The following is a 64,949-nucleotide window of genomic DNA, read 5'->3' on the forward strand; positions in this document are numbered from 1 at the left end:
TCCAGGGACATGTCTATTTTTGCCAAAAGGCCAGCATTTGTGGAAACAAATGAAAAAGACTAAGATCCCATCAGAAGATAGGTCACCATTTCGCCCACATGTCTCCATATAGAATATATTGGGCGCCAGGCAGGGCTGGGCGCCCACTCTGTAAACGCTGATGTTCCCCGTGGCCCAGCCTCAATTCTCCCTGACAGACACCTCTCCACACCTCCTCGGCAACTTCAGGCTTTCTTCTGATTTTAGTTATCACCCAAATGCTGAGAGCTCCCAGATCTACAGAGCCAGCTTCAAGGCCGACCTCGATCCCCGCAAAAGCCTGAGAGCACCCCCAACCTGTCCTAACCCCTGCAGCCACTTTAAACCATTACCTCAGTTAAGTCTCACATTAAACCTATGATGTGTCTATTAACCCAGTAAAGATGAAAAGACGGGAATTCCTTGGCGGTCCCGTGGTTAGGACTCCGCACTTTCACTGCAGCAGACCGGGTTCCATCCCCGGTAGGGGAACTAAGATACAACAACAAAAAAAAAGACTAAAGTTTACAGAAATTGAGTAACTTGCCTGAAATCACTTTTCTAATGAGAGTGGCTAAGTCTCCATTCTAACCACTTTTCACCTCTTCCCAAAGCCCACGCTCTTCCACCTTTTCAGGTCTCCCACCACAGCTGCTACAAGCCCTTCTGCCCCCTCTGCCACCTTCCACTTTCGTGGCAACAGCGGGCATCTTGGCTTACCCTGTGCAGGTCCCGCTGAATTATGCCTTCTCCATGCCTATGTAAAGGGAACAATATTAGGGGAGACCTAACCAGTGTGTGTGTGTGTGTGTGTGTGTGTGTGTGTGTGTGTGTGTGTGTGTGTGTGTGTGTGTGTGTGTGTGTGTGTGTGTGTGTGTGTGTGTGTGTGTGTGTGTGTGTGTGTGTGTGTGTGTGTGTGTGTGTTTAGGGGCAGGGGGAGTGGCAGGAAGCCTTCCTGGAGGAAGAGGCATTTAAACTAAAAACTAAAAATAGTTCACCTGGCAAAGCACGTGGAAGGGAGAGGGAGAAGGTGTTTGTTCAGGGCATGAATGGCACATGAAATGACCAGTGCGCTTGGATCACAAGAAAGGAGAAGAGAGCTCCGTCTGAAGTTGGAAAGGCTGTCTGAGCCGGATCAGGCAGGGCTTTGTATGCACTTTAAAGCATTTGGACTTTTCCTCAGGGCAATGCAGCTGAAGCGGGGTGGGGGTGTGGGTGTGGGGGGTGGGTGTGGGGGGGGGGGTGATACAATTAGGTTGTGATTTTCAAATGTCAGGCTGCTCTACAGAGAAGGGAGAACGAGCAGATGGGAGGAGGTTACAGGTTCAGAAGCTACTCCAGCAGCAGGTGAATGCTGTTTCATTGTGTGTTGGCAGTACAGGTGGACAGAGTGGGCAAGTTTAAAGGATATTTAGAAGATAGAACTGAAGGGACTGGACTGTGTGTCCGAGGGAGAGGAAGGTAGGAATAGAGGATGAGTCCTATATTTCTGACTTGGCCTCTGGGTGTGTCGGTGCTGTGCCTCGAGGTAGGGGTGCCGATTTTTGTGGGTGCTTTTAGCTCGATGTGCCTATGGGACATGCAGATGGAAAGGGCCAGTAGGTAGTCTGGACTGGAAATGGAGGTTTGCGACCCAAAGGCATAAATGTGGTTCCAAGCTAAGGGAGTGAATGAGATCTCTAGAGAGAGTGTGCAGACATATAGAAAAGAGAGTCCAACCCAGAACCATGGGGACCGTTCAACACTGAAAACCCTGGAAATCATCTTGTCAAGAAGCCAAGGGCAGAGAATGTTTCAAGGGGCAGGATACGAAAGTAACCAACCCACAGATAAGGACTAAAAATAGCCATGGACAGGATGGCCAAGGCAATTTACAGCACTTTTGAATTGCACCGTGTTTGCATTCACTAGATTCAGGTGATTTAACCATCACCAAGAAACTGTCAGCTCAAAGAATTCAAGCCTCGTCATTTGCGGGACTGGAAAGCTGCAGCTTTGGAATGAGAATTTTTCCCCCGCAAGCAAGCGCTTTGAGTGCCTAAGGGCAATTTTATCTTGTCCTTTGTTTATCTCCAGCATTACCTCCCTGGTTTAGAATTGGCATTTGTTAAAAATGTCAGGAGGAAGATGAGAAAATTTTGGAGCAGGATAGTGGTGATGGTTACACAGCAATGTGAATATACTTAGTGCCACTGAGTCATATACTTAAAAATGGTAAAGAACTACCACAAGGCTTTAGTTTCCCTGGATTTGTGTGACTTGTCATTAGAATACCATGGAAAATCCTTTATATATAATATTTCCACAATTATTTAGGGCTGACTTTTTATATTCTCTCTCTCATAAAAAAGAAAGACATATAAATAATATGGCTTTAAAATATTTCTTCTAACTAAACTGAATACATAAGACTTCAGGGCAAATGTAAAAATATTAATTATCATTAAAAACATTTTGTCTCTTGACTGGAAAGAAAATGACCCCAAAAACTTAAAAACAGGGTCTGAAAAAATATTTGTAAAACTAGGTCCATGGCAGAATTATTCACAATAGCCAGAGGTGGAATCAACCCAAGAGCCCATGGATGGATGAATAGATAAGCGAAATGTGGTACCCATGTACAGTGGAATATTATTAAGCCTTAAAAGAAAGGAATTTCTGACATGTGCGATGACATTGGTGGACCTTGAGGACATTACACAAAGAAATAAGCCCGTTTCAAAAAGATAAATACTGTTTGATTCCTTAGAGTACTTACGAGTTGTCAAATTCATCGAGACAGAAAGTAGAAAAGTGCTTGCTAGGGGCTAGGGGGATGGGAGAAATGCAAAATTATTGTTTAATGTGTACAGAGATTCAGTTTTGCAAGAAGAAAACAGTTCTGGAGATGGATGGCGGTCCTGGTGGTACCACAGTGTGACTGTGCTGAGTGCCACTGAACTTGTACACTGAACAGTGATGAGGATACTAGATTTTATGCATATTTTACCACAATCAAATGTAATAATAGAATGGTTTAAAGAGTAAATTTTATGTTGTGTGTACTTTACCACAATAAAAAAAAAAAAGAGAGAGCACGCTGCTGCAGCGACTGCAAACTATGTAGTTGCTGAATTACGGCCCAAGAGGAAACACTTCTTTGATTAAAAAACAAACAAACCAAAACGAAAAACAAAACTTAAGCGTGTGTCTAGATATTTTATTCCATAACGAAAGGAGTATAACTTTTAAACTTAAGTATGTTGGACAAGTTTTTTAAAATGTGAGGAAAGAAAGATAGCAAGCATGAGGGAAGGAAGAAAAGGTACCACTTCCGTCAACTATTAAATCATCTTAGGATGGATACACACAGGATTTAAGCTCGAGGTATACAGTGCTCCTCCTGACTCCCTTCAAGAAGGGAGTTCTCTCAGGCATGTGATCCAGGAAGGGAAGGGAAGCAGAGTTCCCATGACAGGGGGAGGTTGGCTCCATCCTCTGCATCTTGTGCTAAGGATGGCTTTTTTTCTGGGTGGTGCACACTGAGCTCTCTGCAACATTTTTGCTCCTGCCACCATGATTAAGTTGTGTCAGCTCTGGTTCCTTAGGAAACTCAGTGATGTAGATGATGCTATTATTTTCTAATCAGATCTAGACTATATCAAACTTCTGGACTACCATTTATGCCTGTTCCCTCAGGACTCTGGGAAATTTTCCAATCTTTTCTATGCTTTGGAACCATTTCAATGTGGAAATCGTTAGGCTTCTCTGGTGGCGCAGTGGTTAAGAATCCACCTGACGATGCAGGGGGCACGGGTTCAAGCCCTGGTCCGGGAAGATCCCACATGCCATGGAGCAACTAAACCCGTGCAACATAACTACTGAGCCTGCATTCTAGAGCCCGCGAGCCACAACTACTGAAGCCCGTGTGCCTAGAGCCAGAGCTCTGCAACCAGAGAAGCCACAATGAGAAGCCTGCGCACTGCAATGAAGAGTAGCCCCCGCTCACCGCAACTAGAGAAAGCCGCGCGCAGCAACAAAGACCCAATGCAGCCAAAAATAAATAATAAACTAAATGAATAAATTAATTTAAAAAATAAAATAAATAAATAAACGTGGGAATCATCTGCTCCTGAAAGATTACACAGACTCACATCACCCAGAAAAGCCCTGGGTCCTGATACCCTTTTAGGAAATAGATTTTTGGCAACATGATAAATTCATTCCAAGATTATTGACCTATTCAAGCTTTCAACCCTTCCTGAAAACAATTTTGGCAATTTAGATATTCATAGTATATACTCAAAGAACATTTTTACATTCGTTGGTACATATTTTCAGATTTATTAATATTATATTTTATATCATACTGTCATATTTTTCATCTTTTTAGGACTTCTGGTTATATTACCTTTCTTACTCCTATTTTTTTTTTTTTTTTTTTTTTTTTCAGTACGCGGGCCTCTCTGGTTGCAGAGCACAGGCTCAGCGGCCATGGCTCATGGGCCCAGCCGCTCCGTGGCATTGTGGGATCTTCCCAGACCGGGGCACGAACCCGTGTCCCCTGCATCGGCAGGCGGACTCTCAACCACTGCGCCACCAGGGAAGCCCTCCTAGTGGTTTTTTATTGGTATTTTCTCTTTATTTTTATCTTGATCAGACTTGACTATTTGTTGATTTTTTCCAATAACAAGAGCTTGATTTTATTTGTGTCAGCGTTTCTTTCATTTTCTTCTTCACCAATTTTCTGCTTCCCCTACTTCATAACTGCTTCATAATTTATAATCTATAATGCACTCCAGTTATATTCATGTAAATTTTACTAGTCTTAAGGATGCACCAAGAAGATGTATCAGTCAAAACTAGAAGTTTTGGGCTTCCCTGGTGGCGCAGTGGTTGAGAGTCCACCTGCAGATGCAGGGGACACAGGTTCGTGCCCCGGTCCGGGAAGATCCCACGTGCCGCAGAGTGGCAAGGCCCGTGAGCCATGGCCGCTGAGCCTGTGCGTCCGGAGCCTGTGCTCCGCAACGGGAGAGGCAACAGCAGTGAGAGGCCCGCGTACCGAAAAAAAAAAAAACAAAAAAACAAAAAAAAAACTAGAAGTTTTAATACCCATTCAACAAAAACAGACTCACAGATATGGAGAACAGGCCTGCGGTTGCCAAGGCAGGTGGGTGGTGGAGGAAAAGCCTGGGAGTTTGGGATTAGCAGATGCAAACTATTAAACATAGGATGGATAAACAACAGGGTCCTACTTATAGCACAGGGAATATATTCAATATCCTGTGATAAACCATAATGGAAAAGAATATGAAAAAGTATATATGTATAACTGAGTCACTTTGCTGTACGGCAGAAATTAACACAACATTGTCAATCAACTATACTTCAATAAATTTTTTTTAAAAACTTGAAGTTTTGGGACTTCCCTGGCGGTCCAGTGGTTAAGACTCTGAGCTTCTACTTCAGGAGGCACAGGTTTGATCCCTGGCTGGGGAACTAGGATCACGCATGCTGCGCATCGTGGCCAAAACCAAAAATAAAACCTTGGAATTTTATACATATTCATATATGTCATTATTTTATTTATTTATTTTTTTTTTTGTGGTACGCGGGCCTCTCACCGCTGTGGCCTCTCCCGTTGCGGAGCACAGGCTCCGGACGCACAGGCCCAGCGGCCATGGCTCACGGGCCCAGCCACTCCGCGGCATGTGGGATCCTCCCGGACCGGGGCACGAACCCGTGTCCCCTGCATCGGCAAGCGGACTCTCAAACACTGCGCCACCAGGGAAGCCCTATATGTCATTATTTTTCAAATAGCTAAGAGGGATGTTTGGTTACACCTGCTTTTATTTATTTATTTATTTATAAAATACATTAACAAATAAATTTATTTATTTTTTGGCTACGTTGGGTCTTCGTTGCTGCGCGCGGGCTTTTCTCTGGTTGCAGCGAGCGGGGGCCACTCTTGTGACAATATCTGAAAAAAATGCAGTGATTTTTCCGTCTGAAGGATATGCAGCCTTCATCTTATCCAGTTGTTTGGGCTTTCATCTCATTTGGTTTGGCACAAAAATTAACTTCATTTTACAGCTCATCACACCCAGCATATGCTCCAACAAATGGATTCATGTGTCCGGAGACCAGTAAAATCCCTGTCTCCCTTGGGGATTCTGCTATAGCATTTGTTCGAGGACATTAATGGATGTCCTAACCAGTCCATGTTTTCTAAAGCAATGACAACTCAAGGTCATACTCTCAAAATGAGACATGTTCAACACAATGACTGCAAAACATTGTATGTGTGAGCACACAGACATTCTTGGTGATGTCAATCATACATACTGCTTCTTTTTCTAATACAAAATTTCATGGGGATTCTTATTCTAAGAGGCATTTTAAAAATCAACAAATCAATCTCTAGTAAGAAGCCTTTTGCATGAGTACCCAGTGTTTGCTCAGAGGCACTGCAGGGAAACCTAACTAGAAATGTGTACCAGATGATTGATGAAAAAACTGGTCAAGATGATAAACTCTCTCAGAACTTATGCTCCAAGCCCCCCAAAAGGTTTCATTATAATCTCCACCAAATTACTTCAAATGAAAGTTCAGCAACTCTCTGTCTTTTAGGCAAAATATTTTCAATAATCTGGAGTTCCTTGTCCCGTAAACTAAATTGCTCAGTAAGACAGAAGAATGGATGTATTTCAGTATAGGGGTTGTGATTTTTAAAAGAAAAAAGGAAAATGTCGAGAATGAAGGGACATTTCCCAAAATCAATGGGAAAGAAAAATACAGTTTGGAATTTGAGAGAACGCTGCTTGGCAAATCACAGAAACTTTTTCAAGGACATATCATAAAACCAGAACACTAAACTCCTCCTGTGGAAAGGCAGGCCAGTGGATTAAGGCGATGCTGAGTATGAAAGCTACACTAACAGAAATATTGATAGATCATTTATCAGCTCTTTTACTAATACAGTAAAAATAAATACCCATCTGACTGAATTGGAAGGATGTAGATTATTTTTCCCTATTTGTAGTCTGAGCTAATAGATACGAATAGAATTTTTTTACCCAGTTTATAGACAGGCTTCTAATCAACTTAATTATCATTGTCTAGATTTCATTCAATGTCCATATTGTATATCATAAAACCATACAAGGGGCACCTGAGTGTGGATTTTTCACGTACGATTTTCACTTGCAGCAAATCAGACCAGCATGGGATTCAAAACTAAAAATAGTAACAGCAAAAAAAAATAATTAATAAACTCCTACCCCCAACATCTTCTAAAAAAAAAAAAAGAAATGGGGGACCTGATCAACTCTACTTCAATAAAATTAAAAAATAAAAATAGTAACAAACATATAAAAGTGAGCTTATCAAAACCAGAATTGCTCAGTCCAGTTAAACTGTCCTAGAGTTCTGAGGGTCTAAGCTCTCCCCTCCTCCTGAACAACATCGGCACCAATGCTGCCCTGCCTCTCAGACCCCTCACTGCTCCTCCCTTGGAGATGGAAGTTCCTAGTAAAATCCAGAACAGAGCTATCTTTTTTTTGGCCGCACTCTGGGCTTGCAGGATCTTAGTGTCCTGAACAGGGATCAAACCCGGGCCCCCTTCAGTGGAAGTGCAGAGTCCTAATCACTGGACAGCCAGGGCATTCCCCTGGAACAGAGCTATCTGAACAGAAGTGGGGGGAAAATATATATATATTTTATATATATATATACATACACACACACACACACACACAATTTGAAAAATACAGAAATGGCAGAAATCATTATCAGACTCATGTTTTCTGTCTCTCACTAAAAGTGTAATAAAAGACAAAAGCAAAGTAATAAAAGACAAAAAAAAGGAAAGGAAGAATGGAAAAAAAATAGGGATTTCCCTGGTGGCGCAGTGGTTGGGAGTCCACCTGCCAATGCAGGGGACACGGGTTCAAGCCCTGGTCTGGGAGGATCCCACATGCCGTGGAGAAACTAAGCCCAGGTGCCACAATTACTGAGCCCGCGCTCTGGAGCCCACGAGCCACACTACTGAAACCTGCTTGCCTAGAGCACATGCCCCACAGCAAGAGAGGTCACCGCAATGGGAAGCGCACATGCCCCGCAGCAAGAGAGGTCACCGCAATGGGAAGCACACGCACCGCAAGGAAGAGTAGCCCCCGCTTGCTGCAGCTAGAGAGAGCCCGCACGCAGCAACGAAGACCCAATGTAGCCAAAATTAAATAAATAAAAATTAATTAAAAAAAAAGGAATGGAAAAAATAGATCAGGTAGATGCTAATAAAAAGAAAGTAGACATAGTAATAATACTATTAGACAAATTTGGAATCAAGGCTAAAAGTATTAAAAGGGACAACAGTTAGGAAACTTCATGTCCCTAATAACACAGATTCAAAATATATAAAGTAAAACCTGATAACAAGACAAACAAGTTATTGACAAACCCATAATATAGTGGGAGATTTTAACCTATCACTCAAAAATCAACAGATCAAATATATACAAAAAATATAGATGCAGATGATTAAATAACACAATTTAATTAACAAACTTGAATTCATAGACATAGATTTTCTTACCCAACAAAAAAATACACATCCTTGGGCTTCCCTGGTGGTGCAGTGGTTGAGAGTCCGCCTGCCAATGTAGGGGACACGGGTTCATGCCCTGGTCTGGGAGGATCCCACATGCCTCGGAGCAGCTGGGCCCGTGGGCCATGGCCACTGGGCCTGCGCATCCGGAGCCTGTGCTCCACAACGGGAGAGGCCACAACAGTGAGAGGTCCGCGTACTGCAAAAAAAAAAAAAACACATCCTTTTCAGACACTCATGGAATTTTTGCAAACATTAGCCATATATTAATTAGGCCAGTAAAAAAGTTCAATGAATTCCTCAAATTAGAAGTTTACACAGGCCACATTCATTGGCTATAATGTACTGAAATTAGAAGTTAGCCAAAAGGAGCACCTGTTCCAAAAATCTCTTCCAGTATGTCTCTGGAGGTCTGAGATTTTTTTCAGTTTTCTCCTGCTCCACACATTGTCTCTGTTTCCTCCCAGTTGTTTTTTTTTTTTTCCTATTTTCTTATTTTGATCTCTGTTTGGCACATTTAAGGCTTTTGCCAGTCAATGATCCTTGTTCAGAATGTAGATGTTCAGTGTGGCATTTTCTGTCCACCTGAGGGTGGGCCTGGATAGGTTGAGGGGTGAGATCTGAGGATCTGTTTCTTATAAATCTGCAACCAATTCTCCTAACTTCATCCCCATCCCGTACTCCCATTTGCGGAAGAACTTGATGTCTCTCTGAGCCATCTTGGGGCCTGTGGTGGGAATCTTGATTCTTGCCAGTTTTTTCTCTGCCTCTAGGGAGTCAGCTCTCTCAGGTCGGCTAAAACAGTTAATACTTCACCATCTGCTTTCCAGCTTCCAAAATTTTGTCACAATATCTTGCCCGCCATGATTTCTTTTCCCTTTGTCCTTATAGTTCTCTGCCTTTTTTCCCCTTTTAGTATCATCTTTAAACCAAGCAATTAGACACTCTTTCTCAATGTCCATTTTTGTGCTAGTATATAGAGTACTTATCTTTTTTTTTTCTTCCAGATATTTGACAATAAAAGCAAAAGAAGCTTTTAGATTTTGCACACTGCTTGGCTTTTTGTTTTTGTTTTGTTTTTTCTTTTATGGTTTCCTTCAGAGTGAGTCAGTCTTTCTAGAATGATGGCCCAATGAGACTTCTCTTTTCTTAAATATAGTCCTTCCACTTCTCCAAAATTCTGTTCAGGATATTTGCTTTCCACAAAGCTTTCCTTTATTCGACTGCGTCTTATTTCAATGCTTCTGGTCACTCTAGCTCACTAGCTGTATATTGGATGCATATTTCATGTTCATGTCACTCAAGTATATATCAGCTCATCTGATACATACTTCCCATGCCTCCCACTCCTTCACTGCGGGTGGACTGCAGACCGGCCATCAGAGAGTGGTTATCCATTGTAATTAATCCATTCAACTGTCAGTTTCCTGAAGATTTATGTTTTCTAATTTGTGGGGAAAGGTGGGAACCAGTTTCCCAGAGGAGTTGAAATCTAGGCTGAAACTTACAAGATGTGGAATTTAGCTAGGTGAAAAACACAGTGATCCAGGTAGAGGAAATTATCTGCCCATACATCTCCTCACCCCTCACAGCACTCAGAGGACACTGTCATTAATGATGGCCCAAACAGCAGTGAGCATGAGGCAGCTTATTGCCAGGTACACAATTGTTGCTGTTTTATTCCTGGTTCTCTCTTGTCCAAACAGCAGTACCCAAGTAGGTAGTTTCTATATATATATATCCAGTATATAACTGTATATATATATTCAGTATATAAAATATATATTATATGCATATTCATCTATTAAGGAACCAATATAGGAAGTATAAGAGGTAGTCCCTTGCATTCAAGAAGTTTAACAGTAGTGAAGGACATGTACAGGGCAATCAGATTTAGGAAGAATGAATAACCGAGAAACTTCATGAAGTGCCAGGTTGCATCAATCTTGGACTTGAGGCTTCGCCTCTACACTCCCTAAGCAGCTTGCAAAACGGCACCACAAAGATTGCGGAGGGGGGTGCGAGGGAAGGTTGCCTGCTCGCTCTGATGCCTTCCTTCAGCCCTGCCCCACCAAGAACCTCTCTCTGAGGTCTGGACCCATTCCGGCAAAAAGAAAAACATCACCAATAGAAACCAGGATCATTCGCCCTTTTCCTAGCCCGGCTACATGTTCTGGCCTTTTCCGAAGGTTGAAGCAGTGGAACCCCACGCATCGACCTTGGCCCGAGACTCACATGCCACCAGGCCTGAACCGAGAGCAAACCTCGGCCTGGGCGCTGGATAACTTCCCTGCGTTGGGCGGCCACTCTTGCCAGTTCTGCAGGGACGGAACTACAGTGCAGGCGGGATGCTGCGTCTTGCTAGCAGCGGGCACAGAGACGGTTCCCGAGTTGAGAAGGGTCAGAAACGCTGTGGAGACCCACGTGTCCAGGAGCCAATGGCTGAAACTGAGACGGAGCGACAGTCACCCCAAGACGAGGCGGATGCTACAGACCGCACAGCCCGGAGATGCCAGCACCCGCGGAGGTAGACAGAGGCACGACCACATAGCCGCCGGGAGTCCACGCCAGCCCCCGAAGCTGCTGAAAACTCAGGCTTAAAACAGGGTGGAATCCGGGAAGGAACCCCAGCCTAACGCCCGGCCGACAGCGCCCCTTCGACGATGCCCTGGCCTGGAGCCCGAGACACCCCAGTGGTGCCCTCTTTCAGCCTGGGCGGACTTCTCCCCGGGCCGGCCCTGCACCGGGATGAGCCTGGGGTCACTGTGGTGCAGACAGTCCCTACTGTTCTTTCCTTTCCTGAACTACGTCATGCGATCAATCATAGCTTAAGGAACTTTTCTTTTAGATCTGCTTGGAATTGTCCTGTTTCTTATCTTATTCGAATCGTACACTATGATTAAAAAGAAAAACGAAAACCAGCGCCCCATCTCAGTGTGCAGGTAGAGAGCCCCAAGTTAGACCTTTCGTCAGAGGGCGGGTCTCTAGCTGCCTCCTAGGTGGCTCCCCAAAGTTAGGTGAGAGCCAACCCGGCCTCCAGGGTTAGGGCGGTGAGCCGGGAGGGCTGGGGTGCAGCCTGGAGCGGGTCTAGGAGCTCCGGGAGGCCCGGGGCCGCGTGGGGAGCATGGAGCGAATCCGTGCCTCAGTTCCTCTCTGCAGGAAGGATGCACGCCGACCGCGGCCACGCTCGCTCGCCCGCCCCCTCTCTGGCCCCAGACGGCGGCTGGGCTTCCCACTCACCCGGGTGTGGAGGCTCCGGCAGCCTCGGGTGGAGGGTTGGGGAAGGAGGTCCGGCGTGGGGTTAGGGAGGGAGAGGAGAAAGGAAGGGGGAGACTGCGACTGCCCATGGCCAGCGGCCCAGAAGAGGGCCACCTGTCGTCAGGGCCATAGTCACACCCACGCAGGGGATGGGGCAGGGCCGGGCCTTGGAGGTGCCCTGCGAGGGACATCCATCCATCAATTGGGTCTGGACCCCTCCTGTGCCTCCTCCCTTCCCATCCCACACTAGATGCCTGGTCTCTTGGCCGGATCAGTCCTCCCTACAGGGGAAATCGCTGGCAGTCACGGTGAAATCAGCGCCCCGCTTTAGCCAGGAAAGCTCTGAATAATGTCGGTAATTATTGGAGGGGGAAGGGGGGCAGCTAAAGGAAAAATTAAGAAAGTAATAACAATAGCTGCTGTTGAAGTCTCCACCACTGCAGCACACCTGGGCCCACCGAAACTTTACCATTCCTTACCTATGTTTGGTCCCATTAGTCTGCGTCTAGAAATTGATTCGAATAAAAAACAATCCGGGATGCAGGCAAGTATTTATCTACGCGGACGTTTATTTAGCACAGCTATTATTATTATTATTATTTTTTTGCGGTACGCGGGCCTCTCACTGTTGTGGCCTCTCCCATTGCGGACCACTGGCTCCGGACGCGCAGGCTCAGCGGCCATGGCTCACGGGCCCAGCCGCTCCGCGGCATGTGGGATCTTCCCAGACCGGGGCGCGAACCCGCGTCCCCTGCATCGGCAGGCGGACTCTCAACCACTGCGCCACCAGGGAAGCCCTAGCACAGCTATTTTTAACATTGAGACATTGGAAGCTATTTAAATGATCAACATTGATTCTAAATCATGGCACATCCTTTTTTTTTTAAAACTTCTTTTATTATTTTTGGTTATGTTGGGTCTTCATTGCTGCACGCGGGCTTTCTCTAGTTGTGGCGAGTGGGGGCTGCTCTTCCGTGCGGTGCGCGGGTTGCTGAGCACGGACTCTAGGTACCCGGGCTTCGGTAGTTGTGGCACGCAGGCTCTAGAGCGCAAGCTCAGTCGTTGTGGCGCACGGGCTTAGTTCCTCTGCGGTATGTGGGATCTTCCCCGATCAGGGCTCGAACCCGTGTCCCCTGAATTGGCAGGCGGATTCTTAACCACTGCGCCACAGGGAAGTCCCTATGGCACATCCGTTTACTGGGATTTAATGTGCACGTTTAAAGTCATTTTTACGGAAGGATACTTTTGATTAACAGAAAACGTTCATTGCATAGTAAGTGGGGGAGGGGAGGTTTACAAAACAGTTTCTGTTTAATGAATAAGAGGTATAGACATAATCTGGATGCACAGAGACTGGAAAATGGTTGCCTCCAGGTGGCTGGATGCAAAGCATGAATTTTCCCCAAGGATAAGAGAAAAAAAAAGTTATTTCAAAAGGCAGTTTGAGGACTTCCCTGGTGGCGTAGTGGTTAAGAATCCCCCTGCCAATGCAGGGGACATGGGTTCGAGCCCCGGTCCGGGAAGATCGTATATACCACGGAGCAACTAAGCCCTTGCGCCACAACTACTGAGCCTGTGCTCTAGGGCCCGCGAGCCACAACTACTGAAACCCGCGCGCCTAGAGCCCGTGCTCCGCAACAAGAAAAGCCCCGGCAATGTGGAGCCCCCGCTCGCGGCAACTAGAGAAAGCCCCTTGCAGAGCAAGGAAGACCCAATGCAGCCAAAAATAAATAAATAAATAAATTTTTTTTAAAATAAAGCAATTTGATTCCGCCCTTCAAACCCTCTCTCCCTTCCCCCTCGCTCGAGGCCGTCAAGTTCGGAGCAGCGGAGGGGTCTGGGGCTGCCGCAGGAAGCGAACCTGTTCCGCGCCCCCTCTTGGCGGATCTATTCCAGCGCCGCCGCAGGCAACGAACGCAGGCATCCAAGGTCAGTTTCTGGCGGGACTCGGAAGGGTGTGGGCGGCTGGCCAGGGGTCCTGGCATTTCCACTCCCCTCTCGCCGCTGGCGCCTTTCTTCAAAATGTGTTGATTTCGGGAATTGACCGGAAATTACAAGGCCAATAAAACGTCCTCCGCTTTAGAACTCTGGTTAAGCCCGAGAGCAGATTGCCCCCCCAGTCCGTCAGAGATCTCCACCGTGGTAATCTTTGGCGCTCCCCCCGCCCAGAAATCTCCCGGAGGTGATCACTGCCGGCGGGAGGGGAGCTGTGTCACGGCCTCTGCCGGCCGGGAAGGAGGGTCTCAGTGACTCAGCAGAGACCAGATCGACTCCCACTCAAGACCAGAAAACCAGGGGGAGGTGGAACCCAGGGCGGCCACTGGCTCCCTGGAGACCCAGCCGGGAGACGGGGTCCTGGCCATCTGTTCTCAGGTCCCTGGGAGCAGGGATCTATTCCTCAGAATCTGCTGTGTACCCCCCACCAAACATTAGGCACTTCTGTCTTTCCACCTCCATTGCCCCATCGGAGGCTGCTAGCCGTTTCTAGAGTTTTCCAATTCAAATGCTTACTAGCTTTGCACCCCAATTTGGCGTCTCCATACAGGGCCAAAAAAGGAAGACCTGACCATAGCAAATGTTAGGGGAGAATGTGCCTTCATTGCATGTTTGTTCATGGAAGTCTTATAGAGGATAACTTAATTCAACCTCTTCATTTTACAAATAAGGAAGCTGAAGCCCAGTGGAGTGACAAGCCAGTCCTGGAGGGCATGATAGCTTCAGTACAGAAAGACGGCCCTTAACGAATTTACATAAGGCCAGCTAGGAGGGTTTCCTATCTAATTTCCCCCTGCCTAGTTACTAATGCCTGGAAAATTGTAGTTTCTACCCATCATGAGGAAGTACACATAAGCTCTGTACAGATACATACCTGCTATACAGAGAGTTAGGATTCTTTCTGGCTTCACAGTAGGTTTATAGAAAGAATGTCAAACATCCTTCGAAAAACTTCAATTTTAATTAGCCACTCAACACTCCATTGTATCCATGGGCCACCAGTCCCGTTGCTGGACATTTATGTTATCATGTTTTTCATTGTCAAAAACAATGCTGCTAAGGGACTTCCCTGGCAGTCCAGTGGTTAAGGCTCTGTGCTTCCACTGTAGGGCACACAGGTTCGATCCCTGTTCCGTGTGCTGAGCTGTGCGGCCAAAAGCAAAAATAAAAACAAACAACCACAACAAAAAACATGGTGCTGCTTAGAATGGATTCCTAGATCTAGAATTAATTAAGTTAAAGACTACAGACCTTTTAAAAAAGGCTTTTGGTGCCCAGTGCCTAATTGCCTTCTAAGAGTCGTGCTGGTCTATATACACTGTAGGTAGCAGAATGGGGGTACCCATTGGCTTTGATTACCAAACCAAGGTTGAGAGGTTGGCAAGGTTGAGAATTTGTTGTGAGTGCATGAAAGTGACAAGGTGTAGCAGCCTGATGGTGGCCATATGGGATCTTGCAGAAGCATCCTAGGGTAGCGCACCTTCTTTAAGCGTACCTTGAACCCACTGTGCCTGGCTTCTCTAGTACCCAGGACCATGCGTGTTGTTGACTAAATGAATGCGTTCCATACTCCTCACCTCCAGCTCCATAGGTCCCAGCTGGCCGATCTGGGCTGTCACCTTCCTGCCTGCCAGCACAAGATGTAAGCCTCTCATGAGGCTGCCTTTTCCCTCCTGTCTTCAAACAAAGTGCTGTGCTTTCTCACTTGCTCTTTTTTCTAATTAAAAAAAAATTAATATATTTATTTTTGGCTGTGTTGGGTCTTCGTTGTGCACGGGCTTTCTCTAGTTGCGGTGAGCAGGGGCTACTCTTTTTTGCGGTGCATGGGCTTCTCATTGCGGTGGCTTTTCTTGTTTCTGAGCACGGGCTCTAGGCACACAGGCTTCAGTAGTTGTGGCACGCGGGCTCAGTAGTTGTGGTGCATGGGCTTAGTTGCTCCGTGGCATGTGGGATCTTCCCGGACCAGAGCTCGAACCCGTGTCCCCTGCACTGGCAGGCAGATTCTTAACCACTGTGCCACCAGGGAAGTCCCCCCACTTGCTCTTTAGTTTTGTGTCTTTGTTCTCCCCTCTCCAGGCTGTCACATACCCTGGGTGGCTGCTGTCACTCTTACACTTTGGTTCCATAGTAATGACAATAAAGGGAAGGCCAGAACTCACCTTTTCGTAAGTTCATTCATTCATTTACTCATTCAATAAATATTTATTGAGCCACCTGCTATAAATACAGGGTACTATGTTGACTGGAAACACAGAAGGAAACAATATTGATATTAATATCTAACATTTATTGAACACATACTAAATGCCATACACTACGTTAAGGATAAGGTTAGGTACATGATTTTACTTAATCTTTATATAGCCCAATCAGGTAAGTACTATTATTTCCTGCATTTTACAGATAAAGGAACAGATGTCAACAGCAGCTAAAGGTCACATAACTGGTTAAATGGTGGAGTTTAGATCCAAATCTAGGTGGCCAGCACTCAAAGCTAGATGCAGAAGAGTGGGGAGGGCTCCAGGCAGAAGAGGTATAATCAGTGAAGGCCCCGAGGCAGAAAGTAATTTGACTTGTTAAAGAGACTGTCAGAAAGCTAGGGTGGCCGGAGCAGAGTTCTAAGGGGGAGTATGTTTCAGGAAGAGGCTGGAGATCTTGTAGGTAAAGGTTAAAGATTTTGGACTATAAATGCAAAGCTATTAAAGGTCCTCGGGCAAAGGAGTGGTTTGTGTTTTGAAAAGATGCCTCTGGCTGGGAAGGAAAAGACCCGGAGGGGCAGGAATAGCTGCGTGTCATCGGGTGGAGATGGTGGGCCTGAGGCTTCCGAGATGAAGTGTATGAGCTGGAGGTGAGGTGTGACCACCAGGTTCCTAGGACGGGAGGTGGTGGGACCATTCCTAAGATAGGGATCTGGTGGGTGGTCAGGCTTGTAGGAAAGATCTTTAGACAGGGCAAAATCAGTTTTGCCTCCAAGACACACACAGACACTTCCAGTAGGAATTCAGGTCAAAATGTAGGAATTGGCAGGGTGGAGGTGGCCGTTAAAGCCAGCTCTGGAGGTGCAGGACACTGTGGGGACAGAGTGTGTCGTGGGGTGAGAATGCAGGGTCCCAGCATGGACAGATGAAGTATAGGAAGGGGGCCTGTGAAGGTTCCAGAGGAAACAGGAGTGTCGAGGAAGGATGAGGAGAGGAATCCGTGCTTCAGATGCAGACTCACACCCAGTGGAGGCTGGAATGTCCACGGGGGTCAGGCTTGTAAGCTGGGACCGGAAGTAGCCTCACCTCTCTCAACTCCCCAGAATTTGTGGGCTGAGCAGCTGTCCACCTCCTGCTCCTATTTAGTTTCAGCAGAACATAATTCTGAAGTGACGTTTAGGGCTTTCTTTGTAATTTCTATCAGATATTTACGCTTATGTCTCACCTAACCCCCAAAAAAGGGGGGCGGTATAATTAAAGGGAAGAACGCTTACATGTCACTGTATACGCTTTCCTTATTCGTATTTCTGTCTGTGCACAGATTAGCCATTAATAAGTGAATGCAACTGAACATTTAAAAACATCCCTAGGGACTTCCCCAGCGGTCCAGTGGTTAAGACTCTGCGTGTTCACTGACGAGGGCGGGTGTTCGATCCCTGGTCGGGGAACTAAGATCCCACATGCTGGGCAGCGTGGCCAAAAGAACCCCCCCCCAAAATCCCCAAACGAACAAAAATCTCTAGAACTGCACTAACAGAAACAGTGAATCAAGTTCTCTGAGTCCTAATCTTCCCAAAACGGCAACGTGCAAATCCCAATTCTTTTCCTAGATGCCTCCAAGTCCAGTCTCATTTGGGCACTACTTTTTCCCCAACAAAACTGTCACCAACCATTGAGTCCCTGCTGGGCAAGAAACACAGGTGCTGAGACATCCAGATTAGGTGCTCAGTAATTATTTCATGAAAGGACAGGAGAGAGGAAGGGAAGAGAGGAAAAGAAGGGGGAAGATGATTGCCATACAAGAGCTCACAGTTTGGTGGTGAAGATCTTTAAATGACTGAAGGATATTTGGGTAAATGGTGGCGATATGCTTATTTCCTAAGAACACGGTTGAAAATGAATCTTTAGCGCACTAGCTCACATAGGCATGTGAATATGAAATGCTTTATGCGAGATGAATACCTTTAAACAGAGTATAAAAGCAATGGGTTTGGGTTTGAAATGAAAGAAACACTTCAATCGTCCTGCACACGAGCAAAACGCTGTGTGCGCTGCATGGCAGCCCACAAGCCGATTTCAGCATGAGCTGCTTTTTAGCGGGTTTATCAACCAATCATTGAGTGAGTTAGCTCCACACCCAGGGAACGCTGATGGCAGCATGAGCCGTAAAATAAATAAGCTAATACGTACAATAGCTAAATGAATAGACTTCTCCTTGGTTGTTTTATGGCCTGAGAAGAATGCAGCTTTTCATTAAAGGAATCATTTGAAAATGTGGAAACTGATACTGCCGCAGCTCAGCCCTCTCTGCCCATTGGTAATGGCCTCTGGGTCAGTAGTGGGAGCGGAGACCGATGTCCATTTACTTTTGCACAGATTGTTATTGAATGAAACCTTTAATGGGGGAGTTTACGATCCCACTCAGCTGAGAGCTCAAGGCTGCCTTAGAATAGTCTTTCCCTCCACCTTGAGGGCTCTTAGAGAATCAATACAGGTAATATGTCAGTTGGTGGTCAGCCGTCCTGTAAACAGAAAGGTAGAGCTGAAATGGAAACTGACAGGTAGCCACTTAGAGAGAGGGTGTGGGGTAAACATTCTGAAAGTGAAGCTCCTCTTGGGAGTGTGCAGCCCTCCCATGACAAGTCAGTGCTGGGATCAGACAGGAAGAGATTAGGAAGGAAGGCTAGCTAGCAGGGGAAAAGCCCCTCAGAGCTTAGGAAGGGCCTTCCATCATGGTGGGATTTTAGAGACCCAGAATTCATGTGGTTTGTCCATTTGTAGCAGCTATCATCGGTCTCATTTAAAAAAAAAAAAGTGGTAAAACACACAACAGAATTTACCATCTTAACCATTTTTGTTTGTTTTTTTGGCTGTGCAACTTGCAGGATCTAAGTTCCCTGACCAGGGAATGAACCCGTGCCCCCTGCAGTGAAAGCACGGACTCCTGACCCCTGGACCGCCAGCGAAGCCCCCCATCTTCACCGTTTTTGAGTGTACAGTTCAGTGGCATGAAGTACATTCACGTTGCTGTGCAGCCATTACCACCACCCAGCTCTAAAACTCATCTTGCAAAACTGAAACTCTGTACCCATGAAACACTAATTCCCCATTCCTCCCTCCCCTGCCCCAGGCTACCATGACTCTACTTTCTATGAATCTGACTATGTGCTTCGTATAAATGGAATCATACAATATTTATCCTTTTGTGATCAGCTTGTTTCACTCAGCATCATGTCCTCACAGCTCACCCGTGTTGTAGCCGGTTGGGATTTCTTCCTTTTTAAGGTGGAATCTTATTCCATTGCAGGTACAGACCACATTGTTTATCCATCCATCTGTTCATGGACACGGGTTGCTTCCACATTTTGGCTATTATTGTGTGGGCTCATTTTTGACCCTAAATTCACATACTCCCTTTGTATTTCCTCTCCCTCAAATCCTGCCACTCCTTGAGAAAAAACAATGGCATACACATCCCCAGGTAACTAGTGGAGGCCTTTGAGATTTGTAAGTTGACCATTGGCAACGTTCCTGGCTGGCCCTGCTCAAGGCCCTTCTCCTCGAAAACGCCCCTGGGCATCTGTGAGTCTTCAGACGCAGGACCCCCAGGCATCCGGAGCTGTGGATAGCCTAAAGGGGCCTGTATTCCAGCACTAGCCTTTCCAGGCCCTTCAGTCCTCCCCTCTGGCCATTGGAAAAGACTGGATCATAAGTCATGTCTGATCTTGAAACTACCCAGCCCTAGGCTGCCCCAATTTCAGGCCCTCCAGTTATAGGAATAGACCTGCCCTGGGCTTGCCCCGGGGGGCTTTGGGGCTGAAGGGATTTAATGTTTAGGGGAAACAGAGATAGCAGCTGCCTTCTAAGGAAGAACCTGGAAGAACCACCTTGGAAGACACCCTGTCCATTTTTAGTGGAAGCCAGTTTCAAAATCCAATTGAAGAGAATTTGGCTTCGGCACCTTTAAATCAGATAACCCCGAGGACTGAAATTCACCAAGACAATGACTCAGCTTCCTTTCCTGGTTCAGGCCTTCACAGTCCTGCAGCAATCAGAGGCTGAGAAAATATTTCCAAAGGAAAAGAGAAGAAAAATCCTTCTGTCCTCAAAAACAAGCTGTCTTCCCTCTCAGTCGTCTTGCTACATCTAATTGGTTAAGAATGGAGGGAAAAAAATCACATACTTGGCCCTAAAATCTTACCTAGTACTTTTACTAGCATTTAATAAATAATTGATAGATGTCAAATAAAACACACCATGGGAGCAAATGGAAAAACACTTAGCTTTTTTTTTTTTTTTTTTTTTTTGCAGTACACAGGTCTCTCACCGCTGTGGCCTCTCCCGTTGTGGAGCACAGGCTCTGGACACGCAGGCTCAGCGGCCATGGCTCACGGGCCCAGCCGCTCCGCGGCATGTGGGATCTTCCCGGACCAGGGCACGAACCAGTGTACCCTGCACCAGCAGGCGGACTCTCAACCACTGCGCCACCAGGGCAGCCCACACTTAGCGTTTTAAAACAGTTTGTAAAATCAAGAATCGAATTCTAATCCCTTTGGTATATTTTGATAGCAAACAGCTTTCAACAAAGTACTATGCTGCAAATAAGTCCAAAACAAATCACACAAATTTATAGATAGAACATAATGCTAGAACAGTCTATCCCACTTTTTAATATATGAGGTCACAAAAAATCCTGAGATAATGTAAGATGAAATAGAATGACAGTGAAAGAATATTTTATCCTGAGATAATCTTCTCCCTAAACATTCTTTACCCTAGTTGTAATTAGGGCTAAATATCATTTCAAAATATTATAATTCATTTTTGTTAACATTACTTTAAGCTCACAAAGCAATAAAGTTCAAGTTCTTTGCAGCAATAAAAGGAAGCATCATGTACTTTATATTTCCTGGATATACAACTTCTTAAAATAATGGAGAAAACTATTGTTTTCTATGAGATTCCCATACTTTATGTAGAGATTGTCAATGAGAGAGAAGTTTATTTCTATTTTACAGTATTTTTAACACGTTTTCTTTCAAAATAATTTTGGTTATTCTATTTTGATATATGTCAACCAAAAAAAAGTGCTGTGATATATTTGAGTTAAATGTTTCTACGGAAATAATTCAATATAAGAATTTGTTCTCCTGAATTTTGGATAGGGTCCTTACAACAGCTCAGTGCAATTACCGTCCCTAAGGAGTCATAAAGCATTCTGAAAATGCATAAAACTACCGTGAATGAAACACTGTAAAAGGACTTCCCTGGTGGCGCAGTGGTTAAGAATCTGCCTGCCAATGCAGAGGACACGGGTTCGAGCCCTGGTCCGGGAAGATTCCACATGCCATGGAGAGAAAACCTGTGTGCACAGCAATGAAGACCCACTGCAGCCAAAAATTAAATTAATTAATTAAAAAAAAAAGAAATACTGCATAAACTGTCATGTCAATAGATAGCGTAGGACAGTATTTGTGATTTTATCTCTATATACAGTGAACGGCAATTTCTCGAAACCCCAGTCTGCCTTGCACTCTGTGGGTACAAACCACGCTATGACTTAACTGCCATAACCCTGCGAGCCTACCTACTGCAGGCCCCATAGAGGTCCCAAACATCTGTCTACTTTGATAGCTTTGTTCATTGCAACCACCAACTTCCGGAGTCCTAGAAGGACACCCCAAGGGCCCATTAAGACCTCCATCAATATCACAGATGCCACTTTACTTTCAGCCTCGTTATTTTTCCAGGGTTCAGATGTCCCTTTTTGTACATTTTTTTCTATAATAAATGAACTGCTATTTATCATCAAATATAGACTCAGGTAGGGAAAAGGAATATAAGCAGAGAGATTACCTCTTGAGAAGGTCTCTAAATTCCATCGATCAGGCTCGTAGCTGTAGAAAGAGTTCCACGTTTCCAACAGTAAAATGACAACGGTGCTCTGTGGGTATCCATTATTCCTGGGAAGAGCACAGTTCCGCCTGCCATCTGCATTCTAACGGTTCCTCCTAATGAACCCACTCTGTGATTCTGCCAAGTCACCGAGCAGTTTTACCCACTGCTATGTTGCAGGGACTGCGAGGGATGAATCACGTAAAGCAATGGTTCTCAAGCCTTAATACAATCGCTGGGTCCCACCCCCAGAATTTCAGATTTAGTAGGTATTCGGTAGGGCTAGAGAGTTTGTCTTTCGAACAAATTCCCAGGTGATGCTAATGCTGTTAGTACACAAACCACTGAAAGAAAGCATATATAGCAATAATAAAATCTGAATAATTCTGTCTCCTCTTTGCCTTCATTGGCAGGTTAGGAGAAAAGAAATAGATTTATGAAGTATCATCTAGAAGGCAAGTTGTCTCATTTTACTTAATTCTCACAACACCCTACGGCATCATCATTACATTATCATATGGCTGAGCATGGTAAACCTTAGAAATTAAACAACTTGCCCAACGTTATACAATGAGGACATGGTGCACAAATGTCAGTTCGTCCAACTCCAATATCTACAGTCTGTTTTCCAACCATGTTTGGCTAACACAATGATATGAGCTGAAAGTTTTAATTTAATTCTTTTAATGTGGTGGTCTGTCTTTAACTGACTTATTCCTTTTTTTTTATTCTTATTGTTCTAAGCTGATCTAAATCATCTTTAGAAATCGGTGAGATGCACATTTTAAATAAACAGAAGAGAGCTAAAGGTAATTACTAAAGGAAGATGTTATGAATTGACTGTATTTTCCCAAACAAAAAGTGATACATGTAACCCGGTCAATATGACCAAAACTTTGTAGAAACAGCTCAGATTAAATAAAAATGTCCAAAGTGTTCCAGCTAGTGTGGGCATGCGTGATCCACACACTAAGGTATTATTTGGCATGCAAGCATTTTGGAATTACTGCTAGAAAAGAGGAAAAGGAATTTTTTTTACCTTCCTCTATTACCATTCTGGTTCAAAGAACAAAGTAGTTAATTTGAATTATTCAACTAGTGAAAAAAATGGCATCACACCAGTTCCTGAGGTCTCGCTTTACTATTTGGTTTTAAAGTAACGTTCAAATCCATACATAGTAAGAGATGTATTTTGAACTAGCAGGCAAATAAAGGCTGCCTAACCACAGGCTGAGCCCTGATCTTTTCAAAAGACCATTGTTCTGACTTAATTAACACGAACTAAAACAGTCCTGAAACAACAGGGCACACTGCCATTAGGATCCATTACTCAGACCTAGTCACCACGGTCAGGCATTCCCCAGAGAAAAATCTGTCACTGCTTTTTCCACCTGCACTACATCTCTTTCTCAAAGGACTCTGCCGCAGCTAGAGCCTCCCTCTGAAGGGGCATCTGTTCCATATTGAAATCTCTCCATTTGGAGAGACATGGACCACGAATAAAGGATGAAGAAAAATCCTAGGCAGTCAATAGAACCACGGCTAGGGATGTGACCTGGTAGCTACATAGCTACGCTTGCCTACGGCGCAGTTTTATTCTGGTCCCCGATTTTCCATGTGAATATTTAAAAGTTTGTTGTTGCTTGCCCCAAAGTAGGGAAGAATGGCACAGTCAACAGAATAATGCTCTTTCCTTAGCAGGATTCATAAGTTGAGCATAACTGATTCATTAAGAGGCTGGGCCTTGGAGTCAGGACGACCTGGCTTTGACCCTTAGAGGCAAATGCTGGAACACTTCTTTCTTTCCTTCAGTAAAGTGGTAACTCAGTGGCACTATCTCATAGGGTTCATGCTCTATATAGATGTTGGCTATTGTGACCCACGTGAGATGAGTCTGCTGTCTCCCTGCACATTAGAAGAGATTCTTCTTCACAAGCTTGCATCAGCCTTGTGACAATGTATGTGGCACGTTTTTCTTTTCACTCTATATATTAGTATGGACCAACTAATTAGAAGACCTACAAAAAATATTCCACTTGTCTCTTCATCAGGTTTAAAACTAGAGCACTATAAATACATTTATTTATTTCTTAGCCTATTGCAATTTTTAGCCTTTCTTCATTTGGTAATAATTTTTCTTCGCCAATTGTTAAAGGTCACAGATGGTAGGGTGAGTAAGTAACTTCTGTGTCCTCCAAGAAATTCTGTTTGGTGCTAAACAAACTGTTAACATTAGGCGTTTGTCATGCGATGGGGAGGGGTAGAAACTAAGGGTTTTAAAATGAATCCAAATAAAATGGGAGCCTAATTCATGTCTGAACACTTAGTTATAATACGAATGAAGCTGTGGCTTGAATGGATCTTTAAAGAATTTATTCTGTTAAGAAACATAACAGGGGACGGCCACAGACATATTACAATTGCGGGCCCGAGGCAAACAGTAGAGAAAAAGCCTCCTTTTTTTAAATCGTGAAATCAAAGACTTTGTTCCTAGTCCCTGAAATGAAATATAGTCCCTTTCAGGGTTGATGTTGAGTTTCCAGACCTTTAAGCCCTATTAACAGCCAGCTTTCATTATTTCTAGGTGAATTCAACACAACTCCATTCTTGTCAGAAATTGTGAAAGACATTTCTGTGAAAGCTGTTAAAACCACAGTCAATAAATCTGGTAAATTCTGCTACTTGGTCAGTTCCATTATTCTGTTCCTCATCTCAATCTAACTATCACTTGTTTGTAAGATACACCCATAAACAAGAAATATCAAGACAGAAATACAGAGGCACTGTCCTCATACTCTCTGAGGGCTAGCAGTTTTCATGAAACTTCATGTGGGAGTAGAAGGCTTCTTGACCTGGGAAGGTTTTTCCACAGATGTTACAGGAACAGCCGTCATCCTCCTTGTGCGAGCGTCGGACATGGCTGTCGTGGGCAGCGTGGGATGCAAAAGATTTACCACAGTACTTGCATTTGAAGGGCTTCTCCCCGGAGTGCTGCCTGATATGTGTGCGGAGTATACTAGAGGCAGTGAACCTCTGCAGAGGACAGAAAGCAGGAGAAAAAGTAAACTTCCATCAGCTGGACAACCAGTGAGAGAAAGGGGTTAAGTTCACCGTTACCGATCCTTATGTCACCCCTTAGTTCTCCATTCAGCGAACCTTGGGCTTTAATGCTATAGGGCACGCTCGGTCAACAGGTGTAGCCTTAATAAAGAAGGACACGATGGACATGTCACTGGTTAGAACAGTGGCTTTTCAATGGTTAAGATCGCCTGGGGGTCTAGTCAAAAATGCAGACTGACCCGATGAGTACACCCGTTGGGGTAATAAAGAAACTGCATTTAAGCAGGTGGTCCTGGGATCACACTCCAAGATGAACTGAATTACAGAAGGAGTAGCTAATACTGGCCAATGTCTTTGCATAAATGGGTACCTTATTGGTTTCTTTCTTCTTCTTTTTTTTTTTAACTTAAACTTTTTGCGGTAATCGTGATTCACGTGCAGTTATAAGAAACAACAGAGACTCTGTGTACCCTTTACCCGGTTGTCCCCAATGGTTGCATCTTACAAGTCTATAGGACAGTATCACAACCAGGATACTGACATTGACAGAGTCAAGATACAGAACGTTTCCATCACAAGGACCCTCATGTTGCCCTATGACAGCCACACATAGTTCCCTCCCACTCCTACTTTTAAACCATGGCAACCACGAATCTGTTCTCCATTTCTATAATTTTGTTATTTCAAGAATGTCACTTACAGGGAAGCATACAGTATGTGACCTTTTGGGATTGGCTGTTCTCACTCAGCATAGTTCTCCGCAGATTCACGGAGGTTGTTTCGTGTACAACAGCTCATCCTTTCTGATTGCTGAGGAGTATTTCATGGTGTGGATGAACCACAGTCTGTTTAATCACCTGCCCATTGAAAGGCATCTGTGTTATTTCCAGTTTGGGGCTTCTATGAATAAAGCTGCTATTAACATTTGTGTACAGGTTTTCGTATAAACATATAGACCTTCATTTCTCCGGGATAAGTGCCCAGGAGAGCAACTGCTGGGTTGTATGGTGGTTACAAGTTTAGTTCTTAAAAAAATGGCCAAATAGTACCATTTCAGAGTCCCAAGCACTTTGCTGTTTTTACCTGTCTTTTCTTTCCCTTATTTATAACCTTTCCCCTAATTCAATACTCTGCTCTGACCTTTGTCACTTTCAAGTATTTATTAGCGATGTAATGACTCCATTTATTGGGGGTCCATCGACATAGATACAAAACACCGGCTTTAACCAGTGACCTTGGATTTGGGGGGCTGGGCATGCATGGGGTTGGCCCACTGCTCAGTAAGGAGCACAAGGTGTAGGTGTCTAGGACACCCAGACAAGGACAGTCTCCATCAGCTTAGGTGACAGTAAGTCAGAACGCCAAACAGCTCATTGATGCCCCAAGTGCCCTGAGTTCCCTCTTCGGGCACCTCGCATTCCCAGGTTGGCCAGAAGACCAAGGTGAGGATCAGAATGAGAATGCCAGAAAGAGGAGGGGTGGTGGGATATTTTGAGCCTGCTCTGGAAATCCTGCGGGAGAGCATTCACCCCTCAGGATAGATTCCTCATCCATACAAACCCAGGGCCACCCTCCTTAGGTCTGTGCTGGCTCCGTATGGCCTACTTATGTCTTAGCCCCATTTTGCTACACTGTACACACTGGACAGCCCAAATGTATCTCATCAAAAAGGAACATGAGGTGTTTTAGTACAATATTTTTAAGGCGTGGTCAGACTTTTGTTTCTAGCCCAGCCACCCCTAACCACGTCTTTATCTCTTCATTTTTATCACTTATTATTCTGTATAATGAAGATTAGATGCCACTTCAGCAAAACTGCTCTAGAAATTTAGATCAGCAGCATGTAAGAGTCTGTACTTTTTTGTTTTTGTTTTTTTTTGCGGTACGCGGGCCTCTCTCTGTTGCGGAGCACAGGCTCCGGACGCGCAGGCTCAGCGGCCATGGCTCACGGGCCCAGCCGCTCCGCGGCATGTGGGATCTTCCCGGACCGGGGCACGAACCCGTGTCCCCTGCATCGGCAGGCGGACTCTCAACCACTGCGCCACCAGGCAAGCCCAGAGTCTGTACTTTGAAAGACTGCATAATCATGTCTGCTACCATCGGGCTCCTGTAAACTTAGGGTCTATTCCATGACAAATGCCCTAGATGCCAATTTGGCAGTAGTAGGTGGCATCTGATCATTGTAAGCAAACAGGAGTATAATCTGGGGGGTGGAAATTGGGGATGGGCTGACAATGAACTAATTTACCAGGAACTCTTATAAGCTAGGGTTTATGCTGCAAGTTCTTATCCATGGACACCCAATCAGGGCTCAAGGCAGATCCCTTAAAAGAAGGTTCCATTTACCTTTGTACAATACACACAGTGGTAGGGTCTGTCTCCAGAGTGGACTCTCATGTGTTTGTTTAGGCTGGAAGATTGAGAGAAACATTTCCCACATGTAGAACACTAAAACGAAAAAGAAAAATATAGTTGAAACCACGTCTTCCCTTTAACAAGTTTATTTCACCATTATATTTATCTGGGGGGGAAGAACTAACTATTGTACTTATTCTGTGCACATCTGTAGGCAGAGGATCAAGCAGACCCAGGCTGAGGGTCTAGTTGAGACGGGAGAAAGGCATCCCGGGACTACAGGGAAGAACCTGGCAGCATGGGTTCTGGTCCAGAGCCTGCTAATGCTGTGGCTAAGGCAGTTCGTCTGAAGTCTTCGGGTTAAGTGAGCTGCTTCAGATGTGAAACGGCAGTGTATACGGAGGCCTGAATTTGTCCTGCTCTGTCAACAAGTAGCTGTGTGACCAGAACAAATCAGTTAAAACTCGGAATCTTTGTCTCCCCAATTTTCCTCACGGGCAAAAAATACCTGTCTTGCCTTCCTCACAAGGCTGTGAGTAAATTGCAAGCCCCCAGCAATTAATTCAACAAGTATTTATGGAGAACCTCTCAGCACTTTGCTAGAGACAAGGAGGAACAATCTAGTGGGGGTAGGGACGAATATGTAGACCAAAGTGGCAATACAGGTGACAGATGACTCAACACATGCACCTACAAAAAAAGGGTAATATTTTGGGGGGCCAGTGAGAGCATGTGGTACAGTCACTTGCTGTGAACAGTTCCTGTCATTTCTCTGTGTTCTTGACCCTGACGACTTCTGTCCAATCTTCTCAGGAATTCTGAACCAAGTAAAGGAAACTATTGTGTTTCTGGACCCTGTTCCCCAGGTGTCCTTATGGGCACAAACGAGAGCCTGGGTATTTTTAGATGGTGAGATTCTGGGGTGGATTTTTTTTTTTTTTTGCGGTACGCGGGCCTCTCACTGTCACGGCCTCTCCCGTTGCGGAGCACAGGCTCCGGACGCGCAGGCTCAGCGGCCGTGGCTCACGGGCCCAGCCGCTCCGCGGCATGTGGGATCTTCCCGGACCTGGGCACGAACTCGCGTCCCCCGCATCGGCAGGCGGAGCCTCAATCACTGCGCCACCAGGGAAGCCCTCTGGGTGGATTTTAAGTCTTTTTAAATTTTTCTTTACTACTTGACGTTTTAATAACGAGCATGTATTGTCGTTACTAAAGCAAAAACAGTCAGATGTTGAAGTTCATATTGCAAAAAGAACAGATCAATTATAAAAGGGGAGCAATTAGAACATGAAACTGTTCTTGGAAATTAAAAATAAACAACAGAAAAGTATAGAATAGAAATGCTGTATGTAATAGACTCAGCTGACTGCTAAAGACTGAATACATGACATAAAAATTAAGGTTCGTGAACTCTCAGAGAATGCAGATGAAGAAAAATTAAAAGTCAAGTACAGGGAAGTAGATTCAACCTAACATTTGGCTAAAAGGAATCTCAGGAGAGAGCAAAAATCGAAGACAGATAATAGCCAAGGAAAGAACAAGAGAATTCCTTTGAGCTTATGACTTGTGCCTTCAGGTGGAAAGAATACTTTGTATTCTACTGATTACAAAGCAGGAAGAAAAAAAAAAAAAAGGAAAGAAAGAAAAAACATTCTGTTAAAATTTCAGAACTCAAAAGTTAAAGAACAATTTTCACAAAGCAGAAAACTGGTTATTTACAAAGAAACAAGAACCAGATTGGCATCAAATGGTAGAAGAAATGATTCTTTAAAAATTCTACAGAAAAGTTATTCCTATCTAAAATTCCATATCCAGCCAAACTATCAAAGACGTATGTGAGTAAAATATCCTCGAAGGACTCAGAAAATGTTTCACTGTGCACTGTTAAAAACGATTACTTGAAGACATGCCCCAGTAACATAAAAAGAGAAATCAAGAAAGAGAAAGAGTGGCATAGAAGAATCAGTGGAACTAAGGAAGGTAATGAAAGATATCCAAATATGACAGTTTACAGGCCTAAGGAGCAACTGGTTCAAATCAGAACAAATTCAAATCAGAATCTGATTTAAAAAAGAAATGAGTATAATTTCAAGAATGTAAATATTATACAAGTTATATAAGTAAGAAACTAAACTTATCACTTGCAATTAAAAATCCTAGCAAAAACAAAAGCTTGCAAGGAAGTCAAAGGCAAAATACAAAGAAAGTTAAAGTCTGGCATCAATTTGAACAAGTCATGGAGAAAAGAAACAACACCTTCTGAAAAAAACAAAGCCCTCTCTCCATTGGTCAGGTGTTTCAAAAAGTTGGAGCGAACTGACATTCTGAATCTATGTATGAGCTCTTTATAGTCATGGTGATGGACTACAAGGGCTTCCTCCGATATTTTTATTTTGTTATTCATTAATTTTGCCTGACAAATCATGTGAAAAGGAGGTTGTTTAGGCTTTAAACGCTGGAAGGAGGGTAATACAAGGTTTTTCACTGTTGGTTATACACCCAACATCTTCTGATATTTTAAATCAGTAATTTTTTTCTCTTTCAGCAGCTGATCTTGTTAAAAAATCATTTATCTGAAGTTCTGCCTGTCTGTTTCACTTGAGCTTTTTTTTTTTTTTTTTTTTCTGTTCAAATTAAATCAAACGTTTTATTTGGGGCTCCTGCAGAAATTAAATATACTTTATCATCTTGAAAGTTAAGTACTCAAATTAAAGTATATGAAATAAGGAAAACTAAAACAGAATAAAAAATGTTTAGCAGTAAAGATAAAAGAAGAAAATCTCAGTCTTCTGAACATGACGAAGGAAGGGGAAGTGCCGGGGAAACTCAGGTTGAGACGTCAGAAGAGCAGCTGGGACAGGACTCTGTCCTCAGGCTCAGGACAGAATTCTGGCTAGAGAGTTGAAACCATATAAATGGTACTTATGGTCATGATAAAGGATCACACCATTCAGGGAGAGTTTGCAAAGAGAAATATTGTACTAAGAACTCTCAGGAACACTCAGTGTAAGAGGATGCACCCCCTTCTATAGCCTTTTAAAATCACTATCCTGGACTTCTCTGGCGGTCCAGTGGTTAAGACTCCAAGCTTCCACTGCAGGGGGCACAGGCTCTATTCCTGCTCAGGGAACTAAGATCCCGCATGCCTCGTGGACAAAATAAATTAATAAATAGTTTAAAAAATAAAATAAAATTACTATCCCTCCACTCTACCATCAGACCTCTCCTCTTTGGAAGCCCAAGACATTCACTTTACTACTACCAGCTTACACCTCTTCTCATCATTCCTGTCATCTCTGGACCTCCTGGTCTATGGTCCCCCGATTTCAAAGCCAGCAGTACTTCCTACGGCTCCTCTCCTTGAACCCCAGTCCAAGACCCACCATTGTCCTCAGTGTTTAAAATGACCCACGTAACATTCTAGTGTATATTTCTTGACCTGACTCAGATAACCTTTTCCTGCATTCTACTTTGGTCAAAAAACCAAACAAAACCAAACAAAACAAACAAACACTAATCCTGCAGCTTCTGCTTTTAAGCAGACATCTTTTGATCTGGCTGCAGCAGTCCCAACAAATATCTTAAATGCTCCATCTCACCAACTGTAAGACCCACCACTCCTTTATCATTTATTTTTGGCTGTGTTGAGTCTTTGTCACTGCACGTGGGCTTTCTCTAGTTGCATACCGTGGAGCAACTAAGCCCGTGCGCCACAACTACTGAGCCTGCACTCTGGAGCCCGCGAGCCACAACCGCGGAGCCTGAGTGCCTAGAGACTGTGCTCTGCAACAAGAGAAGCCACCGCAGTGAGAAGACCGCGCACCGCAACGAAGAGTAGCCCCTGCTCACCACGACTACAGAAAAACCCACGTGCAGCAACAAAGACCCAACACAGCCAAAAATAAAAATAAATTAAAATATTTTTTAAAAATATTCTTACAAAAATAATACAGGATAATTGTAAAAATACTCAGATTTTACAGGAGTATATAGTCCAGTGATTGTGATTTTTCCAGAAGCTTCACTGTGAACAGGAGGGGAGAGACAAGAGCAGTTTTATGATGACTACTCTGTTTTTAAATGGAGAAAATTGGGGGCTTGGAGGAGTCCTGACAGGGCAGGAGTCCAACCCGAAGCTGTCTGTACCCAAGCCTCAGCCTCTTTCTCCTAATTAAGACCAGTGGTAGTCAGCACTTTCTTACACCAAGCCTGGCAGAGCCACCAGGTATCCAGAATGGTGGAAAACGACTCCCTAAATCCACCATTGCTTTTCTGCCTTACAAAATCCTTGGCATGGCATAGAGGCCATCCAACCTTTGGACTGTGCCCATGTTTCATCCTCGCCTGTAACTATCAATATGCCTGCACATTGAACCTAGAGATTATCATACTATGCGAAGTAAGTCAGAAAGAGAAAGACAAATACCATATGATATCACTTGTATATGGCATCTAAAATATGACACAAATGAACCTATCTAGGAAATAGAAACAGACTCACAGACACAGAGAACAGACTTGTGGTTGCCAAGGGGGAGGAAATGATTGGGAGTTTGGGAGGAGCAGATGCAAACTAGTATATACAGGATGGATAAATAACAAGGTCCTACTCTACAGCATGGGGAACTATATTCACTATCCTGTGATAAACCACAATGGAAAAGAATATGAAAAAGAATGTACATAACTGAGTCACTTTGCTGTACAGCAGAAATTAACACAACATTGCACACATCATGGAAGAAGGTGTAGCTACCTAAAACCACAGGCCAGGGTCTTTCCCACCTGGAATATCTCGAACGCCCCCCACCCCAGCCAATCAACCCCATCTAAGATATAAACCAGACACTCCACTGTCCTAGATTCTTCTCACGGCCACCTGTCTACGAGGCCTTTCATAACCCACGTGTCCAGGTAGAAGGACACCCTTCCTCTGTCCCTGTCTACCATGTACCTCCATCCTCACACCCGGGTGTCATGGCATTAGTTCATGTCTGCTCTTCCACAGCACTGTCACCTCCTTCAAACACCCTGTCCCATCTTCCCACCTGGTGTCGTGTCCCAGCAACATGCACGCAGGAGGCCCTCGGTGTTCACCCAGGGGTTTGGGGAAGCAGCATGAAAGCAGAGTGCTGGAGCGAAGGGCAGGGTCACTCGCCACCCCGACTCTTACCTTGTGAGGCCGATGTTTCTCATGAACGTGAAGGACGTGGATCCGGAGCCGGTCTCTCTTCTCAAAGGACCGTTTGCATAAAGAACAGGGGAATTTCCTGTCACCCTTGTCCACACAGGGGGTGTACTTGAGATGCTTGTCTCTGTAATATTTGTAGGTAAATACTTTTCCACATCTTTCACACCTGTACCCTTCTGCAGACTCTGTCAAACACGGGGATAAGTCGCTCGGTCAGCTACCTTCCTTCATTCTTATTTTCTTCAAGATGATTTTTTACAACTTTTTATTATAAAAAATTTAAAACATATACCAAAATCAAAATAATGGAATAAGCCCTCATGTGCCCAGACACCAAGCTTTGACAATGACCAACTCACTTATGTGACTTCCCTCCATAAGGGATTATTTGTTTTTCATAATGGATTCTTTTTAACACTAATTTCTCACTTGGTTCATAAACATCTCAAACCATAATCTTTAATAGATAACGACTTTTTAAAATGCATAACCATAATGCCATTGTCATACCTAAACAGTCAACCCTTATTCCTTAATAGAAACATATATATTTATGTGCGTACACACATGCATACATGTTTTATTATTTTACAGTCAGTTGATTCAATGTAGGATTCAAAGCCTATGTGTTGTCCACAGAGGCTATGTCTCTCCAATCTCTTAATCTATAGGTTCTCTTACCTTTTGTTCCCGAAATATATGTGTTGAAGAACCCCTTCCTCTGGCGCTGTTTACGAGCAGGTCAGTCCTACAGTTCCTGACTGGCATTCTTTACAAGGTTCACATACCAAATACCTACCGTATTTGTCCCTTTCAGATCGGCCTGAGAGCTACAAGTTCAAAGCCGTTCACCCAGGACCCTGATGGACACCCATAGCTTCTCCCCAGGCTTCACGAGTTCTGTTCCATTTGACCCCATTTACGAAGACATAGGTGCCCTTTTAGCTTATAGTCTACTTCTCTGAACTTTTAAGGAAGATTCTGCAACTAATACATAGGGTTATTGTGATGATTAATTTAACCTTAACACTTACTGACTTCTTATCAACAAGTGATACCATCACTGAGAGACAGACTGAGAAAGGTAAACCCATTTTTATAAGAGAGGTGGGGGAGAGGTTAGAGAGGGTTCAGCCGACTCTAGCAAAGGAGGTGCCAGGCTCAGGGGTGTCTATGTATTGGGGGAAGGGGAGAGGACCAGGGCCACCTACAAAAGCATCCCTGCCGAGGACACTCTGGATTCCAGAGCATAAAGTGGTTTTGACTGTGAATGCATCCCTGAAACCTCATTGTCTGGCCCCAGGGAGGCAGAGAACAGCCAGGAGTGAGTATATGCAAGAGTGTGAAGGTGGAAATCTTTTTAGTTAGCATCGGAACAGCAGGGAAGCTATCCATCGGGGGTTCTGTTAGTTGATAACTGCGTCCCAGGCATGTTTAACAGGTGGCTGAGGAAATAAATCATTTTATTAAGTAAATAACCAGGAAGGCAACCACCAACATCAGGAAGATCCATTGCCCAGTCTTGTCTATCGCTTTCATTGAGGTGCTAATACTCTCAGAATCTCCCTGCTGGGATGGTTTTTGCTCGGAGCTAGAATTTTCATTGGTTAGAAATACCTGGCCTTCCTGCTTCCTGGGGTAGGAAGAGGGGGTCTACAAGACAGGGTCAGCGATCTTTACAAATCAAAGCATGAAGGCACACCAGAATTCAGAATGAGGGCTCGGTAGTAAATCTGCATAAGAACCACCACTTAGGCAGAAATGACAGAGCACCCTCACCCTGACTAATTAGGCTTCGGCTGCCTCCGTTTTCTGCTCAGGTCCTTGGAAATTTATCTTAACCTAATTTCGTCCTGTTTCTTTTCCTTCTTCCTGCCTCCCATCTCAGTCTTTTCAGCCAAGGGGTTTCTCGATACCAAAAATTATGCTTTCTGCCCCACTACAGACACACCGTTCAGACAGAGTTTGGTAACGATTGAGAGCTGTCTACACATTCCACACCCTCAGCCCCCAAAACACACACTTGGCAGGTTTGCAAACTCAAATAACCCGCCCACATAGGGCCCAGGCCCTTCCCTCCCACTCAAGACCTTCAAGGGGAAGGTTCCCATCAAGCCTCACCAAAAGCCTTTGAAAACAAGACCTTTCTTTTGAGAGGACAGAGGAATTTTGATTTTTCTTTCCTTTTCATCCTATCCCCAAACATTCCTATCAACAGAAAACAAATGAATTTATCCATTAGTCTTCCCAACCAATTGAGTTGTTTACAAGTTCTCTGCCACAAGTTATCCTAAATATTTACACATCATCGTTGACAGTGCCAATAAGCCTCGGATATAATTTGGTTCAGAAGTGGAGCACGGATAACTGCAGGCCCTGTTGCTTATATGATCAGGATCTCTGATGCCTGTATATTATTCCATGTTAATATATCATCATTTATTTAATTATTCTAATATTGGGCATTTAGGTTGTTCGTGACTTTTCACAAACAGGGGTGACGCTGTATTAAAAATCCTTGTGGACAAAGCTTTTCCTTTTGGACTATTTCCTGAAGATAAATTTCCAGAAAAGTATTACTGATACGTTACTGATATATCCAGGGTTATGAACATTTTAACGACTCTGATGCAGAGTGCTGAATAATTTTTCAAAAGGATAACGATTCTATTTTGCGTTATCAAGCATGTATCGTTCTCAAATCCACTTTTCACTTTTATTTCAAAAAAGCACTTGGAACATTTCTGGAAGTGACCAAAAAGTCTTGGCTTGGCGCCAAGTATGGGGCAACTGTGAGGTCCAGACTCAAGAGAATCCTGCCATCTTACCCTCAGGCGCACCCCACGCCGTCCGTCCATTTATTGGGGTAGTGAGAAGACAGTTACCGAAACAGTTCAACAGCCCCTCATTATTTGGCTTCTAGAAAGAGACTGCTCATTAGTCACCTCCGAATCCCTGGTGAACACATCCTTGCCCTTGGCTTCACTATTCCCCAAGCCTGAATTGCCTTGCCTCTCCCTGCCTAACTCATCTTTTATTTCTCCACATCCCTAAGCAGCTTTCCCCAGTTTAGCCCAGTCTTCCTCCTTCCTTCAATGCACATGGGGATCCACAGCAGGTGCTATTAGAGTGTTTAGAATTGTCTCCTGGGCTTCCCTGGTGGCGCAGTGGTTGAGAATCTGCCTGCCGATGCAGGGGACATGGGTTCGAGCCCTGGTCTGGGAAGATCCCACGTGCCGCGGAGCAGCTGGGCCCGTGAGCCACAACTACTGAGCCTGCCTGTGCTCCGCAGCAGGAGAGGCCACGATAGATAGTGAGAGGCCCGCGCATCGCGATGGAGAGTGGCCCCCGCTCGCCGCAACTAGAGAAAGCCCTCGCACAGAAATGAAGACCCAACACAGCCAAATAAATAAATAAATAAATTTATTAGAATTGTCTCCTGCCCTGAAGGGTCTCAGTCTAGCAGGGAGACTTGCATGCAGACCATCACTGCAGTGTGATGAATGCAATTCACATTCTCTTTTACCTGCTACTTACGACATTTGCTCTAACATAGTAAGATGGTCTTCTATCTGATTACACATATTACAGTAACTTGCATTTGTCTGGTCCCACCTATAAGATCAGTGGTTCCCAGGCCTTTGCAGATGTAAAAATCAACCGCTCAAAGAGCTTTTTCTTTTTTTTAAAAGGATTTTGCTCTTTTTTTTAATTTAAAAAATTTTATTTATTTATTTATGGCTATGTTGGCTCTTCGTTTCTGTGCAAGGGCTCTCTAGTTGTGGCGAGCCGGGGCCACTCTTCATCGCGGTGCAAGGGCCCCTCACTATCGCGGCCTCTCTTGTTGCGGAGCACAGGCTCCAGACACGCAGGCTCAGTAATTGTGGCTCACGGGGCAGGCTGCTCCGCGGCATGTGGGATCTTCCCAGACAAGGGCTCGAACCCATGTCCCCTGCATTGGCAGGCAGATTCTCAACCACTGTGCCACCAGGGAAGCCCTCAAAGAGCTTTTTTAAAATGCAAATTCCAGAGGCTCGTTCCCAGAGAGTGGGTTGGTAGTCCTCTAGCTGCCTTCTACTAAAATGTGATAGAAATGCAGAATCTCAGGTCCCAGCCCTGAATGAGAATCTGCCTCTTTCCACGGAGAGCGAGAGTCTAGCTCCATGCTTCCCAAAGTTGACTGAGACCCACAATAAGAAACACATTTTATACTTGAGACCCAGTTCGCACACATCCATTTGAAACAAAAACCTTAACTTAAATGAGATTCACATCAATATTTTCTATTCTATTTTATTCTTATTCTCTTTTTTTTTCTTCTTTAATACTGGTCTCTACCACCAAATCCCCCACCCTGCTAAGATACTGCAACCCACTACTTGAAAAACAGTGCTCTAAAGCTTAGACTTCCTGAGTTGTGTGAGCCTCAGCAGAGATGAATCAGAAGCTGGCTCACCTAAGGCAGAGGTTGCATCCATTTATTTCACTTGTATTTTATTCTCTGGGAGCGGGTGAAGGGGTAGAAGAAAAGGTATACTGGTGAAGAGGAGTAGCTGCAGCAGCTTTGGAAAGATGAGGGCATCTTCCTCCAGCTGGGTAATGCCCAGCGGGTGAGAGACGCCCTCAGTTTTGTGTTCTGAGTGTTGTGTTGGGAGGGAGAAGTTCCACAAGCAAGTGGAAAGGCTGCAGGAAGGTGTTGAGTTGGAGAAAGAGCCCAGTCCTTCCACTAAGACGGCCTCACTGGGTGAGGCGAAAGTGTGCACTCACCTTCCAAGGGCCCAGACGCCTGCTTCCCGTGCTTTATGACCTGCAGGCTCATGGGAATGTCCAAAAACTTCTCATAGCAATCTCCGTACCACACAAGGAGCTCTTGGTTCTGGTAGATCTCCTTGCAGCTTTCATAAAAGATCTGCCCTTGACACTGGACTGCAACCAGGTTCTGCTCCATGGGGAAACGAGCACAGTTGACATAGGACATCCAGTTCCCTGCACCTCCTTTTCCATCAATAAAGTGGCTCAAATGACCATCTTCAAAGATCTAAATGGAATCAAACAAAGTTTGGAAATGCACATTTTTTTGGTCTGACCTAGAAAATAAATTTACTTATTAAAAATTTATAATTCAAGGGCTTCCCTGGTGGCGCAGTGGTTGAGAGTCCGCCTGCTGATGCAGGGGACGCGGGTTCGTGCCCCGGTCTGGGAGGATCCCACATGCTGCGGAGTGGCTGGGCCCGTGAGCCATGGCCGCTGAGCCTGCGCTCCACAACGGGAGAGGCCACAGCAGTGAGAGGCCCACGTACCGCAAAAAAAAATAAAAAAAAATTATAATTCAAAACTCACACTTGACCTACTGAATATATTTATTATCAATATGATTGAGTCTAAATGGATTTATTAGCTTAAAAAGACCTCTATAGGTAGTGTGACATTTTAAAAAGATTCTTACTTTTATCACTTCCTCGATTTCCAGATTTCTAGAGTGAGCATATATTAGTTTCATAAACAGAGGTAAGGGAAACAGGACGTTCCATTTAATTCCACCACTTCAAGACAACCAATTAGTGTAGTATTTTATCTCAATTTAGTTTTCATGTGTATTGATGGAGCCATAATTTAATTCTTTCTCTGCTGTGGGCAATTCTACAGTCTTCAATGTTTTGTTATTACAAACAGCCCCGTGAAGTCTGGATTTCAGATTACTTTCCTCAACTATATTCCTTGATGTAGAAATCCACGGCGAGGGGCGCTAATCTGACACGTTCTGACGCACTGCAGTCCTACCATCCTGCCTCAGACAGAGTTAAGAGCATCAGTTTTCTAAAAATCCTCTTTAGATGAACGACGTCGAAAATTTTAAATCTGGTCTTAGTCCTTTCTGGCATATTCTTAGCATCACTCTGTAATATTTAAAGTGTTTGGTTTTGTCTATACATATAACCCAATGTATTAACTCTTAAATGTATACTCCATGGCTCATCTTCAGAGGAAAATGCCTTAAGCCACCCAAAATTACACAGAATCCATGTAGAGGTGTTATCCTCAGGAACTGAACAGCTTGCCTTTCTTTCTCTTTATGTTGCAAAACAGGCAGCACAAGTCAGCAGATTACTGCCCGGAGGGGGCCCCCCCTCCCAGTCCAGGGGTCTCCCAGAGGGGCAGAGGCCAAGGTTTCCTCCCACCCACCTCCCTCCGCCAACCCGCCACAAACACATTTACCTCCCACATCAGGGAATTGTCTCCGTGTGTCCTGACTTCGCTGGTGTTGACCACTTTACCCTGAAAGGGCCCAAACCTGACTCCTTTGGCGACAGGGCTACTGCAGAACACACCAAAATGTGCCACTTCACCGAATTTCGTGTGCCCAAGGCAGAGACCTAGGAGAGACCCAGGGCAGGAAAGAAAGCCAGTGAGGAAACCGACTGCGTTTGTGCTGGAAAAGAAATCCAAGCCGAGAAGCCCTGCCTACCTTCTGGTAGCTGAAGGGAGTTGTTATCCAGAGTCCGAGGAAGAGAACCAGACCCTAGAAAAAGACAGGGTTAAATTTTTATTTTTTCGATAAAAATGTATTATGAAATGCTTTCATACGGCGCTGTCCTCCCCACTCCCTGGAGCTCACCATTAACCCGAATTGGATGTTTACTTGTCCTTTCTAGGTTTCCTGCTCCTTTTACATACGCCATTTCTCACATGAGACTCAAAACGACTCTAGTGGGTTATGTTGTAATTAACCCCGTTTGCAAATTTAAGGAACTTGAGGATCAGAGATAATGCTGATTTTGAGACTCCCAGATACCTTGCACATCCCGGCAGAATCTGAGCCGGCCTGATCAGCCCGCCCCGCATGAACCGTTTCTCTTCTTACTAAAACAATCTTGGGTGTCATGCGGTTAAGCAAATAGGGTCTCGGAGGTGAGGCTGCCATTCTCAGCTCCGTCTTCTGATGGAAGCACATACGCTCCGCTGCAGGACTCGCACAGCCTCGGACCCACTTGGAAGCGCCCCTGCCCCCTCCCGTCCTCACCTGTCTTCCCGCCTCCCACCCGCACCCCCAAGTCCCGGATCATGGGGACTGCCTTTACCTGAGCTGTCTGTGGGGACCAGGAGGCCCGAAATCGCGTGGTGCAGGCGGGCTGAGTTCTGAAGGCTGGGGATGACCCCGTAGAGAACTAAGTGCAGGTCTTCCTGGGTGAAGTGGTAACGGTGAGATGCCTTCCCGACTTGGTTCGCGAGTTTGGGGCCATCCTCAGAGCGCTCTCTGGGGGAGCACGGTAACAGCTGGGAGGGCTTCGGCCTCTCAGGGAACAGCGAAGCATCCACAGGGGGCGGCGGCACGAAAATTTCAGGTCCCCAGCACTGGCCACCGTCGCTACGGCCGCCAGCGGGGCCCGCGTCTTCACTGGAGGCGCCTGTAAACTCGCGACTGCCGTTCGGGAAGTGCGGCACTTCCCTGGGGCGGTGGGGAATTGGGTACCACGACGGCAGCTTATTGTACCAGGGCAGGTCGTAGAGCGGCTCCCTCTGCAGGGCCAGGCCGGGGCTCAGCAAGGGAGGCGCCATCCGGAAGGCGAAGGGGGACAGAGACGGGGACGTGGACAGGGCCTCCAGCTGCCGGAAAGTTTGCAAACCCTCCTCCGCGGCGCTTAGGGTGTTCCCGTAGTGGCTGTAGGGCTGGAAAGGCGGGTAGTAGGCGGCCAGGCGTTGGGGGCTGCTCTGGAGCCTGTCGGGCGGGTAGCACCCCTTGTCCTGGGGTCCGGCCTCACTTGGCAGCCGCAGAGCCATCCCGGGCCACAGGGCGCGGCGGGTCTGCGGAAGAGCAAGCGCGGCCGAGTGAGGGGCGCGGGGCGCTGCGCCCGGCTCCTGCCTGCCCAGCCTCCACCGCCCGAGGCAGCCCCGGGTCGGAGGGAATCGGATAAACTTCCCACTTCGATCCCTCAAGACCTACCCGCAAACGAAACAAAAACGGCAACAAACAACCCGCCCCCAAAAAGACAAAGCAAACTAAAACGAAAATCTGTCGGGATTCTGCCCGACTCCAAATTCCAGGTACGTGTCGCCTTTGCCTTCCCTCTCCAAGCACGCCTTGACCTAGCAGGTCTCGTTTCCAACACTCACTCTCTACATCCGTCCCCAACCCCGCTCCTGCCAAATCCGTTTCAAGCTCCCTCTTCCGCCCTCTCCCCGGTCCCCGACATCCTCTTTTCCGGGGGGAGGGTGGTCGGAGCCGCAGGGCCTTCCCACTCCCGGAGCCAGGAGCCGAGCGCAAGACCGAGCTTGGGGGCGGGCAGCAGCTTCAGGCAGTCCTGGGTCCCTAGCAGGGAGGGCAGAAGACCAGGGCCCGGGTTGGGTCGCATAGGAGACGCGCTCCCCCAGCCCGGGGGCAGGTCGGGGGAGGCTGCCCCGCTGCGAAGCCCGGGTCTGACCCCGAGGACCCGGGCGGTCCGGGCTGCCAGGAGGAGTAGGCCGCCGCCTTCGGCTTCCCTCCCAGCGCCGCAGCCAGCGCGGGTTCCCCACGTGGGCCGAGTCCCGCTACCTCCCGCAAGTCCCTCGGGAAACTCGTCATCCCACCTGGGGGCTTAGGGAAGCTGGGGTCGCCTCTCGGGAGCGGGCGAGGACGAGCCCCAGGCCAGGTGGGAAAGAGCAGGCTCCCGCCCCTGCGCCGCCGCCGCCCGTACCCCAAAAGGACGGCGTTTTGATGGACATAAGTTCACCAAGGCTGGGGGATGGAGCCCCTTCAGAGCCGGCGGGTCCTGAGGGCAAGATCAATGAGCCCAATAAGAAAAGCAAGCAGGGTCGTGACTCAGAAATTAAAGAACACGGGGTCAGGAGAAGAGGTCAGCCACGACGAAGGCATCTGCCCGTCTCCTCCTGAGCCCCCAGAGGCGCTCCGCTCCTGGCCTTCCCTCACCCCGAGGATCTGCGACTTGGGGTTGAAAGCTGCTTAAGGAGTAAAAGCTCCAAGAGGGCAAAACAACCCCCCAAAACGAACTGCGCCAGAGACCGCTGCCGGCGCTTCCCGACCACCCCGGCGAACGACAGCCCCGGGCCACAGCGGCGCGCCGGGCTCTGCACCCACCTTCGAGAGCGCAGCGGCGGAGCGCTCGCCACCGGGCCGCAGACGGGCGGCGCGGGCTCGGGACCGGTAGGCTTCGGGCGGGCCCGCAGGGCTGAGCCGGTTTTAAGAGGGCGGCGGGCGGGCGGCGGGCGGCGGGCGACGAGCGGGCGGGGCGGTGGGCGACGGGCGGGCGGGGCCGCGGGACCGAGAGAGCGCGAGGGTGGGGAAGCGACGCGCGGCCCACGCACGTCCCCAGGCCAGTCTCCTCCCCGCCCACCGCGGCCATTGGCCGACGCGCTACTCGCCCCGCTCCCCAGGGGGTCGTGCACCGAACTCCTCACTTCTGCAAACCCTGCCCAGAACCCCGGCCGCGAGCGCGCGACCCCCGCTTTCTGGGTCCGGCACAGTTGAGGCTCCAGGCTGGCGGTGGGGCAGCAGTTAAGCCCGGGCAAGGGTGGCCGGGGTCCCCAGACAGGCCCCTCCGCGCTCGTGAGGCCGGGACTCGCGTGCCGGGGTCGCGCTCCTGCCTCTCGGCTTCCAGTTCCCAAGAGCCGAGGCTGGCGAAGGCCGCGTCCAACCCCGAGGACCAGATAGACGTTTGTCTCTGACACCTCGTGGGAAGCCGGGCGTCGCCCCTCAGGTCCCAGGTGGGGACGCCTAGATTTGGCGGTGCCGCTCCCAAGGTTTCGGGTGGGTATTGAGACCTCTCGGGGGCTTCTACTTTTCAAGCAGCTGTCGCTGTCGGAGGACCGGCCCTTGCGCCGCCACCGCGGTCCCTTTCCCCCGGGAAGGCTCGCCACCTCGGACGCGCGGGGCTTTTCAGGCCCATACCTGGCGCTCCAAGACCGCATTTTCATTCTCTCCGGCCATTGAGGGAAAGAAAGGAGCACTTAGGCCCATTCACATTCACACAGGGAAGCATCTAGGGTGGGGGAAACCTTGGTCTTGCCGGGTGACCTTGGCCAGTTTCCTCGCTTCCTCTTTGCAAAATGGGGCGAGCACTCCCTGCGTCTGGGCGCCGCCGTGCGGGTTGAAAGGAGAGACGGAAACCCTCACGCCCGGCCTGGCCTTGGCTGGGTCGTTTCAAACGTGGAAGGAAGAAAAGGAGGCAGCATCCATCCGGCCGAGGGACGCCGCCGAAGGTCCTAAAGTCTGCGGCGGAACGGGACCTCCTCCGTGACCCACTCCGCTTTCCGGAGCAGCCGCGGCGCGGCGGGCGCCTCCTCCCTGGGCCCCGGGGACCTGACCTTGTAGCCTTCAGTGCCCGCGCGGCCGCGGGGAGGACGGAAGGCGGGCGCGGGGCCTCGCGGTTTCTTCGAGGGCGTGGGGTGGGGGCGCCCGGCTGCTTCTCCCTGCCGCCGGCCGCGCCCACGTGCGGGGTCAAGTCAACGCGCCCGCCCGACGCCGTCGGGGCCGCCCGCGCCGCCCGCGTGCAGACCCGTTTCCCAGTCGCCATGAGGGTCTGAGAGGAGGGGCGGCGCGTGGTTTTCCCCACCGGGAGGGGGTGACAAGGAGCCCAGGGTTTCCTTCACCCCTTGTTCTAGATTCTCTGCCTCTACCCGAGTTCTTAGAATCTTCGCTAATAGGTGAAAAGTATCCGACGACTCTTGTCCCGAGAGCCTCTGCGGAGGATCAGGTACTTGGAAAAGCAGACTAAATTCTGCTGCCGTCTTCCTTCCGGAGTCATACCCACCCCAGGACCCCTACGACCCACCTCCATTTACTGTATCTTCCTTCCTTCCTCCCAGACCTCACCCGTAGGATTTAAAGACTGATGCGCCGGCGCTTGGGTGGTCCGTGGGTGTCAGGTCCTCAGGAGGCCATCTTTTAGTGAAGTCGCTCACTGGTTGTAGATTTAATTTTGAACAGGCAACGTGAGCTTTACCGTCGAGCCTTGTTCTGCAAAGATTCTAGAGTTTAAAATTTTTTTATTTTTATTTTTTTTGCGGTACGCAGGCCTCTCACTGCTGTGGCCTCTCCCGTTGCGGAGCACAGGCTCCGGACGCGCAGGCTTAGCGGCCATGGCTCACGGGCCCAGCCGCTCCGCGGCATGTGGGATCTTCCCGGACTGGGGCACGAACCCGTGTCCCCTGCATCGGCAGGCGGACTCTCAACCACTGCGCCACCAGGCAAGCCCTAGAGTTTAAAATATTTTAAAAAATATATTTTAAATTATAGGCTTGCTTGTTTAAACTTTAGAGAAATCGATAGAGTGGAAATCCCTGCCCACCCCTCATCCCTAACCCTCCAGAAGTAAAGCTAACAGTTTAGCTTATTCCCTAGTTCCATTACTTTTTTGAAAAATACCTTTTTTTTTTTTTTTTCCTGGCTGCGCCGGGTCTGCGACATGCAGGATCTTTTTACTTGTGGCATGTGGGCTCTAGTTCCCTCACCAGGGATCGAACGTGGGGTCCCTGCACTAGAAGCGTGGAGTCTTAACCACTGGACCACCAGGCAAGTAAGTCCCTACCAGCCTTTTAAACTGTGTTTATATATGTGTGATTTTTTAAAAAACAAAATGTGATTATACTTTAGACTTTTATGCAACTTTTCTCACTATCCACTAGTTATTGTTACTAACAGTATATTCGTATTAACTTCATTCCTTGCAATGGCTGCATGGTGCAGAAATTAATTTTATGAGTATACCTTAGTTTTTCAGCCTCCTCTTAGAAAGGTATTTAAGTTGTTGTCAGTTTTTCAACACTTCAAGCTACTTCTGGGAACATTGTTATACAACTACTTATTTGTGCTGTGCAGAATAAATACCGAGGTGTGAAATCTCTGGATCAACGGTATCAACCTTGAACATTTTGATAGGTACTTCAAACTGCTCCTGGTTTATACCTCCATCAACAGTGAGTGCGAGTGCCCTGTGTCTCCACAGCATCACCTCGTATGGAATATTGCCAACCCTTTAAAGCTGCCACCTCTCACGTGAAAAGTGGTTACCTTTTTCTAATTTCCTTTCTAGTTATTTACCCAACAAAATTCCTGAACACCTTGCTCTTGATGTGCTGGTCACTGGGAATACAGTTGTGAGCGAAGCAGCTCTGTCCAGCCCTGGTCCCCAAAGCAGTCTTATGAGGAAGATAAATATTTGTGTAAGTATTTGACAAAAGTGTACCTACGTGATGGGAGCAAAGAAGAAACCATAAAGAAGCAATGAAAAGGAAGAAGAGCATGTCCTGACCTAGGCTGAGAGGACAGAAGGTGTGAAAGGTCTCTAGAGATTAACTAGGTGATGAGAGCAAGTGGTGTTCCAGGTTTAGAGGAACCCTTGGTGCCAAGGCTCTGAGGCCTAGAAGGAGTGTGTCTGATTCACAGAAATGAAGGATGCTTCCTGTGGAAAAGACAGCTAGGGAAGCTGGAGAACCAGCAGAGGCCAGGTCTTGCAAAAACACCTGTGAAGATGGAAGTTTCCTTACATCATTACCTGCAAGACTTTATTGAAGGAGTACTAGGAAGTCTTTGAAGGGAATAGGAAGCTACTGCGGCCATCAGTATACTTCATCCCTAAATTATTTCAACATGCATATCACTAACTAAAGTGCAATATTTCTTTATGTTTTTTTTAAGGTAAAATTTATATATGATGACATGCACACATCTTATGCACCATGAGTTTTGACAGTTGCATAAATGAGTGTATCTCCACCTCCTATCAAAACATAGAGAGTGTCATTCCAGAAAGTCCCCCAATCCCCTTCCCAGGTGAGCCCTGTATCCACCAACCCCAGAGGCAGCTGTTCTGTGTTTTCTTTCCCCACAGATGAGTTTTGCTTGTTCTAAACCGTCATAATCATACAGGATGTACCTTTCTTTCTTTTTTTTTTTTTTGCCACACTGCATGGCATGTGGGGATCTTAGTTCCCCAACCAGGGGTGGAACCCACACCTCCTGCAATGGAAGCACGGAGTCCTAACCACTGGACCACCAGGGAAGCCCCCAGAATGTACTATTTAGTGTACTGTTAGAGCCTTAGCTCTTTGACAGTGAAAAGGTTTTTTGTGTATTTTTTGTTTGTTTGTTTTTGGACAAGTTATTTATTTGATCCTCAGCTGAAGAGTTTGTATGTTTGTGGGTTTTTTTTTTAACAGTTTTTAAATTTAATTTTTATTTTATATTGGAGTATAGTCGGTTTACAATGTTGTGTTAGTTTCAGCTGTACAGCAAAGTGATTCATGTATACATATATCCTTTTTCAGATTCTTTTCCCATATAGGTTATTACAGAGTATTGAGTAGAGTTCCCTGTGCTATCAGTAGGTCCGTGTTATCTATTTTCTGTATAGTAGTGTGTATGTTAATCACAACCTCCTAATTTATCCACCCCGCTCCCACCTTTCCCCTTTGGTAACCATAGTTTGTTTTCTAAGTCTGTCTGTGTCTGATTTGTAAATAAGGTCATTTATATCATTTTTTTTATATTCCACATAAAAGTGACAGCATATGATACTTGTCTTTCTCTGTCTGATTTACTTCACTTAGTATGATAATCTCTAGATCCATCCATGTTGCTGCAAATGGCATTATTTCATTCTTTTTTATGGCTGAGTAATATTCCATTGTAAATATTTTAGCACATCTTCTTTATCCATTCATCTGTCAATGGACATTTAGGTTGCTTCCATGTCTTGGCTGTTATAAATAGTGCTGCTATGAATATTGGGGTGACAGTGAAAAGTTTTGATGCACCCTGAAAAAAACATCTGGCCAGCAGTCATACCCCACTGTGAGGGGGTAGAGGGTAATTATCTGAAGCCTATTTGGAAGACTTCAAATGGACCTTGAGGTTTTGGCTCCTGTCCACGCCCCACCTTTAATGGTTTGCTTTTGCCAGGAGTACGTCGATGGCAGGTAGGACACCTTCGGCAACAGCATCAAAATGGCAGCAGTGTGTCCTTGTAGTGGTGGGGTTCTCACCTGGTACCTCAGCGAGATTCTCTCTATGGAAGGCTCTGGTGCTTCCAGAACTTCAGGGAGTATCTTTACATAATCTATATCTAGATCTCTCTCAGTACTTCTTTGATATTGGAGGATACTTTTAGCATTCTATAATGGTTTCTTTGAATCCCTCCATGGTCATGGGGTTTTGGGTTATCTTGATTGGCCAGCACTCTTCTAAGGGGCCCCTGCTTGGGGTAAATGATCGGATAGAGCATTTGTCTTGGCCACTGGAGCACCCTGGACGTTACTTATTTCTTTGGTAACATTAGGGTATTTCAGAGTTCCTTGACCTTGATGGGGATCCTCACTGAAATTAGCCTCACTGTTTCTAAAGCACCCAGACATCGTAGATGACCTCAAGGCATGTTTACTGCCTGTGTATACTGACTCTCTTTTCTCTCTCTGGTTAGCAGGCTCTAGTAAGGGAAATCAGTTCTGGCACCTGGGCTGTAAGGAATCATTCTAAGAGTGATTTGAGATCTGCTGTGACACAGTCAGGCTGATCATTTCCTGTTTCCGTCTGTAGATCTGATCCACCAGGAGTCACGGTGGACTGTCCAAAGGCATTTCTGGTAAGTCTTCATGGGGCGTGGATGATTCTTGCACGAATGCCAGGGAAAATACGTTTTGCCTTCTTTGGGGACGGGAGGAGCATAGCAGGGTTCAAAGAAGAGAAATACGTGTAGGAGAAAGTAATGATATTTCATGCGATGTAAGCTGGCTTAGCCAGGAATGTTGTGCATTTCTTTCTTTCTTTTTTTTTAAAATTTATTTTTATTTATTTATTTTTTTACGGCTGTGTTGGGTCTTCATTGCTGCACGTGGGCTTTCTCTAGTTGCGGCGAGCGGGGGCTACTCTTCACTGCAATGCGCGGGCTTCTCACTGCGGTGGCTTCTCCTGTTGTGGAGCACGGGCTCTAGGCGTGCGGGCTTCAGTAGTTGTGGCACGTGCGCTCAGTAGTTGTGGCTCGCGGGCTCTAGAGCGCAGGCTCAGTAGCTGTGGCACATGGGCTTAGTTGCTCCGCGGCATGTGGGATCTTCCCGGACCGGGGCTCAAACCCCTGTTCCCTGCATTGGCAGGCCGATTCTTAACCACTGCGCCACCAGGGAAGCCCCTGTGCATTTCATTAAATAAACAAAGGTTGTACAGCTTGGGGGACCGTTAGGTTCAAAGAAGATTCTAAAACTTTTGGTCAGTTCGACTGACCAAGGATAGAGGGTTGTTGAAGAGCTAGCTTGTCTGCAAAATTTGTGTTCATGACGTGTGTTGCCAGGAAAGGGGCCTTGTCACCTAAACGTCCTAAAGATGAAGTAATTTCAGAGAAGTTGAGAACGCTCTTTTTCCATAGTGGGTCTGGGGAAGTTCTGGGTGGCCTGTAGTCAGCCAATCAGAGGGAAGAGCTTGCCTGAGAGAAATCATGCTCTAGGATAATGAGCCTGTTGCTGAAAACTGTAATTTTTTGGGACAGTATCTTTTTGTGCTTAAAGTCAGAAGGTAGGTAGAATTCATTTTAGTGCTTTTCTAATCTTTAGGTTAGCAGAAGCTCATTATCAAGAGAAACTTTGAGGTCCTGATTAAGAACTTGTGAAAAGTAAGAAACCACAGTGAATCTCTGAGGCATGATGAGGCATGTATACTGTGGGTTCTCCCAGGGACAGGTGAATAGGTATTGATTGTTTGAATTTAAGAGAACAGGCTCTAAAGAAGGCAGAATGTAGATGCACAACTGTAAAACAGATGGCCTTGGGTGGAACTGGGGGAAAGAATAGTATTGGGAATTGACACCACTGGAATGTGGGGTGTAATTATCTTAAGGATAGCTCTGAGATGGTGAGTAAAGCTGTACACTCATTTATTGGTTACTTAATAGTCAGGATACGAGTATTGTAAGTACTAGTGCAAAGTGAAATGAGTCTTTTGTCTATTAGTCCTCTTACTATGGGTTTTAATTCTTCCTTTCCTTCTGGCTTCAAGGGTACCATGCAAGCCTGGGTAAAAGTTGGGACGGGGCAGTGAACCTTGATGTGCTCAGCCCCAGTAATCCTGAAAATGGTGGTAAATTTTTGGTCCAGTAGAACTCCGGTACCTCATAGAGATCTTCAAGTGGCGTCTAATTTATGTATTTGTATCTGAATTAGCGATGGTACGGTTATGAATACGGACGTCTTCAGAATTTCAAGAAAGAGAACCTTTTTAGGAAATCTTCATCTGGCGATTCCATTGCCATAAATCCGTCTCCTCTTTAAGTTTAGGCTGGGCAAGAGCATGTTTTTAGTGAAAAGACCAAGAATAGCAGCAGCTGGGACATAGAGGATGCTTGAGGGCTGTTAGAGACATCCACCTCCTGGGTTTAAGTGACTTCAAGGGGGAGGGATGGGATTACTAGCAGGGTTATTGTTGAAAGTGTAACATCTGTAACTCTAAGAAAACAGTGAGTTTGGCTCACAATAGTTCATAGTAATCCTTCTTGTGTTTTTGTTTTTAATTTTTTATTGAAGTATAGTTGATTTACAATGTTGTGTTAATTTCTGCTGTACAGCAAAGTGACTCAGTTATGCATATATATTCTTTTCCATTATCACTTATCCCAGGACACTGAATACAATTCCCTGTGCTATACAGTAGGACCTTGTTGTTTATCCCTTCTTGTGAGTTTTAAGGGAAGAATTGCAAGTTGGGAGCTCCCTTCTCCTTTGGAACCCCTCTCATTATCTGTTAGACTTTTCCTTGCCGAAAGTGGGACAGTTGGTCTTCCAGCATCCCTTTGGTTCACAGTAGCAGCAAGTATCCTTTCTCGGGGGAGCCTTTTGAGGGGGAGGCATCAGGAGTATCTGCGGTCATCCAGGTGTTTAACTTGAAAAAACATTAACTTGATTAGAGTCTAACTCTGTTTTCGTTCTCTAGCCTTCTCCAGATATTTGGACAAATGCTATACATCTATCCCATTCTAGCCATGAGGTACCAATTCCCTAATTTCTGGCTTAAAGCTGTTATCTAAAAAATGAGGATAGGGACTTCCCTGGTGGCCCAGTAGTTAAGAATCTGACTGCCGATGCAGGGGACACGGGTTTGAGCCCTGGTCCAGGAAGATCCCACATGCCGCGGAGCAACTAAGCCCAAGTGCCACAACTACTGAAGCCCGTGTGCCTAGAGCCCACGAGCCACAACTACTGAGCCCGCGTGCCATAACTACTGAAGCCTGTGCGCCTAGAGCCCGTGCTCTGCAACAAGAGAAGCCACCGCAATGAGAAGCCCGCACACCGCAACACTGATACACTGACTGATACATTGACGGAGCTCAGGAACACACAGATTGTTTCCAAGGTCCTTTCAATCAACTCTTTCAAGCCAGGGTTGAGCATCTGAAGGACCTATAAATATCAATACATATGCTAGTTAGTGTAGGTCAGGGAGGCTGGGATTGTGGCTTCCCTGTATACCAGCTTAAATTCTAAGGTTCTTCATATTAGTCATAAAAGGCTGACCATTGACTATTACATAATTAAATTTGCTGCCTCCTCCCACTTTGTCCCTTTGTTTTAAGGTGCCCCTATGATGGACAGTTTTGGTGATACTGAAAACTTCTCAAAGTGGTCACTTGGTAAATTGTATCATTTTGTAAGATATGCACAAGAATTTGAATTGTAATGAGAATATACAGAAGAAACAGGTGTTTAGCCTGCTGGAGGCGTGGGCTTGGACCGACAACCCCAGGAGAATTGATAATGATCTCTCAGATGTTTCCTTTGTGCATCTCTGACCTCAGCCCCCATCCAGAGGTTGGCTGTCTCTGACCACAGACCTAACAACTGCAGCCCCTGATGATCAAAGTTTGGGAGATTTTTTTTCTCCTAAACCAATTCTTAGGGAATAAAGATAGGTTGGAAGAATAACAGACTTCATAAGGCTTTTAGAATGATTATCCATGGCAAATTTCATCTACTGAGGGACATCAGCTGGGCAAGACCATAAGCTGGCCAGTCCTCTGGACCTGGTGGGCTTCTGCTCATTGACTATTCTTTGCTCTTTCCCCCCTTTGGTCAATGACACATTGTAAGACAGGAAAAGCTAAGATAAGTTTAGATGAAGAATATAGTTTCACCAAGAATTTCTAGAAATATAGGTCTAGGGACTCCCCTGGTGGTCCAGTGGTTAAGACTCTGTGCTTCCAACGCAGGGGGCTCGGGTTTGATCCCTGGTCATGGAACTAAGATCCCACATGCTGCGTGGCACTGGCAGAAAAGAAAGAAAAAGAAAGAAAGAAAGAAGAAAGAAAGATAGATCGATCTAATCAGAAAACAGATTTCAGTGGGTGACATCTAATTTTCCTGAGAAAATTACGAACATCCATGAAACTGGAGCTCAGACCTAGTGTGTGACTTCTCTCTCTCTCGGACCAGGAACGTCAAGTGGAGAGATGCAAGATGACTCATGAGGTGCCCATATTAAGGGTCCTGGTGCATGGCAGGGGGTCACAGCTGAGTTTTCATGGACCTTCCAGATTGTGGAAAGCTCCCTCCTCAAATAAAGCATCTTGTGAGAAAACCCCACATACAATCCTGAAATAGCTTCTCATTAGGGGAAATAAGTATACAATTTTTATTTCTTGTATTTTGGGTTTGGAAGTCCCTAGGATGGGATATTAGAAGTGGAATGACTCTTTGATTGATTGATTTCTCAAGGCCACGGTTGATATAAGTGAGGTGAGGTTCTGACTGAAGAAGGAAGTGATACTCAAAGCACAAAACTTTGCACCGTTGTAATCGAGTAACTGATAGGGTTGTTGCCCTGGTTCTTACGCACCTGACGAGAGCTGGGGCTCACAATGACGGCAGTCAAAGCCATAAGTCAAAAAATTCATAGTCATACATACTTTTAATGTTTAAATAGGATAGAAAATAAACAAAATAAGAATTCTAGATAAGAATCTTGAAAAAGAACAACTACATACGCTTAACGAAGTCAGGAGGAAAGAATTCATAAAAAATAAAAACCAAACTTGATAGGCTGAAAAACTAAAAATAATGCAATTAATACATAAAACGAAAAGCTTCTTCTCTGGAAAGATCATTAGCATAGACAAACCTCTGGCAAGAATGACCAAGTGGGGAGAGGAGAAAAATATACAGCAAGGGGAATGAGAAAGAAAACATAACCATAGATAAAGATAAGATTAAAATAATTATTAGAGAAGTCGATGTAGATTTTTATGTCCAGGAAAGACAGATAAAGATAGAGCACTTTCAGGGGCTTCCCTGGTGGCGCAGTTGTTGAGAGTCCGCCTGCCGATGCAGGGGACATGGGTTCGTGCCCCGGTCCGGGAGGATCCCACATGCCGCGGAGCGGCTGGGCCCGTGAGCCATGGCCGCTGAGCCTGTGCGTCCGGAGCCTGTGCTCCGCTACGGGAGAGGCCACAGCAGTGAGAGGCCCGCGTACCGCCAAAAAAAAAAAAAAAAAAAAAAAAGATAGAGCACTTTCAAGCCTGATCTCACTTACATTAGTAGGGGCAAAAAATTGCAAATAAATTACACGCAGGAGTCTAGCAATTTATTAAAAATCTATCATACAGGACTGTCCTTCTGCCCTTGAAGGAGTGACTGCCATAAAAGTTGCTTTTCTACTGTAAACAATAGAAAATAGGACAAAGCATGTAAATCAACTGTTTTGAGATGTTGGGCAACAGGCAGCATTCCTAAGAGATTCCTAAGAGAAGGGAAATTAAGGGAGCTGAGTGTTCCGATGCCTGAGTTAACTACCTTCCTGAGGGAGCTTCCATGATGCAGATCGGGTAGGGGAACCCCACATCAGGATGGGGAACCCCAAACCACGCCCGACAGTCCTGCTGAGCTGAAGATACAGAGATCGGCAAGATGGTTAGAATTTGTGAGGCCAGATACCAACGAAGAGGGGACTGCACAGAAGGAAAGTTCTGGAGACCTGCAGAGAGATCTCCTTGCCTCTGTGACTGAGTAGTGGCCTGTGCAGGTATGAGAGGAAACTATGAGGCCCGGGAAAGAACCCTAGAAAATGATAGAACAGATGATTCCAGGATTACACAGAGCTGAGAATACATCACATTCCAAGCAGCCAGAGTGGAGAGACCAGACACAGGGCATTAGCTGAGTACACAGGGCATTAGTTGAGTCCTCAGAAGACTGTCACCTGAATAGTAGGGAAAAATTAACCCTAAATTAAAGGCTGCTCTGGACCTACCCTAACAAAGCATGAAAGCAAGCCTCAAAAGCAAGTATCAGGTTTATCCTACGTGACCTGACTGCTTTCCAGAGCAAAGTTCAACAATCTTTAATAGAAATACAATAAAGTCTAGCGCTCGAGAACACAACATTTACAATGTTGGCACGCAGCAAAAGGTTAATAGACAGGTACATCATAATTAAACTGTTTAAACTAGTGCTAAAAAATGCAAATCTACCATAGGAAAAAAGGGGTTACTTTCAGGTGAACAAAGTTAAGAATGACAGCAGACTTTCCATTAGAATCTATGCAAACTTGAAAAACAACATAGGGATGTCTTTAAAATACTGAAAGAAAAAACTGTCAACATGAATGCCCCCAGCAAAAATATCTTTCAAAAATAAAAGTGAAATACCTTTTCAGACCAACAGAAGCAGAAATAGTTTATAATTGAAAAGACCTGCACTCCAAGAAATGTTAAAGGAAGCTTTTGAGGCAAAAGGAAAATCGTGGTAGATTTAAATCCAAGTATGTCAATAATTACATCAAATGTACGTAGTTAAGACTCCAATTAAGAAGCAGAGGTTGTCAGGTTGGATTAAAAGTAACGACAACAAAATAAGATCCAACCATAAGTTTTCTATAAGAAACCCACTGTTAAGTTCTGTGAGAGGTCTGAGAACTCACCTCACTTGCAGGTTACCAAGGTAGCCTGCCGCAGTTTCTTGGTTGCTGGTTGAAGACATCAGAATCCTGGGTCAGTTTATTACTCAGAACAATAGAAACAGCCCGACTGTCAGCAATTTTGCACCAGTTCCCCAAGTCCCAATTCCACAGGGCAAAGCAAAGGGGGTCAAATGACTCCAGTGCACACGGTGGGCTGCATTACAGGCATATAGTCGATGGCACTCTTTTATTTATTTATTTTTAAATAAATTTATTTATTTTATTTTCGGCTGCGTTGGGTCTTTGTTGCTGTGCGTGGGCTGCCTCTGGTTGCGGCGAGTGGGGGCTACTCTTCATCGCGGTGCGCAGGCTTCTCATCGCGGTGGCTTCTCCTGTTGTGGAGTGCGGGCTCTAGGTGCGTGGGCTTCAGTAGTTGTGGCATGTGGGCTCAGTAGTTGTGGCTTGCAGGCTCTAGAACATGGGCTCAGTAGTTGTGGCGCCCAGGCTTAGTGGCTCCGCGGCATGTGGAATCTTCCTGGTCCAGGGCTCGAACCCGGATTCTTAACCACTGTACCACCAGGGAAGTCCCTGAATGGCACTCTTTTAAAATGGGCAGTGATCATCCCTGCCCATTGCTCTATCTTGCAAGATGGTAAGCAAGCCTGTTCTTTGTTCGGTAGAGATATTATCTCTGTCTTCCAAGATTGTTTGCCATCCAAACATGCTTGAAAACATAAGCTAGAGAAGAGGGCAGTCTGTTTGGCTCATGAGATGTTCACAGGGAACAATGACACCCACTTTTCAGGAGTCTGCAGCTTCAAGTGTATGTGTGAGGTATGTCCTGGTTTCCAGAGAGGGAATAAACTGATTGAAAGAAAGAGGATGTCCAAATACTTAGGTACCTTCTTCCCAGAATTTTCTTGGCTGATTAAAGAAGTCATTAAAATTTTTTTTAGCCTTTTCTATAAAATAGAGTAAATGTGTGTTTTCATAATTTATGAATTTCATCAATTTTCTTCTTTCCTATTATTCACCTGTTCTCTTTCCTCAGTTCTTGCATCTTCTTTTTTTTTTAATATCTTTTTGTTTTTAATGAGAACGTGTACACAATGTCTGCCACTCTGAATATGGTTAGTTCCCTTCTGCCTTCTTTTAGTCTCTAACACTGCATTTCTGGATATACTCTCCTACTGGATACAGTCTCTTAATTTGCCCTTAGTTTCTCCTTTGTCTGGAGAACTCAAGATATGTTAATTTGGGGATTTCCCTGGCGGTCCAGTGGTTAAGACTCCATGCTTCCATTGCAGGGGGGCACGGGTTTGATCCCTGGTCAGGGAACTAAAATCCCAAAGCCTCATGGTGCGGTTAAAAAAAAAAATATATATATATATATGTGTGTGTGTGTGTGTTAATTTTTCTTAGAGAAAGTATATAAGAAACTAGAAATTGTAAACCATTTCTCTAGTTTTCATTAGTTTTTGGAGTTTGTTTTGTCATAATATGTAACAGTTCATTACATATGCAATAGATTTCTCTTATGTACAAAACGTTTACCTTCAAAGAGCAGGACTTCACCTGCTCCGTTACAGCCACAGTAGGAAGCCAGCTTTGTTTAAAACTCTGTATCAGTCTGGGACCAATCAGGAGAGAAAAACTGTACAGTAATTTGAACAGGGAAAGCTTAATATAAGGAATCATTATCTACAGGGAGTGGAGTGACTAGGGATTTGCTAGTAAGAAGTAAAGAGAAGTCTAAAGAAGGTAGGAATAGCAGATACATAATAGCAGATACAGTATTACATGATAGCATATCTAATAGGCACCCCTCACCCCATGAACTGAGAAGCAGACCCTGTTGGAAAAGGCTTAGCCATAGCTACTGAAAGGCAGACAGGTTGCTGTGCTGCCACCTGAGGAACTTGCTGGACACCCGCCCTCTGGAGCTTATTGGAAATCAGCCCTCTGGCATGCTGGGGACACTTGTTCACAGGAGGTGTCTCACTGCAGGCACTCTGCTACAAAACCACCTGAGGGAGCTGCTGGGAGCAGTTGCTGGCCACTGAGTGTTGCCGGCTGCTGTGCACGGCAGCAGGAGGGGCACTGGGGAAGCCAGGCATCTGGCGGGACCCAGGAGAGGTGGCCTCAGAACCAGAAGAGACTTTCCTCCTGCAGTGCCTCTCCAGCGCCCTCTGCTGGCAAAGCTTCAGAGCCCGCTGGCAACTTATTTAAAGGGCTCAGATTCATTTTCATTAAAGCACTCAAATAGGGTGAATTTGGGGCTGAGAGAAAATAAGTCAATGACCGGCATAAAGTCCAACAGGTAAATAAATCCAGGCCTTTTATTCTTGCAAATCTAACCTTAGTTTCCTTCTTTTTAAACTGGTCGTGGTTGTGTTATTGTAAATTTGAAATTCCTTTTTTCTTTAATAAATTTATGTATTTTATTTTTGGCTGCGTTGGGTCTTCATTGCTGCGCACGGGCTTTCTCTAGTTGCGCGAGCGGGGGTTACTCTTCGTTGCGGTGCGCGGGCTCTAGGTGTACAGGCTTCAGTAGTTGTGGCTCATGGGCTCACTAGTTGTGACACGTGGGCTCTAGAGCACAGGCTCAGTAGTTGTGGTGCACAGGCTTAGCTGCTCCGCAGCATGTGGGATCTTCCCGGACGAAGGCTCAAACCCGTGTCCCCTGCATTGACAGGCGGATTCTTAACCACTGCACCACCAGGGAATCCCCTGTGTTTTGTTTTTAAATTCCTCTTGGGTTGTTCAGACCAAACAGAAACTGAGAGAGCTTCCCTCTACCAGAGAAACCGGTGGCACGAGGGTGTCAGCCCAAGGGTGGTGGCAGGCGTGTCTCTTTGGAAAAAGCAAGTAGATAGTTGAAACCAGGAGAGGAAAAAATGGTCAGCTTCTGGGAACAAAAATAAGGGATTGAGGGGAATTCCCTGGCAGTCTAGTGGTTAGGACTCTGCGCTTTCACCGCTGAGGGGGGATTGAATACTGAAGAGCGAACGTTCACAAAGACCTGTGATCTATGATCTGGAAAGATGCTCCTGGCAGGCTACAAACAACTGCAGTAGTTCCTCTTCTGGTTGGCCGAGTCAGACAGTTGGCTTAGGGTTTGGGGCCCCCCAGTGGGAGAAGCTTTATGCTTTTCTGCACAAGGCTCGTTTGTGTGCATTTCTGATTATAAAAGTAGTTCATCACCATTATAAGGTTTTACAAAGGATAGAAAAGAGTTGAAGAAAAACAAGTTACTTGTAATCTTATCTGCTCTTTTTAATTGTCTATCACATTAGAAAAAATTAAGAAAAATAATACTACCCTATACTGATAAAATTATCCTTATTCTGTTCATAGTAGAATACATTATAGTATATGCTTTCCAAAAAGAAATTTGGCAATATGTATCAGGAGCCTTTTTACTCCATTTGGAAAACCTTTATTAAGGCAAATAATCTCAAATACAGAAATCTGTAAGCACAAAATTATTTTAGTACTACTTTTGCTACTGAAAATTTGCCAATGACTAAAGTCAATGGGATATTAAGTAGGATATTAACATTGGTAAACTCATTTTTCACTAATAGGAGAACATGCTTAATTAAAATAAGAAAAGCAGAATTCAGAGGTTTAATGAACCTACAGTGAGCCACAGCCAACGCCCTCCTCTGCAGGAGACCCTCCAGCACTAGCAGAATCATGATACCATGTCACACCTGAAAAAAGTTAAAAAGATCAAGTGGCTTGAGCAGCCTTTTGGGGAAAATAGGAGCCAAGAAGCAGAAGGTGAGCACCCTAGAGAAGTCCAAGCTGGACTCGGAGAGCTTCAAGGGGGAAGAGGGCGTTGGCGAAGAACTAGCCAACCGCAGTCGAGGGAAGGAGGGGTACGTTGAAGGGAAAGCTTTTCTAGACCGAGTGGATCACAGGCAGTTTGAAATCGAGCGAGATCTCAGGCTGAGCAAAATGCAACCCTGATGTGATGAGGAACTTACAGCAGCTTAATCCTGTTTACAACGTGAGCTTTCTGTGCGTCTGTGAAATGTTTCCCGTGTTAACCATTGACTGTTTCCCAGCAAGGTCTTTTTTTCTACATTGAATTTCTGTCTTTGTAAAAAAAAAAAAAAGAAGAAGAAGTTTAATGAACTATAAGCTCAGTTTTGCTTTTAAATTGCGTATGAGGGCTAGAGGAAAATATATCCAAAAAAGTAGTGACTCAAAAGTCTATCAGAAGTAACACCCACCGCTTTTCATTTCTCTTCTTTTATGAACACAGTTTTCTGTAGACATCTGGAGAGAACAGTATACCTATAAGGAAGAAAAAAAAAATCATTCCTTATCTCTCTCCATGGAGAAACTACTGTTCATATTCTGGGCTATTTCCAGAGTTTGTGTCCAATATTTATGTATTTACAGTAAAGTTCATTGGTCTCTAGCAATTTGAAAGCTTTTTTTTTCTTTTCTTTTTGCATCTGTTTCTTCTTGTGGATAAAATTTAGACAATTTTAGCAAATTAAAAAATCCCATTGAAATATGAGTTGAAACTAAGCCTGTAAGTTAGCTGTGAAAATCCAACATCCTCAGGTTCATCTACTTAAATCTTCTTTTTTGTTCCTCTCTTAAACATTTTTAATAAGATTATCCTTAGGAACTTTATAATTTAACAAAACTGGTATTGTGAATGGGAATGTTGTATCCAATATATTCATCTTCCTTATCAGAGGTACTGATGATTGTGATGGTCATTCTGAGCTGTCTTATGAATTCTCATCTGCTTCTGTTGATTCTGTGGGATTTTCTAGATACACAATTAAATGAACTGTGTGATGGTAACATCGTCCTCTCCTTTTCACTAGTTATGCAGCTCCCATGGTCCTCACCCGTGATCTCTCACTTTGTAAAACTGCATCAGAGATTTTGGGGTGACTCCTCATGCCCTGATGATTCTAGCAATACCCCCAAGTTTGTGCTAAATAGCCCTGTTCCTTAACCATAGCTCTTTAGAGACCTGATCTAAGGTAGTTCAATTGTATTTTTCTCTCCGGGACATGGAATTCAAAACCTGGGACACAGCAGCTGAAGCACTGTAGTTGCAGCTCTAGAGAGTGGGACACAGCAGCTGAAGCACTGTAGTTGCAGCTCTAAAGAGTGGGACACAGCAGCTGAAGCACTGTAGTTGCAGCTCTAGAGAGTGGGACACAGCAGCTGAAGCACTGTAGTTGAAGCTCTAGAGAGAAAATCACTGGCTCTTGCTGAGGTAGCCCCAGTGGCACTGGTTTCTTCTCCTCAACTTCTTTTTGTTTGTTTTGTTTTGTTGGTAGAAAGGAAAGTTGCTTTTTTTAAAAAAAATTTTTCATTGGAGTAGAGTTGATTTACAATGTTGTGTTAGTTTCTGCTGTACAGCAACGTGAATCAGTTATACATGTACATAGATCCACTTTTTTAGATTCTTTTCTCATATAGGTCATTACGGAGGATTGAGTAGAGTTCCTTGTGCTATACAGCAGGTCCTTATTAGTTATCTGTTTTCTCCTCAACTTCCATATCCTTCTGTGAAAGCTCTTTGCTCTTTCTTTTCTTTGTGTGTGTGTCTGTGTGTTAAGCTGGAATCAGTTCCAACTGGTTGCCGCCAAAAGGAGCTCTAATGCTAACGTCACCTGAAACGTGGTGGGTTTTCATGCAACATAACACGTCTCAGTTTAAATATTCCTTTTCCTCTGAGCCAAGCAGTCCGAGGCACTGTTCCAGCTCCATCACCCAAACCTTGCACAGTCACAGGCTCCACATCCTGTTCTCTTCTCAGTGTAGCCCCCACCCTACATTCAATCCAAGCCCCACCCACCCAGGTGGTTCTGCCTTCCCCAAGCTCCGGTCTGGCCCAGAGCCCCAGGCCAGGGCAGTGTAGATTTCCTCCAGTGGCCCTTGCCCTTTTAAATGTCCATTTGACTCAGGCAAGGAATCTACAAGCTTTATCCACAGGTGACACATGTAGGGCTGCCACCATTCAACATACCCACACTTCTGTGAATTCTCTTACCCTTCACGCTATGCTTTTTTTAAAAAAAATTTTTATTGAACTATAGCTGATTTACAATATTGTGTAGTTCCAAGTGTACAGCACAGTGATTCGTGTTCACATCTTTTTCAGATTCTTTTCCATTATAGGTTGTTACAGGATAGAGTTCCCTGTCCTTGTTGGTTCACGCTCGGCTCCTTGAAAGCATGTTTTTGTGAATTCCAAACTCAACAAGCGTCTGAGTTTCTTTTCAAAGTTCTCTCTGTTCTCTCTGTCCTGCCACACCCCCATTCTCCTCTAAATTCTAGCAGATCCCTGTACACCTGTGCACAATTGTCATCAACGGTCGAACTCAGTTCACATGAAGAGTTCAGGGCAAAGTTCCACTTCCATGCAACGTAAAGAAAACTGGAAAGAGTATTGCTCTCAGCCTAACAACAAGAAAAGCCTGGGTTAACTACAAACTCATCACTTGCCTTGAACCCCTCAGAGAGTTGAGTTTGCAGGGTAACCAAGTAGCCTGAAATCTAAGGAATATAGGTCCCCTTCTGGAGGAGCCCAGGAGGAAGAAATACCAAGACTTGAGCTAACCTTTTGAACTAATTGCTATAGGCTGGTGTAGGCTCGCATAAAAGAATAAGGCCCTTGGGGGCCACGGCAAGAGGCGGGGTTCAGGTTCACCGCACCTGCAGGCTCTTCTCCGTGGATCTCCACTGGGCTCTCTGAGAACGCCTTTCTCAGGGTGCAGACCTGGAGGAGGGAAGCGGCTGGCGTTGTAGAAAAGACGTGACAGCCGGCCCGCATCTTCTCCCAGGCAGACAAACACAGAAAGGGAGAGGCCAGCGAACACTTTAGCCCCCATGGCTCAGGCGAAGACCCACCGGGGCTGGTGGAAGGGTCAGAGAAAACCATTTTGTCCTGTGAGAGAGTCAGGAAACAGTCCCAGACCCGGGCCATTAGCAGTTTCCAGCTGCTGGGGAAAGGGCAGGAATCTTTCCCCCAGGAGACCTGCCAAAGAAATAAGGCAAAGTTCAACTGCGACGGGGAGGCAGGGAAGGATCACTGAGAAGGGCCCATCTCCAAGGCCCAGGGACACAGGGCTTTGCCTAAGACTGAGCCTGGACCAAGGCGACGGCCCCCATCCTCCTTTCCAGCAAGCTAGCAAGCGCCACGTATCAAGAACAATCCGCCCACCACTGCAGGAGGGTAAGAGCGTGGGCAACAAGGTCTGTTGAAGCCTGAGGGGGCCAGCCCTGCTCTGAGCGCTGGCTCACCACGGGAGTCATTTGAAGTCTGTGGTCCACTGCTAGTAACCATAGACACACCACCACCCAAACCCAACTACACGCCTCGCTAGGCTGATTCAACCCCCTACACGAATGGCCTGACAGAAGAAGAGTTATAGCCACTTCCGGTATCAATACAGGTTTCCCCACTTTTTGCTTTATGCCACCTTGCTTTTACAAATATCAGCTCCATGAGTACCTGTTTTTGCTAACCGAAAGAAATCTGAAGAGTATTTTCGCTTTTATGAAAAAACCTGAAACGGGAAAATAGCGTCCAGCATTAGTTTTGCTGTTGTAGAGGCAGCACACACCCCGAGCAACGAGAGTGGCGCCGCCAAGCTCCTTCCCCGGGAGCTGCGCTCAGCAGCGTCTCGGCATCCAGCCGCCGTGGCTTTGAACCGTGTCTGTAAGCATCTGGGCTTTTCTGGATTTATTCGTGCGTCCCTTAGCAAGATGTGTCCTGTATGGTCAGGCCACTCAGGATGGCTGTTCTCTTGCCTTCTGTCCATCCCCCGCCCGACCAATGCCTGCTTCACCTGCACCTGCTCACAGGACTGACCTTCCTACTACTTGCCCCAGGCCCAGCTGGTGATCGTTCTCATCAAAGGGGTGGTGAGGGGCGTGCCCCTCTACTGGTTTCCCTGGTAACTAATGACCTGACTCAGTTCGCCTATAACTGGTAACCTCCCCTTCCCTGCCAGGAGCGGGAGACTGAAGACTGCCGCCATGTTCTGCTCAGTCAGCCTCACGCGGTGGGGTGTCTCTCAGCGACCTTGCTTCAGACAGGTAAGCTCCCCCATTGATGTCTCTGTTGCTGACTCCGGGCTCTTTCTTTGGTCTTGAAGCTGGGCAAGAACAGGCCTTGTAGGCCTGCGGGGTGCAGCCCAACAATTGGCAAGGAGACCGAGGAAACTCCCGTGAGTGCCGAGATGTCGGGAAATACAGGACGGGAATGGAAACTTGGCGGGGGCTGTCCACTAACACGTAGGGACCCAAAGTTGCAGGGGTAATCCCGAAACTTAAGGGGAAATCCCAGGGTGGCTGTCCTTGCTGAATGGGGGCTGCCCAGAGATCTGGAGAACAATGGCCTCTATTGGCTGCACTGTTGTATCAAAGTGAGCCTTTTGTCATTGGTTAAGCTAGCTCTCTAGAAGGAATTGGTATTTCTCTTGTGCCTTTGAGATGTAAATGATCTACCTGACCTCTCTGGAACTTTTAATTTTATGTGATCTTTAAGAGTAAAGGAGAAAAAAGAGCTTTTAGGTAAACTCTATAGAAATAATTGTTTTGGGAATGTCTATATAAAATAGTCTCTCCTTGGGCTTCCCTGGTGGCGCAGTGGTTGAAAGTCTGCTTGCCGATGCAGGGAGCACGGGTTCGTGCCCGTGTTCCCACATGCCGCGGAGCGGCTGGGCCCGTGAGCCACGGCCGCTGGGCCTGCGCGTCAGGAGCTTGTGCTCCCCAACGGGAGAGGCCACAACAGTGAGAGGCCCGCCTACCGCAAAAAAAAAAAAAAAAAAAAGTCTCACCAGGGACTTACCTGGTGGCCCAGTGGTTAAAAATCCACCTGCCAATGCAGGGGACATGGGTTCGAGCTCCGGTCCGGGAAGATCCCACATGCTGCGGAGCAGCTAAACCTGTGCGCCACAACTACTGAGCCTGCGCTCTAGAGCCCGCGAGCCACAACTACTGAAGCCCGTGTGCCACAACTACTGAGCGCACATGCTGCAACTACTGAAGCCCTGCCTAGAGCCCGTGCTCTGCAACAGGAGAAGCCACCGCAATGAGAAGGTCGCACACCGCAACGAAGAGCAGCCCCTGCTCTCCTCAAATAGAGAAAACCCGCGCGCAGCAGTGAAGACCCAATGCAGCCAAATATAAATAAAAATAAGTAAACAAAATTTATTAAAAAAAGGGGGGGTGAGGGGTGTGCCCCTCTGCTGGTTTCCCTGGTAACTAATTAGCCCACCTGACGTCGATTCCCCTGTAACTGGTAATCTCCCCCCTCCGCCACAACCCCAGAGCCAAGACTGCCGCCATGTCCTATCCGCTGGCAGCTGCACACGGCGGGTGTTGCTCCAGGACCTTGCTTCAGACGTGTAAAGCTCCCGCACCCATTATACTACTGATGTCTCTGCTGCTGACTCCAGGCTCTTTCTTTGGTCTTGAAACTGGGCAAGCGCAGGCCTTGGAGGCCTGCAGGGTGTAGCCCAACATGACCTAAGGTAATTGCTTCTTCCCTGTGCCATTTCAGATTACCAAAGTTGCATAGGAATGCTCTTTCGTTTTTTTTTTTTTTTTCAGGTACGCGCGCCTCTCATTGTTGTGGTCTCTCCCGTTGCAGAGCACAGGCTCCAGACGCGCTCCGCGGCATGTGGGATCTTCCCGGACCGGGGCACGAACCCACGTCCCCTGCATCGGCAGGCGGACTCTCAACCACTGCACCACCAGGGAAGCCCCAGGAATGCTCTTTCTGATAGCTGGGGAAACCTGTGCTGTTTACCCAGACTTACACATATTGTCTGCCATTCAATCAAACCTTCTGAGGGAGCTCCCCGGTGGTCCAGTGGTTAGGACTTGGTGCTTTCACTGCCGTGGCCTGGGTTCGATCCCTGGTCAGGGAACTGAGATCCCACAAACCACGTGGTGCAGCCACAATATAAGAAAAACAAAAAATTCTGAGGCACACAAAAAAGCCTTACAAAATTAAAAAGAGAATGCGCTCGCCACGTTCATTGGCTGTGCACCTGGTGCCCTGTTCCTCTGCTGCAGCAACAGTAGCGCATCCAGCACAGGAGCTGTGAGCGAGAAGTTAAGTCGGTTAAATCTAGGATGGGCTATGGTTGCTCTCCAGGCTGCATCACCAGGGGCCACGCTGGCGAATTACAGGGACTATGTCCCGCATCCTTTAGGTCTTTGATGGTGGTGCTCACCTGTACCATCCCTCCTCACCCCAAATCAATATTGTTTTAGATTTACTGCCTTGACTGGAAGTCGGTTTTGAAGTTTCCACTGTGCTTTCCCTATAGTCTAGAAGCCCAATACGGGGGTTGTTCTCACCACCAAGTAGGTACATTTCTCTTGTACACTTGGGGAACTGGGTGGGGGGGAAATGCCCCCTGGGAGGTCCATGGAACCGATGGGCCCACTGTGAGTGAGACTTGAGCCAGGACTCCATTGACTACCTGGACTCTTGGACCCTCACTTGGACAGAGGTTCGGGATGATGCTTGTTTTTGCATGTCAATGTCAGCTCAGATCCTGTGCCCATGATCCTCTAAGTGTCTGCTTCTTCCCCTTTCCCCAGCGTAGAGTCACCCAAGTTAATGACTGTAGCTCCCTTGGGGGAAGCCTGGGGAATCATCATGATAAAGATCCTGGCCATGGTGTGGCAGGGTTCTTATTCCTAACAACCTGGCCCTCTGTTCAGTCAGTGGGTTTTAGATTTGAAAATTGGCTCAGGTCTGAGAACTGGGCGAGGGACCATGACTTCTTATGGAGGAGACTGCATTCAGGCTATTGCTCTCCATTCTGTCCTGTTTTGATCATAGACGTTAAGTCGATAGCTCTTAGGAGGGAAGAGTGGGTCCCCTCTGCAAGCCCAGAGATGTGGGGGCTTCAGAATCAGCAGCAACCACTAGATGTCTCTACCCACATTTCAGGGTCCCAGGTTTCCCTACCAGGGCCCTGCCTTTTGCATAACAAACCTGCCTTAATCGACCATTTGAAAACTCTAATAATAAGCTCTTTAGCCTGCCACTCAGCTGAGTCTGCTCTTCCACTGCAGGAGAGGTTCTCTGGTGCTGCCACAGAGGCTCTGTAGTCTTATCTAGTGTTAATTGCTCTTAAACGGCCCTCATCAGCCTCGTTATCCCTCTGCAGGGCAGCAGTCCAACTTGGCAGTGGCCAGCCTTCTCCACGGTCTTTGTAGGCATCCTCTCACCCCCAAATCTTTTGAATGCCTTGCATCATCCCACCTGCTGTAGCCTTCCTCTTCACTGGCACGCCTTCCGAGGTCTCCACCAGTGACATCTTCAGCAACTGAGCCACCACCTTGTGCCAAGGACTGTCTGTGTCATACTTGCTGACCAAGATGATGTCCTCTTGTACTGGCCTTGAGTGAGCCTCTCCCATGTCTTCATCTCACTGCCCACTTTCTTTTTTTGTGGTACGCGGGCCTCTCACTGTTGTGGCCTCTCCTGTTGTGGAGCACAGGCTCCGGACGCGCAGGCTC

General features: G+C 46.1%; 1 protein-coding gene across 1 annotated transcript; it reads right to left on the reverse strand.

Moving 5' to 3' along the window:
* Positions 1-24,753: 24,753 nt before the first annotated feature.
* On the reverse strand, positions 24,754-40,356 carry PRDM14 (PR/SET domain 14). Its single transcript, XM_019925429.3, has 7 exons — positions 39,634-40,356; positions 39,021-39,074; positions 38,771-38,928; positions 37,322-37,592; positions 32,537-32,739; positions 27,355-27,456; positions 24,754-24,981 (listed from the first exon to the last, which is right to left on the reverse strand). Exons 1-7 carry the CDS (start codon positions 40,331-40,333, stop codon positions 24,754-24,756), a joined length of 1,716 nt encoding a protein of 571 aa, XP_019780988.2. The 5' UTR covers positions 40,334-40,356.
* Positions 40,357-64,949: the final 24,593 nt, after the last annotated feature.

This window comes from Tursiops truncatus, chromosome 17 (assembly GCF_011762595.2).
Source record: "Tursiops truncatus isolate mTurTru1 chromosome 17, mTurTru1.mat.Y, whole genome shotgun sequence".
Classification (NCBI taxonomy): Eukaryota; Metazoa; Chordata; class Mammalia; order Artiodactyla; family Delphinidae; genus Tursiops; species Tursiops truncatus.

Excerpts from the sequence above, each read along its gene's own strand:
- PRDM14 (XM_019925429.3), bottom strand. The coding sequence starts at position 40,333 with ATGGCTCTGCGGCTGCCAAGTGAGGCCGGACCCCAGGACAAGGGGTGC. Across the intron at positions 39,075-39,633 it reads GGTCCCCACAGACAGCTCAG|GGTCTGGTTCTCTTCCTCGG; the intron begins GTAAAGGCAGTC and ends GTCTTTTTCTAG. Across the intron at positions 27,457-32,536 it reads AGAAACATCGGCCTCACAAG|TGTTCTACATGTGGGAAATG; the intron begins GTAAGAGTCGGG and ends TTTTCGTTTTAG.